This window comes from Simochromis diagramma, unplaced genomic scaffold, assembly GCF_900408965.1.
Source record: "Simochromis diagramma unplaced genomic scaffold, fSimDia1.1 OVJJ01000421.1, whole genome shotgun sequence".
NCBI lineage: Eukaryota > Metazoa > Chordata > Actinopteri > Cichliformes > Cichlidae > Simochromis > Simochromis diagramma.
This window is the reverse complement of record NW_024387250.1, coordinates 6,965,958-7,016,525: the sequence shown is the minus strand read 5'-3', so window position 1 is coordinate 7,016,525 and position 50,568 is coordinate 6,965,958. Positions and strand designations below refer to the sequence as shown.

General features: G+C 38.6%; 4 protein-coding genes across 5 annotated transcripts; 2 read left to right on the top strand and 2 right to left on the bottom strand.

Annotated features, from left to right (window-relative positions):
* Positions 1-15,746: 15,746 nt before the first annotated feature.
* LOC120714906 (otoraplin-like) lies at positions 15,747-17,044 on the bottom strand. Of its 2 annotated transcripts, none has more exons than XM_040001504.1 (4): positions 16,814-17,044; positions 16,552-16,691; positions 16,197-16,289; positions 15,747-16,071 (listed from the first exon to the last, which is right to left on the bottom strand). In XM_040001504.1, the coding sequence occupies exons 1-4, from the start codon at positions 16,926-16,928 to the stop codon at positions 16,048-16,050; spliced, it is 372 nt and encodes a 123-aa protein (XP_039857438.1). In that variant the 5' UTR covers positions 16,929-17,044; the 3' UTR covers positions 15,747-16,047. The 2 variants fall into 2 exon arrangements, with proteins under 2 accessions (XP_039857438.1, XP_039857437.1); XM_040001503.1 differs by having other exon boundaries at positions 16,179-16,289; positions 16,814-17,041.
* A 2,651-nt stretch (positions 17,045-19,695) lies between these two features.
* gtpbp2a (GTP binding protein 2a) lies at positions 19,696-29,594 on the top strand. The gene is made up of 12 exons (XM_040001501.1): positions 19,696-20,108; positions 21,078-21,104; positions 21,434-21,618; positions 21,730-21,838; positions 21,929-22,126; positions 22,355-22,529; positions 25,475-25,694; positions 25,824-25,959; positions 26,205-26,263; positions 26,362-26,533; positions 26,710-26,874; positions 27,626-29,594. The coding sequence occupies exons 1-12, from the start codon at positions 19,914-19,916 to the stop codon at positions 27,785-27,787; spliced, it is 1,803 nt and encodes a 600-aa protein (XP_039857435.1). The 5' UTR covers positions 19,696-19,913; the 3' UTR covers positions 27,788-29,594.
* Positions 29,595-31,246: 1,652 nt separating this feature from the next.
* Positions 31,247-35,913, bottom strand: polh (polymerase (DNA directed), eta). Its single transcript, XM_040001500.1, has 10 exons — positions 35,599-35,913; positions 34,308-34,442; positions 33,891-34,123; positions 33,583-33,761; positions 33,399-33,502; positions 33,186-33,305; positions 32,819-32,942; positions 32,683-32,748; positions 32,375-32,547; positions 31,247-32,254 (listed from the first exon to the last, which is right to left on the bottom strand). Exons 1-10 carry the CDS (start codon positions 35,733-35,735, stop codon positions 31,309-31,311), a joined length of 2,217 nt encoding a protein of 738 aa, XP_039857434.1. The 5' UTR covers positions 35,736-35,913; the 3' UTR covers positions 31,247-31,308.
* A 2,536-nt stretch (positions 35,914-38,449) lies between these two features.
* LOC120715012 lies at positions 38,450-50,283 on the top strand. Its single transcript, XM_040001727.1, has 20 exons — positions 38,450-39,674; positions 39,774-39,853; positions 41,644-41,964; positions 42,182-42,481; positions 42,730-42,799; positions 42,921-43,015; positions 43,115-43,149; positions 43,254-43,310; positions 43,426-43,500; positions 43,663-43,713; positions 45,908-46,022; positions 46,212-46,532; positions 46,688-46,987; positions 47,156-47,216; positions 47,324-47,418; positions 47,539-47,573; positions 47,707-47,763; positions 48,041-48,097; positions 48,222-48,264; positions 48,451-50,283. Exons 1-20 carry the CDS (start codon positions 39,592-39,594, stop codon positions 48,483-48,485), a joined length of 2,286 nt encoding a protein of 761 aa, XP_039857661.1. The 5' UTR covers positions 38,450-39,591; the 3' UTR covers positions 48,486-50,283.
* Positions 50,284-50,568: the final 285 nt, after the last annotated feature.

Sequence of the window (50,568 nt, the reverse complement as noted above, 5' to 3'; positions counted from 1 at the left end):
AAGGTGGGCATACAGGGCTGCTGGGAGGTGATATGAGGGTGGTCTGCATGAATGAGAAAGTACAGCAAGATGGGGAAATGGTTGCTTGCTGTGATGCTACTAATTTCCTTTACACAGACAACATTCACCAAAGAGCATCATGAGTGCTTATTGCTGTGCAGTTATCTGTTGTTAATGCTATAGCCTTTTCAGTTCAGCCACAAGGACTCAATAGTGAGAAGCACTCGTTGCAATTGCTGAATAAAAATGCCCCCAGAGCCCCCTTCATTCATGAGCCAGTTTCAAATTCAGCAAATTTTCCTTTAATGCAACTTTTCATGCATTTTTGAACATGAGCAACAGATTGAGAGCAGTACCATTTTTGCATTCCTTAGTGTCCAGTAATAAGCAAAATATCATAATTACAAAAATACTCTTGTGCAAATCATTTCCTCCCCCACCAAATGTCAGTAAATGTCAAGAGGCAGCATCATTAAATCAAATATTTGTGGAACATAATTAGAACAGCCATACAAAATATGCAAAACCTCATTTTGTATTTAAAATGTTCCTCTCTGTTAACTCTGTATGTACTTGTTTGAAATATACTAATGTACTTATATAATGGCATACTGTCTGGCATAATGTTCACATTAAATTAATCTGAAAGGCGTGACGAGGGAGAATGATAGCACGGGGATCAGTTAGATGTCTAGAAAATAATGAAGGTGGATTTTCTATAAGTGGATCTGCTTTACTAATCACTGTTTCCATGCACCATGCGGACATCCTCCCACACTCCTGCTATTCTGTAGCCCAGTGATTATTTATTTAGCTTGGGCAAGCCCTTCTCTTCAGCATCAGTAAAAATTTCTTCCCTGCTGGGGCCACATGAGTGATCCACATGTATGTTTTGACTGCTGACTCACATGGACTGTATCCTGGCCCGCCTGCCTGCCTATGTGCCTGACGTGCTGTGGCATCTTCTGCTTTTAAAGAGCAACCTTGATTGTTTTTGGCAACTCAGTAACAGTTTTGTGAGAGACGTGGACATCAGCAGGATGTTGAAAATCTTCTCACTGTCTGAAGTGATGCTGACATTACACCTCTGTCTGCAGTTATTACAGAAAGAAAAAAAAATTCTTTGAAATGCAAGTAGTACAAACTGCTCACCTCTCACAATCAATATAAAGTTACACAATAAATGAGGGTTTTAATTTTAATTTAATGTTAAAATTAATAATATATATAAGGATACTTTTATAATAATACATAAATACAATGCATTTACATCATGCTCTTTATCTGAGATTGCTGGCACTGCTTGCTGTGCAGCTCTGCATCTCCCAAATGATTCTTTTGAATTTCCCTTGAGTTTTATAACAGTTTGTATATAAGAGATCTGTTTGTAGCTTGTGGGTGGATGAATAAAGTCAGATTTTTAGAGGTTTCGAGTAAGTGCATGAAATCCTGAGAAAATGTGAAATAAATTAATGAATCGTTTGAAGAAACATGTTTTAGCTCATATTAAGGAAGGCATCCTCTTAACTCAAGTTTGCTTGTTAACTCATGAAGTAGAAATTTGTTATCCATTCAATTTTAATTGATCCAATTCTCCACATCTCACTGCAGTGGTTGTTCTATGAAACATATTATAACAATAGCATTTTAAAGTTGAAATATTGCTGATGTTCAGCACTGGAAAGTTTTGTTTCCACAAGCATGTACTATCATAAGTTAATTAAAGAGCTCAACCTCTGGCAACCTTTGGATACAGGATAAGTTACAGTGGAATTGAATTTACAACTGGACAACCATCTATTAAAAAACTGGCTTTGCAGAGATGGCATTACATAAATGGAGTTGTTAAAAGGCATTGATGTGTATCTGCAGTAGTGTTGGAGGAGGTGCTGAGAATCATGGCTCTTTAATTTTTCATATTTGCCCAAGGCTGTAGAGAAAGCAGGGTGCCTGTCAGAGTTTGGGCAAGAGGTAGAGAGATTAGACTGACAGCTACAAGGTGATAAACGGCAGATAATCAAACACGCACACACACACACACACACACACACACACACACAATGAAACCCACTGATTGCTAAACCACGACAAAGCCTCTGCAGCCTTTACCAACCTTTCAACCAGACAAGAAAAAAAACACTATTGATATTTCACGCTGAACTTTATATTGTGTTTCCAAAGATAAAATCAAATAAACACTGAAACAACCAAGACATTTACATCTGATTCCAGTTTCTTAATATATTTTGTGCGCAGAAATCATAAATATTTTAAGACTATAGAGAAAATGCATTCCCTGTGACTTATTTAAATGTTGAGCCCACACTCTAGAAATTAAACATTCAATGAGAGAGCAAGTGTGTCTCTTTTTTTTGGGGAAACCTGCAAAGCAAAACATTAATATATTGCAGTTCTCTTTGTTAGTGCCACATATGTTAGGAGCCACATGGAGGGCGAGGCAATGATAGAAATGACAGAAGCTTGTCTTATCTCCCTCAGTAGTTAAGCTGTCATTTCAGAGGCAATCCTCTAATGCTTCGGCAGTGCTGGCTAGTGTTGTGGGATGGGATGTCTCTGAGCGTGTTGGGGGTTATGGTTGCTATACTCACAATGATTGCAGATAGTTTCAGCAGCCTCATATTTGATGGTTTTGTTCGCTCTCTCTTCTCTCTTTCTGTATGTTTCTCTGTTCCACTCTACTTACGATATAAGCAGCTACTGCATGTCGATCTGCCCCTGTGACATAAGATGACGGCCTTTATGGGTAGACTTGGGTAGGCAGACATCAAAATTCAGACAACACTGGTCTTTCATGATTTCACGGAGGTTGCAAGTGATCATTACTTTAGTGTCTCTTCCTTTAGATCATTCAGTTTGGCTTTGACTGCGGTTCAGGCATCGTGCAAACCAAATATAAATGATGCATAAGTTGACATATGTAAAATGGGATTTTTGGCAGATCTCATTGCTCTAAAAATTGAGAATAGTTCATTTTACAGACTCGAGACATGAATACGAGGATGTAAAACTGTATTGACCAGATCTATTATATTCCATCGGAGCAGCTGGAGAAGAGGTTAACAGGGAGCTGCAAGAAGAGGGATTATATGTTGGTCTTAATGTGCTATGAGGCAGACAGCACATGGCCAGCTCAGGTGCAAACACCAGCCTGATTTGTCATGGACCACTCAGCTCAGCACCGAGGAAGATTAAACTGAAGTCATCACTCTCTCTATTCTTCCTGCAAAACACTGTATCATTTAACATTTCCTCCCCCCCATCAAAGATACTGAACTTGTCATGTTTCATTGTAAGTGCTGTTTACATCCCCTCAGTAGGTCTGAGGGAGTCTCAGGAAAGCCCGTTCTATCCTTGGGGAAACAGGTAATTCAAGTTACCACAGCCCACAGCTTTCATATGAAAAGTCCAAAGCTACACTGCTGTGATGTTTTGATTTTTCTCTCTGTGGGGCGCTAGCTAATATAGTGCTATTGATATTCCTGCCTGTGCTTCTGTTTAGCCTTGAGCTAATAATATAAACCATGAAATACTGTAATACATCTATCAATATAAGTGTAGGTGAGCCACATTCTTCTTGTGTTTAATATGCAGCAACATGATGTAAACTGACTGGAGTAAAAACTCACTATATCCATTTTGGTTGTATTGAAAATATACTATGTTGTGCACATGTTTTCCACTGCTAAAATATCGTCACTTTTTCGATTGATGTTTTGGCCAGCTGCCGATTGTGATTTTGCGAGCAAATCTATTTATTTCTCAAGCAGATGAAAAGAATAAGTCTGTTTTTTATTCTCCCCATTACACTTAGTGCACAATTTTTCCAAGTATCTCCTGAAAATGTAATCAATTAAATACCAGGAATACAGGGAAAATGAGAAATTTCAACTATTCCTTTACAAACGTTAAATATACATGGAAATACAGTGTATAAGGCAAAAACAGAGTTTGTAAAGTTTAATGAACTTGAAAGTCAATATTTGGTATGACCACGTTTAAGCTTTCTTATTATTTCTTTAAGTCGTAATAGCTTTGGGGAGGCTATTGTGTGTTTTGTCTGTCCAGGCACTCTTTTGCTGCATTAGGAGTGTATTTAGGATCATTACAATGCTGAAAAATGCCAACTAGATGGTAGCTTTTGTTGCACCCTCAGAGAGACATGACTCCATTCTAACTTTTTGCAACTTTATTCTCCTCAGTTCAGGTTTGGAGTTTACAGGCAGCATAGCGCATCATCAGCAAAACATTGCTTTCACGTCTCAGACACTGTTTTTTTCCTTTTTTTTCTGCGCTTAATGATGACATCACTCGTCTGAACTCTGACCTCCTGGAGCTAGTGAACTACAAATATTAACTAGAAATGTGTCCAAAAATAAAACACAAATAAATAAGAATAGTATTTAGAGATTTTCCCAACGATTCAGAAAATGTACGTTTTATAACTACTTTTAGAGCGCAACACTTTTATATGTTGTTGAATGGTGAATCAAAATCTGAGTGATTAAAAAAATCTCCAACAATAAAATGGCTGAAATGTAGCCCCAAACCATGACAGAGATTCCACCACTGAGGTACAGCTGAGATACATTCACTGTTGTACATATTAATGACAATTTCACCCCAAAAATGTTAAATCTGGATTCATCACTCTTTAAGACCTGTTGTCATGTCTCATGTTCTGTGTCAAGTCTTTGCTGGATACTTTTTCATATTTCTTTAGGACATAGCTTTTAGATACTGTTCATCTGTTGTAGATAGATTTCTAAGCCTGCCACTTTTACTTTTGCGCTCCACTTGTCCAGTTTTCTTGGATGTTTTAACAAGACTCTGCAGACCATGCTGAAATATGCCAAGTTTTTCGCTAATAGCTCTTTGGAAGTCACCTTCTTGGTGCACAACATTTATTTTATGCCTGTCAAACTATGTTATCATTAGCATTTTTCATGGTTTCAACTAAATTAATGGAACACCTTGTGCGTTTTTGTGACAGGCTGCTAGTAGCAAAGTGCCCTAAGATCAGGGGCTAAACAGAATGATTAGGGCACTTTTGGTTAATGAGTAATTAAATCTCATAGGCAGGTTACTGCATATTACTAGTGAATGAGTTCATTTTTCCTGAGCTACAGCCTGTCATCGCTTCCAGTGACAGCAGAGAGATACTAGCTCAGTAATAACAAAATAATGACGTCCCACAGCCTGCTTATAGTCTCATCGCACCGATTTTTCTTCTCATTTCTGTAATGTGTTCATGGTGCAGATGCAAAGTTGCTAAACAGTCAGTAATGACTATTCAGCACATGGAATTTAATAGTCTGAAAATGTAAATCTTACATGTGATGTGCTAAATAATTTTAGCATTTTAAAATCAGATATTGAATCTCTACATTATGTTTTGGTTTTTGTGAAACATCTTGTAAAACTAACTCAAGTAATTACTGAAGCAATTCAAAGATTGCACGAACATATCAAGCAGTTTAATATAGCCTTTACAGTGATGAACTTTGGACTGGTTACACCTCGGGTATTGTTACTAGGTTACATCAAAGGCAGCAGACATTATTTTTTATTTAAGATGATGCAGAATAAATTCACTCACTGACTTCTACCTTTTATACAAGCTTTATATTCACAGTGTCAGTACAGCTTGCATAACATCTGCTTAGATCTTGTTGAATTGCGTTGGTTAAATCCACAAAGAGCAGTGAATAAATAGCAGAACAGGCCAGCTGATCATATTCCGTACACACACACACAAAAAAAAATCTACATTGTTATATGACTTGGAGACACAAATCCCCCGGGTGTAGCAGATCAGCCAAATCACAGCTACCTGCTGTAGCATCCTCTTCTCAGTAAGGGAGCAGTGCTGTGCTGACTGTGTTGTATTGTGTTCTTCTTCACTCTCTTTTGTGACAAACTTACAAAAGCAAAGTTGGAGGTTATTATTGTTATAAATAATGTACAAATGTACAAAGCAAATTATTTTGAATGTATTGCATGTCATTTATAAGCATACATTTGAGCTGAATGTCTTTACTTGAAATGACTGATGCTTTATTAAACATCACACAATTTGGTTTTGGTCTCTAACATCAGTGTAGATTGAATCTAAATCGATGCCTGACATCTGAGCACTCTTTGTGTTTTTCACTATAGGTAAATTTATTATCCAATCAAAAAAGTGCTGTCTCAAGATACAATGCATTATAATTAACAGTCCATTAACAAGCATACCATAAAGCTAAAACTCTGGCTTAACTCTGACTATGATTACGAGTGTGTAAATATAATAGTAATTGATTGCCCTTAAGTTACATTCATTCATTTAATCTGATTTATCTCCATTATTATATTTTTTTAGTGGCTGTGCCATTGTCTGTTTATCTGTGTTAGTCATACGACATACCTTGCCTCTATAATTTCTTCTCTTTGGCCAGACTTTTCTGTAAACCCAGAAATAACATGAACTCACTGGGCTTGTACAAAGGCTTAGTATCAAAAGGGGGAAAATGCCCTATATTATCAAAGATGTATTGCTTTCTCAGAAACTGGAAAAAACAATACACCATTGTAGCCTGTAGCAATGCGGTTCTCACGCAGCTTTCTTCACAAACACCAGTGAAGGTGAGGCAAGAGCAGCCACCTGCTATGATATTCAGAGTGTGTTCTGAATATAAATTTAGTTTAATTGGAAAAGAAAAACAACTGTGCGAGCAAAGATTATGCATAATCACAATAATTATTTCCCTCTGTGTATTACTTATTTTGAGGTGTGCTTCCTAATGAAGGCGCCACCTAGGAGGGAATAAAGGACATGCAAATTAGCGTTAGGGATGAATCACTTGGAGAGAGGGCTGAGGGCTGAAAAAAAACATTAAATCTGATTTGATTAATTAACAAACTCACTTTTACTCTGAAGGAAATGGCATCTTTTACAATTTGCCTGAAAATATTAAGACAACAGTGTTTTCTTACTTTAAATTACCAAGTTGTGTCCACATTACATCAATCATTTGGGTTGATTTTCTTCTTCTTCTTAAACTACTGTGACACATTTGTTACTGGGATATCTGAATTTGATTCAAGCAATAATTTTCCTGTCTGCTCACACACTCCCTCCAAAGGTCTGGTTCCCTGCTTTGCTGCTATTTGAAAACAAAGTGATGCCTTTAAACTGCAGTCATTTTGGCTGTTGCCACTGCAGTAATGTCAGATCAGCAGTTTTAGGTAGAAAAGTATACTACATTGCTGGCATTGTATTTCATGCCAGTCTCATTTGCGAGTTCAGTGACACATAATGAGATGATTTGTCAAAAGCACAACAGCAATCAGCTAAATGATACCAGTGGGTGCTTTATAGTTTACAGTAAGTTTGAGGATAAGTCATTCTCATCACTGTGACAAGCATTCATGCTCAGCATGCATTCAGAAATTATGTTGATGTTATGACTACAGCAGTTTAATTGCCATTAGTAGTGTATCATGCTGTGTGCCCCCAACATGCCAGATTCAAACACCATTTGCTGCTGCTGATTTTGATTGGACACTGTGGAAAATATTACCTCAAAGTTAATTTTTACTAATCAAGCCTTCTGAGCTGGACCTAGTCCTCACCTACTCATAGCACTGCCAACTTTCCCATTTCCTTTCATACGCTCATTAAGTCATCACAGAAATCAGCCACCTCCAATTGAAGGTGTCAGCAATTAGTAGCTTTAGTCGAGCTGTGGTATTTGACAGTGACATTGCATGCCTTTTTTAAAAAGCCTGCAGAAACACTTTGACCTTTGAACCACCAAAAACACTCATTCCCTGAGAATATATATGTCTCCAAAAAACAATGAGTCTCTAGAAAGTGGTAAAAATACCAAGAAAGGTCAACCTTCGGTTACGGACACTATAATATACCTGAATGAAGCTAAAAAAATAGCTAAACAAACCCAGCAAATATTGGAAATGAATGTAAAATGCTCAACATTTCCTAATCAGCTTCTGCAGTATGCCAGTTGCCTCAGTGGCTAATTTCTAATGTGTCTGTGACTACAGGAAGGGGACAGGCCTGGCGACCTTGGCAGGATATCATGACAAAGAGTTTGTATCACTCAAACAACATACACAGCAGTCTCTGTGTGTGGGCTCTGATGCTCTTTCCATTTTAAAAGGACATTAGGGCTAATGGTAATGGTATCTCAGAGGTTTCCAAGCCCCTTTCCAGTACTGTCCTACACACACAGCCAAAGAGCATAGTCCATTAAGAAAGCAAACAATGTGGATATTTTTCATAGTCCACACAGGGCACAGAGTAAACATAGCTACAACCACAAGCAATTAAAGGCTAATCATGTGCTTTAGCTTTTTACCAGTTCTCAAAATCTTGAAATTATTCTTTAATAACACAAAAGGGTGTAAGAGTAAACATTTCCAGGAATCTGCCTGTAAACTTGCAGGCAACATCCCTTTTACGCATTAGGTACTGAGAGCAAAGTTTATGTATGGAAAAAAAAATGTGTTGCTGAGCATTGTGCATGTGAATACAATTTTTTTTTCCACGTCGCCAAGCTGCAAAGGCTCATTACGATTATGTGCTTTATGTGTAAACAGAGTACACGTTAGCTATAGCCGACTCTCATGGAAACATGGGGTTTGACACCTTTTGGCAGACTCTTAGCACAATTGTGAGAAGCTGCATTGTTTGATCCAGCCTGGGATTAGCAATGGCCACAGACTCCTTTGTAGTCCAGTAACTCCACTGAGTTTCCAGGAGCTAACCGATAAGGCTGCCATTCTGTGTACTGGCTGTGAAGTCAACACAGCTAATTATCAGTCCTCCTCTGGGCTGATTAATTTATTCAGTCTAGACTAATTTATTTAATCGGGTAAAGGTAATTCATTCGAATGGAGTTTTATTTTCACACTTTCACTTCCCAACTTAAATAACCATAGCCACTTAATATTCTTTTTATTATCAAAAGCTGTTTGCCCCATTGTAGCCAGTCGACTTTGGATGATGTGTATTGCTTCCTTGAACACCTTCTTCACATATCCATCATGTCATTCTAAAAACAGGCTGTGAGCAAAGTGTGTAAATAAACACTGCACTTGCTGCTCCAGGAGGGTCAATAAAACTACAAACAGAAATGCATTTAGAGATCCTCAATGAGAATCTCATTGTTCATTCCACCCCTGCAATTTGTGAGGATAGCCCAGCAAATCAATACAAGGACCATTAAGCTTAACAAACCTGGTTTGTCTATAAACTGCCTGCAGGCTCTCTAGGACAGCCTGCCTACCTGTAAAGGCTTAAAGGCAGGTGGTTTATATAAAGCAGAAGGAAATTTGCCTCTGACACAGTGTATCCTGACATTTGCTTGTCACTTAATACCAAGAACCTTTCAGGTGTCATGTGGTGACGTAGATAACCCCTCACATAACACCACAAATGTATGCCCTTGCACGCGCTCAACCCCCCCCCCCCCCCCCCCCCCCCGCCGCACCACCACCATCACTGCTTGGTATGATTTGACATCGTGAAATGGAGCAGTGCATAACCGTTTCCCCATTATGCAAAGTTATATTACAGCTATTTTTTTTGTAATCTCTGTCAGTCATGTCATTCTGTGGCAACAACCTCTGGGTGGCTGTAACACTGAGATATGGAACTTGAAAGAAACAGGATGAAGCCTAATAGATGAACCACAGCCTAATGCAGCATGCAGACACAATGACACATCAAGATTCAGCGCTGGAAATGAGAGCTGCTATTAAAAGTCCAACTCTATATATTTACTCTGAACTGATAGCACAGCTTTTAGCTTGAAAGAATGACATATGTCTCACTGTATATCTGTTTTTTGCTGTTAAATTCAGTTCATTAGAGCATTCATTTATTTTAATCATTTTAAGTTTTCCATTAATGTTTAGTTAACAATCACTATTAACAGCATACTACTTCTTCTTCTGCATAACAAATCATATTCCCTGTAAAATATTACTGTATAATTACATTAATGTTTCCTGTTGTTTAATAAAACAATATTGTTGTGGGATTGTTACTGTGAAAGTACAATTTTTACAAAAAAGTATTGCATAAGAAAATATTTCGATTTTCTTTCCTCTGTAAAACTCCACACAAGAGTATTTTGCTGCCTTCAGACACTTTTGCAAGCAGAAACACATGCAACAAACAATTTTTTTTCACCACTTAATTGCCTTACTTAGCCTTGCTGCTTTTGTAATGGGTAATTGGTTGTCATGACAGTCTATTCATAGCTCAGAAGCCTGAGCAACAAAAAAAAAACCCTTACCAAATATATTTGAAGTCAGCATGTACAAGATCACTGATGGAAGCTTTCCTCTACTCTAATGTCTAGTAATAAAGGAAATTATAGAGTCTTGCTAATATCATGCAAACATGCTGAACTGGGTTTAGTTTATTCTTTGTGGTGGTGCAAGAAAATGTATTATTTATGTATGAGGTATCTGCGAACACTGCAATTATTTAACAAAATGAAACAGGAAATTTGGTATGACAGCTTAAATTCTTTTAGCTTGCGCATTTAAAGCTTACTAAAACCCATGTTTGCAGGTAACATGATCATACTCACAACCTAGATTTCATCAGATGATTCTTTGTGTGCAAACATGACAAAAAGAGGTCAGATCTTAAAATATTCAGTCTTTGAGCTGTTGCAGAAAAACATGCAAAGCCAGCGTTCACCAAGGTCTGTCCAGAAAAGAAAGCACTATTAATGTAAGCTGCTAATGAGATATATACATTATGCTTAAGTGGACTGGCTTACAACAGATTTCTGCATGCTTCATTCAGTCATGGTGATTATCTGTTAGTGCTATTCACAAGAATTTAGATTTTTTTATCATTGTCGACAATTAAACGCTGCAAAATACTAATTATAGGAGCTGATGTTTGGATGATGTATTTCCACCTTTTGGAACACTACAATTGCTGGTCTTCAATTATGTATGTATCTTCTAGCACATCTACTACTAATTTGTTAGAGTTGTTTCAGAATAATACCTCTCTAATTTGTAAAACAAAATATTACAGGTTAATGCTGCCAATTTCCTCATGTTCACGTTCATTTCCTGTCTTGACCTTTTGACCTACAAGAACTTCACTGGCCGAACAGTTAAGGTTAACTGCTGTATATAACTAATTTCTTGAATCGTGAAGGTCCTGCTGTACACTGCTAAGCTTCCAAACACCCGCTGTCATGCACAAACGCACAGTAACCTTTCTCTGTCACTGTGGTAACCTTTCTGGTAACCACAGTGACAGGCAAAATAGAGGTGGGAAGTAATGGAAGGAAGTTAGCCCTCTCGGTTGGAGAAGGCTGACCTGTGGAGTTGGGTTTGTTCAGGTGTGACATAAATGTAGGCGACCAAGGTAAGGAAACTGAAATAACAGAAACTCTTTTTGGCAGCTCGCCTTCTCTTTACCAAACTCACACTTCCTATGAGATATTAACCAAGTTCACTGAGGGGGTACAGGTATTAATTTCACTGGAAAAGCGCAACTTATTTCACTCTATATCTCAGCTGCCCCCCTTTTATCCATGAATACAGGTTTTCAAATGCCTACCAGAATATAACAGTAAATATCAAACAGTAGATACAACTGACTCCTGAGCTATTTGGAGGGTTGAACAAGAAATGAAATCACTGGGTTCTTCGTGTCATTGCTTGACAGAGAATTGGGGGGAATTACACTAGCTGGTGTAATTATATGAGTCAGACATAACACAGACACACACACTCTAAGAGAGCAAGAATGTAAGATAGATAAATACAATAAGAGAAAAATAATATTATTGAAGCTGCACTTTCTTCTCACTTCTATTATGACTTATCCTTGAAATACAGCAGCAATACACTTGGCATGGCCTGCTGATGTGCAAGCATTTTTTTGACACAAAACATGGATGACAAATGCACTTTGAAATCTAGAGTAAATTAAAGCAAGAAGGCCACCATACATCCTCAGGCTAAAGCAGTGATTGATTCGTGCCGACTGATTGATTGACTGGTTGAAACAAGCAGTGAGCTGGCATTTTCTGACATCCTTGAAGAAAATTAGTGCAGACAAAGCCTATTTTTCAAGCACCTTGAAGACACTACTGATTAAGTCAAATGCTGCCCCTAGTCGTGTATGCATACATAACCGGAGAGAATCTTCCATCACACAAATGCACAAGTTATCAAAGTTTTGATGACAGAGTGGGATTTTCTCAATGACTGCACAAGGAAAATGCACACGTCAAGCACTTTTGGGTAGTTTTTGTCAAGTGTCTGTTCAGGGGATGGTGTGTGTGTGTGTGTGTGTGTGTGTGTGTGTGTGTGTGTGTGTGTGTGTGTGTGTGTGTGTGTGTGTGTGTGTGTGTGTGTGTGTAACCATTACAGAGGTTGCTCCCTAACACTGGCTGTGTTTGTCATTGTTAGAATGGTTTGGCATGCTATTATGGGTAAAAAAAAGTTTAAAATAAAGATAGATGCTGATTGGTCTCTTTCTGTACTTCTGTATGACATTAAATATCATACATACTTGAGGGCTGTATATAGTGTTACTACTGGGCACACTGAGTACCATGGCTTTAGTGTTCAGGAAATTGGTGTTCTCTCTATCCCTTTCCTGAGCAAGAAATAACCCTTTTTCCACTGGAAAAAATATATAAAAGCAACAGTTGAAGCAAATTGAGCTGTTTCCATTAGAAAAAGTGAGGATGGGTCATCCTGTGTACGAGGACTGCACAGCAGGTGTTTGCTTCAGCTGTTCTTCTCCTCTCCTTCTCTTACTTTTCATTAGTTTTCATTTGATGTCAATTATGCAGGTTTTTTTTAGATTATATTTATATAATCTAAAAATATAATCTAAAATATATATATTTATATTTTAGATATACATTTATTTTTAATAAAAAATCCCCTCTTGTCCCTGTTGTCCTTCAAGCTTGGGTCCTCTACCAGAGGTCTGGGAGCTTGTGGGTCCTGTGCGGTATCTTTGCTGTTCCTAGAACTGCGCTCTTCTGAACAGAGATCTTGGCTGCTATTCCTGGGATCTGCTGGAGCCACTCGCCTAGCTTGGTGGGTCACTGCACCGAGTGCTCTGATTACCACTGGGACCACTCGAGCTCTTTTCTGAGCCCTTGGTACTTCTCTAGCTTCTCCTGTTCCTTCTTCCTGATGTTGCAGTCTTTAGGTATCACTACAGCCGTTTTCCTTTGCTTTTCCACTACTACTATTTCCGGTTGGTTAGCCGTCTGTATCTGGAAGTCCCAGGATCTTAGCTCGGTCATTCTCGACCATCGGATGTCTCCCATTTTGACCTCGGGACTTCCAGGCCATACTTGGCACAGATATTCTGCTGGCAATTTGGTTATGACGTTCCATGTATGCCCTGCCTGCGAGCATCATGCACTTATGTGCTGCTATGTGCTGAATTGTCTCAGCGGCATCTTTACACAGCATGCACCTGGGATCTTGCCTGGTGTGGTACACCCCTGCCTCTATGGAGCTTGTACTTGGTTGCGGCCATCTTCTTGATGTACTTGTGGATGTTCATTGTCTCCTCCTGGTCCGTGGTACTGATACTCACTAGCCCCCCAGCATCCTTCCTTCCACTTAGCTCATATCCGAGGTAGGCTTGGTTAGCATGGGGTGTCTAGCTCGGGGACCCTTACTGGATACAAACGCCCTGGTTGGGAGTCAAACTCACGACTCCTGTTTCAAAGGCGTGGAACGGTATATACTATTTTTATCTTTTTCTTTCTTTCTTATTATTTCTTTGTTTTTTTTTTTAATGTATCGCCACCAATTGGATCACATAGGCAAGCAAAGCATTTTTTGGCCATGGCAACTTTGGAAAATTCTAAAGGAAGATGCATATCACGTCTTAAATGTCACACTTCGCTGGCAGCCAGCCCCGAGGTTGTTGATTTCCAAGCTCCACGGGGCACTATGCCGCTGACCGCAGAGGTGTGGGTGGGATACAAGGTGGAAGGAGGAAAAAAGTGTTTCTTGCGTTTGCCAGCTGCTCCTTTAGCTCACACAGAAGAAACACACAAACATGCACATACATCAATCTCTTCTGTCACAGTTTCACTGCCTGTCACCATGGTGACACCCTAAAGCTACAGCTGTCTGACAGAAGACTGACTGAACTTGCTGTGATTTGTGGATTTTGTGGTTTTGCATAGGCTTACACAAATACTCTCGCAACTTCAATTGGCAATCAGCTGAAAAAAGGCAGAGTTTTTCTCCTCTTTAGGTCAATTGTTAATAACAATCACAGAATTCATCATCCACTTCCTCTGTGGATGCTGTGCAATGATTAGAATTTCATTCAAATATGAACACGTATTAAAACAGATGTTGTTTTCCTAACATGAAATTATTTTCAGAACTGCTTCAGGAAATGTTTCACTCTTCTCTTCTCTTCTCTTCCTCTATCAGACCCTTGCCCCAGGCATGTTTTTTTCTGAGTGACATTCACTGGTGGCACATTTAAAGCAGGTTAATATTGATCTGGGCTGAGCAGGTGATGGGTTAAATTGATTATGTATGTGACAGCCCTATTTCCTAAACTTGTAAAGCTTACTAAAGAATGCCTCTAGTCAAACAGAAATAAACAAGATGAAAATGCACAATTTTGCAGTAGTATCAAAAAAATCTGTGCATTCAGTAGTGATGTGAGAGACTTCTTGAGATGGCAGAGACACTAAATGGCAGCTCTGAAATGCATGAACTAAATCATAGAGTCTTCCTTTATCAAAATGAAATGTCTAACTTTGATAATCCACAGTTGGAAACGTCAAAGAAAGATTTGATTGAGATGTTATATTCAGCACTTTATCTGGGTGGGTACTGTGACGCAGAAATAAAAAAAAGACTGATGATTCAAAACCAATCAAAAGGAGATTTAAATCATCCTTTGGAAAGAGTCTTAACAGCGACAATATGCCAGGCCATGTTTAATCATGACAGATCTTTAGAAACTGCGTGGGCGTGTGGGAGGGTGGGTGAGTGCAGGCAGAGAGACAGACTGGAAGACAACGTGCACTCATTTCATACATCGTAACATTTGGGCATTTTAGCATTTTTATTTTGTATAAAAAAACGCGGCACTATTCTTTTTTTTTTTTTTTTTTGGAAAAGCAACAACAGTCATAAAATGTGAAAGGGCAATAAGCAGCCTTTGTGAGCTTTTAAGGATGTCTGACCTGGGTATTTTTCAAATCACCATGGAACATCTAACAGAGCTTTTACTAAAGCAGGTGCATTTTTAGAAAATGCATTCATTTATTTGAAAATTACCACTGTGTTTCTGCTGCTCCATCAAAACATGCTGTCATGTTGTCTCAAATGCTGGTAAAATAAGAATACCCTGACAAAAACAACAACAAAAAAATACTTTAAATAGTGTTTTATGTATTTTTGTCACATATAACATCTTTGGATACTTACATTTTTTCTCTATAGGATGAATAAAAATGTAAAATAGAATCTGAATTTAGGCCTTCTGTCCTGAGCTCTTCACACCAGTCATGATACTTTTTTTTAAATTACTTTTTTTTAAATTTATTCTATTAGATGACATTTCTTTTGAGAACATAGTGGAGTAGAACATAGTAGAATGAATGAAAAGTCAGGATTTTATAAGATGTCTCTGATAACACTACCAAGAAACCTTGACTCCAATAAAAAAAAGACTGTAAGCTTTAGAAAACGAATTTAATCATTTTCACAGCAGCTATTTCTCAGCATAAGCAGCTCCAAGCCAGTTTCTAGATGTGTAACAAAGACAAGTACAATATAATTGCAATTACTAGTCAAGAAAAATCATAAAAAAGGTGTCTGGAAAATTCATTTCTTTAACTTTTATATATTTATATAATCAAAATGTTGGAATAATATAGACAAAAAGACTCATTGAGTTAATGTCTGCATACTTTGTCCTTTATAAATGCCAGAGTTACTAACAGAAAGAGTTGACAAGGAAGAGGTTTCAGTCCCTTAATCGCAGTAGAAGTCCATGTCCTGAAAGACAAGCAAAACATCAGGCTCTACTTCCTAACATGGAATGGGGAAAAAAAGTATTCATTCATTTAAAAAAAATGTTGCATAAAAGAATTCAATGTACTAACAGTTGTTTGGATCTTAACTGTGTTTTCTGTAAACCTCTGTGTCTCCTTCACCACAGTTGCAGGGAAATATCCAATGATGCCCATCTGGTCCACGTACCGCTCACTGTAAATCTGCCAGCAAAAATAATATAACTCCAGCAAATTAGCATGCACCACACTCTATATGTATTATGCATAACCTTTCTTACAAAACTTGACATAATGAAAAGCCTGCTCGTTTCAGATACAGTGGACTCTGATGTGCAACCAAATGTCTTTTCTTGTCAGAAAAGCCAGAAGGTTTGTGTTTGTTTACCACAGCTGTTGCACATCTTCTGTCTTTCACAACTCAAGTGTACAGTGCCATTAAACAGTGTACAAAATCTGCACATACGCTTCCAGACCAGAAGACTCCAGCGCCCTCTGCTGCAATGAGTTTGGAGTACACATAAACCACCTGACCCTTTCTGAGGTTGAGAAATTGGCAGTCAGGAGATATGAAGTCATCCAAGACTGTGGCCATGGAGAGAACATCTAATACAGCACAGGAAAAAATAAAAAAGAAGAATGCGAAACATAAGCATCTACTGTTGATTTTGAAACGTGCTGCATCCTGCATGCTCTGCTATGCTTCTGTTTTTAATGCTCAGACTTACATGAGCACTCTGCATCTCCGCAAATCTTCTGGTCTGCTAGTTTATCCATGTGGACAGCCCTCGTGGTCTGGTGGAGCAGTCCCACACACAACAGAATCACCAGTGGATAACCCATCCTCGCCAAAAGACCAAGAACAAGCGACTGTTGTGAGTGTGTGTACGCCCGGATGTGAATGCAGATGTTTGATGGAACTTAAGACTATAAAAATCACAAACACTTCTCTCAGCCAGGACAGAATGGGCTGAGCCTCTTCATCACGCATCGACTACCCAATCAGTGTCGAGTCTCAGAAATTCCAAACTCTGTAAGTATTCATTTCCATCAGGGGAGTTGGCTGACTTTTCTCAATTCTCAGCCTCTTTGCAGAAAGAAAGTTTGCTGTAAACTGTAAGTGTTACACTCTATAAAGAAACACATTCGTAAGCAGTAAAGGCCTTTAAATGCTATTTCTTTACAGTCAACCAGCTTTAAGATTTATCAAATCGATTTAACCATAAACCATCTTCAATAAATATGCAAATAAAGTACTGTTCAAAAGTCTTATGCTACCACTCATCCCTTTAACTTTTGCTTCCAAGAAGCCAGACTTTGTTGTAATTTTTTAAGTTGTCTTGAGGACTAGTTCTTTAGTTTGCTTTGTAGGCCTTTCAAAGGTTTTCTTTGAACACTGGCTGCTGACTCATTTTCTGTCCACTCTTTGCACCTGACTACTTTCACTGACCGACCTATGAATCACTGAAGCAAAACATGTTTACTTAACTCATAGAATGAACCAGTGTTGAGTCTACACATAACAGACAACTTCGCAAATAATCTATTTTAAATTGTATCTTTTTAGCTGCCTGTTGCCAAAACACATCAATTGTTCCCATGTCTTTAACTGAATTCCAGAATAATGCACAAGATAACACAGTTTGACAGGTATAAAATAGTATTTTTGCACCAATAAGGCAATTCCAAAGGCGCTATTAGCTAAAATCTTGCTGTATCTCGGCAAAGTGTGCAGTGTGTCCATTAAAACATTTGAAATTGGACAAGTGGGGGACAAAACAAGAAGCAGCCTACAAACCTGTCTATAGCAAATGAAAATCGTGCTCTTAATAAACAGAAAAAGATCCACCAGAGACTTGACACGGGGACCTGAGATGTATATCTGGGCCTTCAGTAGATCCATCTACTGTTCACTGAAGCTTAATCATCAATTATCTCAGTGGAAGTGTGGCTGCTTAAAAGGGAAGCATGCTTGCATGCTTAAGAAAGGGAAACAGTTAGAAAACACTGAAGTATGCCATATTACACAAGATCATCATCAATATGTAAAAGGGAGGTTAGACGTACAACAGTGAGTGCCTACAGCCCTCTGTGAAACACAGCAGCAGTTGTGTTAGTGTCTTCTTAAAATTGTTGCAAGTATGATTGTAGAAAAGTACCATCAGATCCACCATGCAATGCCATTTCTGTAGTGTGGGATTTGCAATTGCTTAATTTTGACAACGATCCAAAACACACTGAAAATGCCTGGATACAAACACACACACACACTATCAGTCATGGATTGACCTACTGAAGCAGTGTGGGATCATTTTGATAGCGAAGAGAATGAAAGGCAGCCAACAACAAAAAGAAGAGCTTATAATGTCCTGGGGAACTATTCCTGAAGACTACTTAAAGAAACTGCAAGAAACCTTCCTAAGACAGAGCTCATCATCATGCTGAAGAATAAAGCGGCCATACAAATATTGACTTTCAAGCTCGTTAGACTTATAAAGTTTGTTTTTTACCTTGTAAACTCTGTTTGCTTTTATGTTTACACACATTTCAATAAAAGCCTGCACCTAGTTCCCACTTTACTAGAAAAATATAAAGAAACAAAGGGTGACAAGACTTTTGCACAGCATTGTGATTCATATCGAGTTTGTAAAATGTTTAGCTTACACATCACTTCCTTTGGGTGTCGCTAAAGCGGCTGAAAAAAATATAGGTCAAACTAAATTACTAAATATTGTGTAAAATTGGGTACCCGATTTTTGGAAAGACGTCTTTCCATGAACTGTCTGTGAAATAGCTTATAACCAGACTTGAATTGAAAAACCTTGCGTATATGACGTGACGTGTAAAGAAATAAATCCCTTAATCTTAGCAGTACAAGATGACAAAATCACCAATTTAATATGTAAATACATAAAGTGATTACAACGTTGAAGGTAAATGTGCTTGACGGTCATGAGGTTCTGGTTGAAATATAGTTCGATTGCAAATATAACAACGCCCAATCAACTAATTTTTTCAAATAGTAATCTATTTGAAAAGTTCAATGTTGTCCTTTCACCCACTGTGTTCTCGGGATCCCGAAGATTTTATATATAAGAGCTGTCTTTTCAACACATCTTGTCTAACTTATGGTCAAGAAATCACACCATTTTACAATTCCCTCAGTTTCTTTTCGCTGCTTGCTGGGTATCAATTCAACAAACCACTTTCAGTTTACCTGGCTAGATGATAATTGTTAGTAATTATAACCTCTTTCTTAGCAGCTGAAATAATGAAGTTGAATCTTCCCAGAAATACCATACAGATACAAAACCTGAGGTAATAAAGCCTCAAGGGCGTTGGCATGCAGGTCACATTCCTTATAATTAAACTGGTGACATATTTTAGATGTCATCAACTTTGTAAACAAGCTGGACATTACGCACTTATTTCCTTTATCTGATGCAAACCACTGAAAACCGAGTATGTTTACATCTAGATGTAGGCGGGTGGGGTTTAAACTTACATGCAATATGAGTAAATAGGAAAACAAAATGAACCTCTCCCTCGCGCTACGCAGTTATTTAAAACAAACGCACCATTGGCATTTGGCTGTGACGTAAGCATACTGTAAACTCAAAGCCGTAGTCTCGGCCGGTGCTGTTATTGTTCAGTTCGCGGAGTTTGGGGGGAGGGTATTGCTTTATTTTTTATTTTGGGGGCTGCACACTGCCATTATCGGGGTAATTACAAGCACCCCAATGCCTGGCCCGAGGTATATATTATTTATATAGCATCAGAATCTGTCTAAGTAGTTGTAAGCTAACAAGTTAGGTCCCAAAGTAGCCGATGGATGCACGGGTATCGGAGTTATTTGGCTCAGGAAACGGACACAGCTCTGGATCTGGTGGTGTGTCCAGCGGCAAGCCTGGGAATGGCTATGGGGTAGCCCCCAAAAAATCCTCTGCAAAGAACAAGAAAGCAAAAGCTCGATTATCCCGCAACTTCAAACCAAGCAATAACACCCCGTATCTACCTCCAGAGGTAAGGCTAAAAATACGCGCACAATTAGCTATTTCGAGCTAATATTTCCCGGGCACTGGAAAGCCTGTCACTAAGAGTAAGCAAATGGATTTTTGTCTGTTGTAACGCTACTCGTAGGTTTGTCATTGTATTTCCTGTTTTGAGGGTTAGCTTCCTCACTATTGACTTGTCTTTGAACCTGCAGTGACACGTAGCTAGTCGGTACAAAGAAAATGAATGGTACCATTTCAAGCGTAGAGGTTTTGCGTTTGCTGTTGGCTTACGACTTTCTATTTACAGTAGTTTTGCAGAAATAGGCCTAACGTGTGTTAATTGAAAGTTTTTTGATTAAAAAATGAACGTATTTTGCTAGCTAGCAAAAGAAGATCAGCTGTGTTTGTAAATAGGGGGCGGGTGCATAGCTCAGCCAGCCTACCTCTAGATAGTGATACTGTGAGTGTCTGACATTCACTCAGCCAAGGACTGTGTTACTACACAAAACTTTTTTTTTTTTACATGTATTTATTTATTTGTTTTACAGTGACCTCCGTGTGTTGTCATTACCCACCAGCTGCGTTTTTTAAACGTGACACTTAATCCTAAACTGTTCTTTAACCTTTAATTATCATAAGCTGCCCTGTATAAAATTGCTGTCAGCTGATCAGTGAATATAACTCGGTCCCCTGTCATAAGTGATTACATGACAGATATTTTCGCGACTTGGTTTACCTTAAATGTATTGATTTTGACTTTTAAGCATGTGTATGTAATGTGTAATAACATATTAAGTCGCTGTGTAAGGCTAAGCAAGCGGTTAGCCTGTTTGTATAGCTCTCAGTGACTGCCTATTCATAGAGAACACTGACTGCACATTCAGTCAAACTGCTTTTCTTTTTCTCTTTAAACAAATCAATAGTCTGTTGTCTTCCCTACAGTTTTACAGCTGTTGTTTCTTTTCTGTCTCTCTTTGTTTTACTCCCTGTCTCTTAGGCTGAAGAGGGAAATATAGAGTACAAGGTAAGCAAATTAGCTGTGACGCAAAGTCTTTGTTTTGTTCATAGAGCTAAAATGCTTTACATAACACCATAAAACTGATTTATATATGGATCAATTCTTGTGATGTGGATGTTATTGGTAATTTATCAGTATGCAGTATGTGTGAATATATAGGGGCAGTCTTTCCATTGAAATATAACACCACTGTGGATTAACTAGAGCATTTGTAGTATCAGGACAGCTGCTTCTTGTCAATATAGAGCTTTTTTATTGCCTTGGTCCTACAGTAATCATTTGTTTATGTCCAAAATAGTGTTGAGTACTAATTAGTAATTTCTTTTCTTGAATAGCTCAAGCTAGTGAACCCCACACAATACCGCTTTGAGCACCTAGCAACACAAATGAAATGGCGACTGCAGGAGGGCCGAGGTGAAGCTGTCTATCAAATAGGTGTCGAGGACAATGGCATGCTGGTGGGACTATCAGAGGAGGAAATGAGGGCTTCACTAAAAACGCTCCATCGGCTTGCAGAGAAGTAAGTCCAGTATTTTTATTCCGTTTACTGACTGATAGTTATTCTGCTGTTGTAGTTTACCTCATCTACCAAAACACAAAGAACTGTACTTACGTTTGTTTTTCGTGACAGAGTTGGAGCGGACATCACAATTTTAAGAGAGCGAGAGGTGGACTATGACTCTGATGTGCCTCGTAAGATTGCTGAAGTTCTCATTCGCAAAGTGCCAGATGACCAGCAGGTTAGTGTGGCTACCTGCACATGGATATCTCTGGATGTTTAAATTCTTGGGCATTTTTAAGTCATTTTGGTGTTGTGTTTTTCTCCTTAGTTCTTAGACCTACGAGTAGCCGTACTGGGCAATGTGGACTCGGGCAAGTCCACTCTTTTGGGTGTTTTGACACAAGGTGAGCTGGACAATGGACGGGGAAGAGCGAGGCTCAACCTTTTCAGACATCTACATGAGATTCAGACTGGACGTACTTCGAGCATTAGCTTTGAGATTCTTGGCTTTAACAGCAAAGGAGAGGTGAGAAAACGTCCTCTATCAAATAATATATATTACACCTTATTTATGTACTTTTACATCAGTTGTGATAAGTAGCAAAAAGTAAATACATCCATTATATCATAATTTTTACAATTTTGGATGTTTTACTACAGATTCCTATTCTGATATATATTAAACTACTCCATCTGCATGAAATGTTAGTAACTGATAGCTAATTTTGTTTGTTTGTTTGTTTTCTTTTTTTAGGTTGTGAATTACAGCGAGTCTCGGACAGCAGAGGAGATTTGTGAGAGTGCCTCTAAAATGATCACATTCATTGATCTGGCGGGTCACCACAAGTACCTGAAAACCACCATCTTTGGCCTCACCAGTTACTGTCCAGATTTTGCAATGCTTGTGGTCAGTGCGAATACTGGAATTGGTGAGTATTAAGTGAACGATTTAATTTTCTCCAAGTTCTATTCAAATGTAACTGTTGTTGTGCAAGATAGTAATGCAGTTTGCTGTTCTGGTTGAGAGACAGCCCATGTTTGTGTACACCATACCCCCACACTGTAGTGCACAGTTATGGCTTGGCACTTTGCTGACATGTGATAGCTGAGGTTATGTAATAAACCAACCCTCATCTTTGCTTGGCAGTGTAAGTCCCAAAATATCTCAGATATCATAATTTCAGGGCAGAGTGCTTTGACCCACTGGGGATAGTGCTGCGCTCTTGCAAAGCTAGTGTGTATTTCAGCATTGCACTTGACAGTCACAAGAGGTTTTCTCAAATCTTGCAAGCATTTGGCCTTTTCAGTGGGGTTAAGGCTTGACGTGTGTTTTTACCATATAACCAAAGATAAGAAGAGAATTCAAATAAGCTGATCAGGTGCTACACTCTTCCAGAGGCAAAAGAAACATGCTGATTTGCATATTGTTGTGATGCAACTTCACAGTCCAGCTTTACCCAAGTTCTTCCTGTATTTTTATTCTTCTGTAAAAATGAAATCACTAAACCTTACTTCAGCATTATGTTTCAAATCTTGTTCTATTTATAGGTAATGTGTTATTGTATAATGTGCTCAACCCCAACATTTTCATGATAGCATTAGCTGACATTGAGTGCAGGAAGCTTGTATCCAGGAAGGACCTACTTGGAAACCTGAGCCGCTGAGACTGGTTGGTCAACCTAAACAGCTTTCTGTTTCACATTTGAAAACATACTGTTTGATTATGTTTGCTGTTAGAGCTGAAAATGTAAATATGAATAAGTGTTGCACTACAAAGCCGTTTTGGGATTTACACCAACAATACCAGGTGGCACACCCTTAGACCATTCACCCATTGTGACACACAGCATTTCAGTGTGTATCAGCCCCTCCAGATGACAGTGGAAACTGCAAGTGAACACAGATAAGAACCCTTTGCTCAAGGCAAGAGACCATCTGGAAACAGTCCTCTATGCAATACACCAAAGTAATATATTGTTATTAAGAAAGCTGTAGTTTTGTTTACATTTCGCAAGTGGCACTGAAGCCTGTATAGGAAACCTGAGCCTTTGAGATGTTAGTCATTAAGTGCTGTAGCTCACATCCGGTTGGAGTTATTGGATGAGCTATATGCATCTGCTGTTAATGCATGGCTGTACTTTTGGCTTCTCCCTTACTCACAAGGGGTTGTTTCGCGTGTTTCATTTGGTAGATTTTATCCCAGATTTCCCAACACAGCCCCAAAGGGCTTTGTGTCACTTCCTGGGAGCGAAGAAGGGATCTTTCACTTTTAGGCCGATATGAAAACCATGACATTACAGAGCCAATAAAAATATATATATATTTTCAGCTGCTCTTAATATTCACAAGGGGTTGCCACAGCAGTTAGCTCTGCCTGTTTGATTTGGCAGTGTTTTTATGTTGGATGCCTTTCCTGACACAACCCTGATGGGATTTGTGTTTTCTTCCAGGGTTGAACTGCTATTTAAGCTTATTTTGATTATATGAGTTGACTGATTCCATGCCAAAATAAGTCTGTGTTATTTTCCGAGGCTGTTTATTTCTAAACAGTATTAAATTGAAATACTGCAATTTCATAAGCAGTTAGTTTTAGTGCTAACGCAAAAACATAACTGATTATTAAATATTAAAAAATACTAAAGGGTTTATTGGGCACAGTCAGAGTATAATTAAATGCTTCAGAAAGTCCTATCTGTACTCCTTGTTTATTTACACTGTTCTGCAATGGTTTGTCTATCTTTGAGTAAATAACTAATAACACTGTCAGCATCAAACGAATGACTACACTCAATAAAAATAAAGGTAATTTAAATAATTTGTAACAACAGGATAATACATTTATTCCTGATTTTTAGCAAAATAATTAAAAACACATTAAAGTACGATGTATTTTTTTCATAAAAAGGGCATGGATAAATTAAGTTCGTAAGTGTATATTTGTTTATACTTAAATAACCCTTATTAATGCAGCGTAGGCGTTACTGTGTTTATGTGGGTGTCTGTTCTAAAATAGGACGTGCAGGGAAAATGGGGTCAAGAATGTAGATAGGAAGGGACATGCCGTCTGCAACCCAAGAACTACAGCTTTAATTATGAAACAGCGTAATGGATCCGTGTAATGCATAGGGCTTCTCTTGCGTTGTAACTTTTAAGCTAAGAAGCCAAAGGGCGAGTAATCTTTTTTCGTCATTTAGTTATGCTTTACTTTTTACTCCACTGTGACACATTCACCTCACCTCAATTTTTTTTTCAAAACTCAGTTTGTGTTTTTCTGAAATGTGAATCTTCTTGAGACCAAAATTAAGAGAACATGAGAAGTCACTTTGTTTAGAAGAGCTACTATTTGGCACTCGTGGAAACATCAGAGACATAGTTACAGTATATGTTTGAATACTTTGAATCAGTCCTATCCTCAAACTGTTTCTCTAATGACATAAAAGTCTTTTATTGTGGTATGTGCTATATAACCCTTCGTGTATATAGTCTTTGATTTGCATTAAGTCTGGGTTTGTAGATAAGCACTCTTATGCTAAGCAATAGGTGTTTGAGACTCATAGGGCAGCTGTTGTGTTTGTACAAAGAATAAATCCCCTGTTTGAATTGGCGTATCTTTTTAAATTTCTTGCAAAGTCTTATTTGGATTACCGAGTCAACAGTTGGAGGTTTATAGGTTGGATTTAGCTTAGGCAATAGTATTTACGTGTGTTTAGGAAGACTTCATCCCTTCTGAAAACATGACATTAAATAAACATTGCCTTTGTCTGCTTGCTTGTGAAAGCTATTTTTGGTGAACAAGTAGTAGGCAAGATATAAGCAATGCAAAATCCCAGGTAAATCCTCTTTCTTTCTTCCTCTCCTTCTCATTCTTTTCCAGCTGGTACCACACGGGAGCATCTTGGCCTTGCCATGGCACTGAAGGTTCCCATCTTCATTGTTATCAGTAAAGTGGACCTCTGCACACGGGCCACTGTTGAGCGCACAGTGCGGCAGTTGGAGCGTGTCTTGAAGCAACCAGGCTGCAACAAGGTGCCCATGGTTGTAAGCAGTACAGATGATGCTGTCACAGCAGCACAGCAGTTTGCACAGTCACCAAGGTATGAAACACACAAGTGCAGTTTTCCATTTAATAACATGCAGTTAAGTTTGCACTCCTTCTATAATAAATACTGTAAGCAAAAACTGGAAAGTAATCATTTTTATTTTGTCCTGAAACTCTCTCTCAGCATCACACCAATCTTCACCTTGTCCAGTGTTTCTGGAGAGAGTCTAGATTTGCTTAAAGTTTTCTTCAACATCATCCCTCCTCTGAGCAACAGCAAGGAGCAGGAGGAACTAATGCAGCAGCTAACAGAGTTTCAGGTCAGTCTGAAATAATTCAATTCAGTTCAATTCAATTCGATTTTATTTATAGAGCGTTAGTTTCCAGCAGCTGTCGCCTTAAGGCGCTTTATATTGTAAGTTACAGACTCCACAACATTAAAATGAAATAAAGTTTGTCTGTCCGTGCAAAATGATCTTCTGGCTGTGAGCTACTGTCTTCCAAATGCACAGTGTAAATACACAGATTATTTTGATCTGAATGACAGCCATGTGCATCATTGCAGGTGGATGAGATCTACACAGTTCCAGAGGTGGGGACAGTGGTTGGAGGTACTCTATACAGGTCAGTATGTTGAAATTATTGTTTCATTTCAGGTCAAGTGGGTTCTTTGTTTTTAACCCAGAAATCCCTCTGACTCGCTATTCTCTCTGGTCTTACAGTGGTATTTGCCGTGAAGGGGATCATCTTGTAGTAGGGCCCACAGACTCGGGTCAGTTCCACCAGTTGACCGTAGGCAGCATCCAAAGGAACCGCTCGGCATGCAGGGTACTCAGGGCGGGCCAGGCTGCTACACTTGCTCTGGGCAACTTTGACCGCTCATTATTGCGCAAGGTCAGACTCAGAGCTTGTCTAAATTAGTGTTTTATTAGTTAATCACATTAAAAGTATAATATATCTATCTATAGGTTAATGTAAATTGCAGTAAAAGAAACTTGGAATTTGAAATCATTGTTTTCATACAAATCTGAACTATGTATGTACACCATCCATATGTTTTCCACTTACAGGGCATGGTGATGGTGAGCCCAGAGATGGATCCTACCATCTGCTGGATGTTTGAGGCTGAGATTGTCCTGCTTTTCCATGCCAAGACCTTCCACAAGGGCTTCCAGGTTACTGTGCACATTGGCAATGTGAGACAAACTGCAACAGTGGAAGCAGTGTATGGCAAGGTTGGTCCATCCGCTGAGCTAAAATGCTCTCATTAACACAGAGAAAGTGAAAAAAATGGTGTTTTCAAGGCAGGAGACACACTCATCAATAAATCCATGTTTGTCACAGGCTACTTGGTTTATTAACAGTGTGTAATGGCTGGTGACCAATGGAGTTAAATCCTCAGATGGGTGTTCAGATTTGTCGTGTAGAACATAATCCATTTCTTTCATGGTGAGCACAGTTGCTTCTCGCTTTTACAACAGAAGCAATCTATTGCCAGCTACAAGAGTACTTAAAGATGTGAAAGGCTCTGGGTAGGTGTATCTTGGTTTTCTCACATTATCAGTCTTTCAAACCAGGAATGTTTAGCGTCTGCTCTGAAATGATACAGCAGTGATTCAAAACAAGAGAAACCAAGAATTTTGATACAATCCAGAATTATAGCAAAACCTTTCTGGGATTTTTTAAGGACTCTATTGGCACTACAGAGCTATTTTATTTGTTTGTTGAGTGTGTGCCCTTTAATCTTAATCTTGGTGTCACTATTCCACTGATTGATTTTAAAATTAAATCTGCAAGTTTAAAAGTGCAATTATATATACACAGAAACACTCATTTTTTATTTAAAAGAACAACCCACATGTTAATTTCTAATTTAGTGCCACTAAAGCCTCTTTTCTGCTGCTGTATTTGGCCCAGATCACCTATCTCATTAATAATCCTGCCTTTGTTTGATTCCTGTTCTCGTGCTACACCACTGTATAACAGGAGGAGCTAAGGACGGGAGAGAAAGCGGTGGTTCTCTTCAAGTTCATCAAGCATCCAGAATATCTGAAGGTGGGAGCAAAGATTCTCTTCAGAGAGGGGGTAACCAAAGGTATCGGGCACGTCACCAAGCTGCTTCCCATCGTCGAGTACCAGCCATCCTAAAGACGAGATGAGGATGAGGCCTAACATTCTTCAGGCAACCACAGAACCAAACACCGTCCCACCTCAAAACAGAGTGCTTTAAAAACCACCTCCTGCTTTCTCCAAAGGCCACGCTGCCAAGTTCCCTTCACAGTAAAAGCCTTTTTGCACGATTCTGTTGTCTCACCATGTTCCAAAGCCTTGTCACCTTCTTACATTTTGTTCCTTAGAGCCTTTTCAGTACCTGCTGATATTTTCCATCTGCTTTGTGTTGTTGAGGCTTAAAAAGTGTTGCTTTTCTTGGTACTGATGAGAAACCTTTCATCCATATCTACAACACATTGACCAAGCATCATCTACCAAAGTTCGCTTTGGAAACTTTGAAAACTGCATTCTGGCCTTTACAACGAGGTGCTGCTCACACAGTTTACACCTAAATGCACTGTTAATACATACTTCAACAATATGCTCACATGCATATTTGCATTGCACTGAGGTATAAACGCCAGTGATGATATACCCGTGCCAGGTAACTGTTTTTATAAACTCAACAGTTGCAGGTATGGAATGATTTCACACCAGTGTAACACAAGGCGCAAGTGTCACCGCCTCACAGCGCAGTGTCTGTGCAAAGTGCCTGACTGACAATTACAAACTTTTATATGCTCTTAAATCATCTCCTTGTCATAGTAACTGCTGTGTGAGCAGGTCAGAAGCTTCATTATCTTGCTTTGAGCTTTGTTGTTTCATCACTTTTATGAAGGTAATGGAGAGCATTGTGTGGTATGAAAAGCTAGAACATGGCCCAGTTTGTATGTCAGTCTGCCAGGATAACTCACATTGGCAATTACTTTTTAACTGTCACATTTGTCAGTGAGAACTATTTTTTCTTTAATTCACAAGTACTGCCTCACAATAGGGCGGTAAGATGATAATGATCTTGCTGCCTGTCTTTCAAGTGCTTTAGTTACTCAGGTCAGTGTAGATATTGTATTAGACAGCATTCCACTTTCACAGAACGACTCCAGTGGGACGTTGTTGCTAATTTGGGTTGAAAGGAGAACTGATGAAAAACAGATACTCCAGATTCTCCCAAAGTGATGCGTGTGATTACACATTAGTATGTGGAACTGCCTACTGATGCAGCTTTATTTAAGAGCAATTATGTTAAAGGTACTTGATGTACTCTTCACTTAAGTTACTGATGTCACAAACTCGAAGGGGTTTAGCATAGTGCCTAATGGAACTCCTATTCAAGAAGCCTTCCATTACAGCCCATTTTTTTATAACTTAGTAAAAAAAAATGAAGTTGGTGCTATTGGAAAACTTTTGATATTTAGAGGAAAAAAATGTAATAAGTGAACGTTAATTACTGCTCTGTTCACGCCTGCTGTTGGCCTCACCATCTGTCTTTCTATTGCATGTTGACGTGACTTATACGCGCATTCAAAGTTTGTATTGTTTTTTTGCACCGACATCATTGATGCACAGTGTGTGTGCGTGCAGGCAAAGACAGGTAAGCTAAGAATGCATTTCAACCAAAATATTTTATAGCATTTATAAAGAGTTCAGGTGTTAAAATTTGTTTTACCGCATCTCGGAAGATTTTTATAGATTTGTAGTAGTTCTGGATTTTACAATTCATTCAAAGATTTTTCAGTCTTCTTCTTAACACCAGCTTATTTTCACTCTTTTGAAATCCTTTGAAGTCAGTTTTCCTTTTAATTCAATGTGTATTTTGATCATTTTCTGGGTGAAATGCAATATTTATGTACAGATCCAATTCGTGTATTATGATGTACATGAATAAAAGTTTTATTGTCACTTTAACAGTGTTTTTTCTAAGTAAAATGTGACATTGCAGTGTTTTAAACGATATATCCTATGTGAATAGGTCATGACTTCCTTCACAATAGTTTTTTTTCCCCTGGTTTGGCTCCTCCTATCCTGCTCTTCAGCTGATGCAAGAAAGTGCAAGCATAATTTAGCCATTCAGGTCTGTCAATGGCTCTACAGAACAATAAGTTCACCACTGCAGAAAACATGAAGAGGATGACTCATCTATTTATGCTGCAATTGCACTCTTTGGAGTGGCAATCATGTCAAAGGTTGAACAAGCCATTGGGTTGTCTGTAATTTATGCCATTAAAGCTGCAACAGGAAAAAAAATTCTAATACAATAATACAAAAACTGTAATTTGGCAACTGACAGGCCCTCTGACGTTATACGTCAGCTCCCTACCTGGACAACCACAGACACACAGAACCATGAACTACCACACACTTAGTGTATTTATGTTTTTACTTTTTTTTTTTTTTATAACACTTTATATTACTCACCTGATTTGGGTTGATTAGACTTAACGATTGGAAATGGCCTCCATTGTGAGCCAAAGCCTTAAACATTGCTTGAATTATAATATCATTAAAAGTTATTATGGAAATTTTTGTTTATTGGGGTTTTTTTTGTTTTGTTTTTTACAGTGACACCAAAATCACACACACCCTTTGCTTTAATTCAATTAATCCAGCTGATACTTATTAGCTCATCCAGCTGAAGGGCCAATGAGCTGATGTCACAGTCAGGCATTTGTCCAAACTGAACAAGAATCCTTCCTCTGAGGCTATTGTTCAGATTTTGCAATAACTCAGACACAATAATCATCTAATAGATCTTCAACCAAATTCTGCTCCGGGTCAGGGTGAGATGTGTCATTTCACAGGCAATAACCTGTGAATTGTTATGGATTTTGAGCCAGAGGAGCTGCTACATTATTGACCTGATTGATCTTTTATAACATTCCAATCTGCCCTCCGCTACATTATTTTATGAGTTATCAGCTCATCTTGTACCAGTCCATGATGTAGGCTGTGAGCTCGGCTATGGCAATATAAATTTACATTTGTGAAGTTAGCAATATCCTTGTGATAAAGGATGACAAGTTCAGGGCTACTTTTGTCACATTTGTTCTTATAGAAACCTGAAAGGCTTGCTCACAAGAGTGTGTGGTTTCCTATGTGATTAGCTAAGAGTCTTCTATGTAAATGTACTTAGTTGTGTTTGGAAAACTCATTGACACCAAGAGTATTTCAAATACTCCCTTCTTGTCTTACAAATCACAATCATGTGCCCCTCTCTCTTTCTTACTAGAACACTTCATACTGTTGATCGAGTGAGGATTTCTGCTCTACATTCAACTAACTAGTGCCATCTGCTGGTAAGTCAAAGTACTACAGCATACTGCATGTTACTAGGATGAGTAAAAAGAATCTTTAATACACTCTGCTTTACAAAAATGTCTCTTAATAATATTGTCTTTTTATTTATCATTAAAAAGTTAATTAAATAAATCAAATAAATATGATTTTTTGATTTTTTTTTTTTTATACACATTGTTATCATTACCCAACTTCAACATTGAAAGCAGAAAAGTCTTAATGTACTGTTTAGGATATGGCTTTTTAAACAAACATTTTTTAAAATGTACATAATCAGAACTACGTTTGAGTTTAATTTAAAACTGCGGTTCTGCATTAGATCTTCAGTTTTTCTTGAAGAATGAATCCAGAGTGCCCGTGATTGCACTTTGGGAGCGGGGTCTTTTTGGTGCTGGTCCCGACTGGCCTCTTGTTTTAGTCTTGCCCCGAGAGGAGTGGGCTGTGTCTGCTGCTGCTGCTCTGAGAGGATTCATAGCGGTACCGGAAGAAGAAGAGGAAGTGATGGTTGATGTGCCTGAAGAGAAGGACTGCTGGAGGTCCAGAGCAAAATGATAGTCATTGTGTTCTGGCATTTCCCACGCTAACACCTCCTGACCACAGCGTTCACAGCTCATCAGATCTTCACTGGCCACAGTGGGAGGAGGGTGATTTGACTCCACATTAATGTCCAGTTCATTCCTTAACTCCTCACTTGCCGACTCATGAGATGCATTCTCTGAGCTAAGTTTTGACTCCAAGCCTGATGCCACAGCAACAATGTCTTTGGTGTCTTCCTCATCAACGGGACCTGGCATTTGTCCGTTTTCAGGCTTGTTCAGTGCTGACCCTGAAACCTGGAGGCTTTTTTCAATGGTGTTCTTCTGAAAGAAAGAGGAAATGCCTGGGTGGGGGCTGGATGAACCAATTTTGGACTGAGAAACAGGTGTAAAAGAGGAAGCAGGACAGACGGCGTCTGACTTCAACTGACTAACAGAAACAGAAGTATTGTGAAGTGAGGAAGCTGGGAGACCTTCATTGCTGTGTGTACCAGAATCCTCTTCATCATCATCATCATCATCCTCCTTTCTAACCTTCTGTTTTTGTTTCTCAACTGCCTTTTGAAAAAAGGACTGGATGGAGCCGGTTTGTTTACACGGGGAGACATTTTTTGGTTCACGGGGTGGCTGCGTTGAAGTGCTATCACTGGAAAGAAAGCCAGCGATCCCCCCCGCTGATGAAACATCGCTGAATTTACTAGCTGAGAGGTATAACATGCTGAGGGGTGGAGTCCTGGGGACATGATGGAAGACAGTTTAAATTAAAAAATTAAAAAATATAAATAAATAAAAATCACAGAACATCCCTTTGGCAAATTACTTTAAACCCTCTGCAGTATCCTGTTCTAATTACCATGCAGCCTGATGGTTTCCTGCTGTGTTCAGACTCTTGATAATGGCAAAGGTGTCGCTGGATATTTTGGTCGCCTCGTAGCGCACTAAAGCACAACATCTAGAGAAGCTGCTCATCCTCTTGTCGCCAAGCTGACGCACACCAACTGTCAGCATTTTAGCCACACGACCGTTCTATAAGAAATTAAAGGAACTGAGCTGAAAATAGCTGCATTTACGGGATTTGGCACTAATGTGAAACCCAACTGAAGAAAAGATGGTTTAATGATGGAAAAGAACTAAATTACACAGCCAAGTATTGTGTCTTACCACTTCTCTGTCCTTGGTCAGCCTCTCCTCTAACTCAAGAGCCAGTTGATGAAGCCAGTACTGTACCTGCACAAATACAAATACTTTAAAAATGCTTGTGGAACACACTGAAAGAGCACAGAAACATTGGCTCTACCTGCTCTTTAGTAGCCAGCGATGTCTTCCCAGGAAAGTTTTTACTGCAGCCAATGGACTTTGGAAGCTGTCTTGGTTTCACAGCTTCAAAATCAATCCCCCGGCACAAGTCGTACAGCCACTGACTACATTAAACGAGGAAGCAGGATAAAGTTTAACGTCCCTGTAGTACAGAAGGGTTTCCAAAATTACAAAGTTTCTTTTCTGAAGCAGAAGTTCAAGTACAGAAGTTCAGAAATGTTTAAGGAAGTTTAAAAATGCAAAACTACTTGTTATTATTTTAATAACACCATGTGATTACTTTCTTAAGCAAGTTATGTCACCATTATCAAAATGATAGTGTTTGAAGGGATTTCTGGCTCTCTCACCCTGTTTTTTCTCCAAAGTGCTGCTCCAACTGAGCCTTAGAGAAGCGAGTGAGATCGCCCATGTTCTCTATTCCCAGAGTTTCTGTGATTGAAGTTCCCAGCTTACCCCCCAGGTTACGGCTGCAGGGAAATAAATAATACAAGAGGACAGGGTTTAATTTTAAGTTTTTGCTGCCACTCTGTCAATGTAAGCGATGACATAACTAAACTTACATCTTGCCAATGGGGAGACTGCTGAAAAGTTCTGTCACAGAGTCCAGAGGAAGAACAGTTTGTCTGTTGGGCTTGTTCAGACCACAGGCTAGTTTAGCCAATACCTTGGAAAAGTGAGCGGTAAATGATTATCTCTGCAAACACAGTTACCGGTCTTAGACTATTAAATAGGAGTTTATCCTACCTTATTGTGTGATATTCCTGCAGAACAACTGAAACCTGTGTGTTTCTCCACAGCTGCTCTCATTTCCTCAACAATCAGTGCTCCAACAGTTAGCTGCAGCTCTGCAGAGTTCTGCTCACCCACTGACGGGAACGTTAAAGATTCCAGCCACTGCTGGAGACCTCTGGATCGCTGTTCCTCTGAGCACAAACATGATGTTGTTAGGAGGATAAAGCCTGCCAGAGTTTTTTAGCTGTTATTCTTCGACAGCTTTCTGTGTCAACTGCAGAAACAACTCATTGGGTAACTGAAGTTAGCTTACAGCCTACCTTTATCCAACACAGTGTCCTCTGCAGAGTCTTCAGCTGCAGGTGAACTTTGTGGGTACCCCTGGATGTAGGTAGTTCTCAAGAGTGAAGTTTCGATTTGTTTGTCAGTCATATTTTTCAGTCGCTGCTGGACAGCAGCAGTCAAATCCATGTAGGCCTCATCAATGCTAGCTCTCTCAATCACAGCAAAGCGAGACATGACCTCAATCACCTCCACACTCGCCTCTCTGTAACTACAAAGGGGATAGAAAGAAGATATTTGCAGTACAGCTTTGGCCATAAGGATTTAAGACAATTCAAAAAATAATCGTAAATTTAATTAAAGACAATGTTGATCGAGTGTTGATCCAAAGATTTAATGTTGATCCAATTAAAAAGAGGAAGTCTCTGGGGATGTACATCAGCAGCAGCACTTACTTTGTCAAGTCAGCCTTGCCATGAGACTCACGCACTCGTGCCACCTGGAGGTCTGGGCACAGTTTTTTTGCATCATCCACCCACATGTTCCTGGTGACACCATGAGCCCTGGCCTCGTAGCTCACAGCTATAATACTAAGAAACAATAACATTTAGTCAAAGATCACAAAAAAAAAAAGTCATAAAGTGTGAAAACATTTTAGAAGGATGTCTAAGCGGTTATTTGTGGGACATGAGGGCGGGTGAGTTGCCAACACAGAGACATCAATTCAAATGGTCAATGCAACTGAACACACGCAGTCGTGGGAACGAATTCACCAGTGGGTTACAAAGAGAGAGGGGAATGTTTAAATTCTCTGTAATCTAGTCAACATTCTGTTTTACCGAGTATTTCATTATTTCAAAATCTGCTGATCTACTGGCATTTTCTCCCCTAACACCAACTCTATGGTTTACATAGAATGGTCTGAAAAAAGAGAAAATAAAGCTGCAGTTTTCTGGGTGAAAGTGCCTTGTGCAACTAAGAGGTCAAAGAAAATGGCTTCATGCTGAACAGGAACTCAACAGGAACTCAAATTCAAATAACCACTCAACTAAGTTATGCAAAAAAAACCATTTTTAAACACAAAAAACGATGAACCTCGAAGCAGATGGGCTACGGCCACGTAACACCACAGCAGGTGCCACTTCTGTCAGCTAAAAAACAGGAAACTAAAGCTACAGTTCACATGGGCTCACCAAAATTAGACAAGAGATGACTAATAGGACAGTGTTGCCTGGTCTGATGTGTTCAGATTCAGGTTGGTGGTGGTGGTGTAATGTTGTGGGGGATTTTTTTTTTTTTTAGCAGAGTTTGTGCCCCTTAGTACAAACTGAGCATCGTTTAAACAGCACGGCCTACCATGTCCATCCCTTTATGACTACAGTATAACCATTCTGATGGGTGCTTCCAGCAGGATAACACACCACAAACCTCAAATCATCTCAAACTGGTTCCTTGAACATGCCAGTGAGTTCACTGCACTCGAATGACCTCCACAGTCACCAGATATCAGTCCACTAGAGCAAGCTTTGGCTTTTTCATCAACCTTTTAACTCTATGCAACAAAGAGTTGAGGCAGTTCTGCAAACACGAGTACGAACAGGATGTACGTAAGGCACACCAGAAAAAAAAACTTTCGTAACTTTAGCTTTAGGAACCTAAGTCACCCACAGACCCAGGTTTTGTGTCACGGCTAGGTGTTTCAATTGCGTCGATCACAAAAACAGTATCTCTGTGTCAGAAACTCACCTGCCTCCTTTCCACGTCTTGTACTGGGCCACCACACAGGGAGTATTCCTCAGAGCTGGATTCAGCCTCTGCTCCACCTGCACGTAAAAGCAGTCCATGTCTACCAACGCCACCACCCTCTCCTTCCCGTACTCCATTATTAACGATGAAAATCTGTCGGTGGTGCTAAGATATGTGTCCTCTTCTTGGCGGGGCTGTTAATTCACAGCTGTCATCAGAACTGAAAGTTCGGTGGACTTGAACGGACCGCCAAAATACACATCGATCGCTTTGCATTTCGAGGGTTACATAAATACGTCATCAACAGTCGACGAAGAAGTCCCTTGGTAATGTCGTCATCACTGAAGAAAACCAGAACTTAGAACATGTCATTCTACAGTTGCCTGCACATCGAAATTAGCTACCAAGACCACAAAGGTGCAAGAAAGTGACCAGATTCAAAACAACAATATAAAAACACTATATACACAATGTATAAGTTACAAGAAACACCGTGGGGCTGTATACAAGGGCATCCATAATATATTAAGGGCGGAAGGGCATTTGGTGATAGTTAGTGACACTTGCAAAATATGGAAAATGCAATATATTAATAGTGTAATTTTGAAATGTTTTAAAAGCTGCAGTCTTCCTTTTTCGCCTTCTCCCTTTAGTGACCATCACATCGGATCATCTGCCTTCATCTCCTGATTACTCCAAATGAAAATCCCAAAAAGTAAATTGTGTTCTGTGGGAGAAACGTTTTCGTCACTCATCCGAATGACTACTTCAGTTTCAGCTGAAGTAGCATATTAAAAACAGCATGAAACTGACCTCACATCGTTTCGTCAGTCATTATGCAAATCTACTGTTTATAAGGTTGGAGAAACCAGCGGTCACCTGAGACTGAAAAAGTCAATTGGATAAGTAAAAAAACGTTTCTCCCACTTGAAATGCTACTTCCACACGAACAGAATCAACTTTTTAGGTTTTCTTACCTGGATGACATCAAGACATTCAAATGGAAATCTTAGAATCGTCCTCCAGATCCATCTAGTTTCTTTTATCGGCACCACTGTCTCCAAACCATAATTTACAGTCTGACTATTGGTTTGTAAACCTTTTCTTTCACTCTTACTGCTAGACCTCAGTCGCAAAACACTCCTGACACTCATCCTCACCCACTAGTGTGCTGTCTGTTCATTTTGATGGTTGACCCCAGGTATTTAAACCCCTCTGCCTTCACTACTTCTGAATGAAGAGTACAGTTCATGCAACAGTGGCAAGTAAAGAAGCTGTTTGGCTTTAATAATGCTGAAGAACTTGTTAGAGTTACTATAGTCTCTTTATGAGGGCAGATGTACCCAAGATTGTTAAGATCTGATTGCTGAGGACAGTTATTGCATGGCAGTCTACAAAGTGCTCCAGTAAATAGAACTACAGAACTCAGTAAGGGACCATGGGTGAATATAAGTCCACCTATTCTTCTAATGACTGACATAAAAATAAACATATATAGTGAAACAACACAAATTATCTAATAAAACATTGCAGAAATAAATCTATTTAGATAAATTCCAATAGATTTAGTTGTGGGTTATTGTAACTATCAAAACAGGTTTGATCCAATAGCTCTCAAATGGTAATCGTCATTAAAATCATTATCTATTCATTTGTCTCATTGCATTGTTATAAATAAAATATTATTAGTTTTTTAAATTAAGCAAATTATGAAATATACTTTTGGGTGAATTGTTGGTAACTGTAAAAGCCCTGAAAACAGAAACATTGTCAAAAATATAAATAAAATGAGGAAGCAATCCAGGTTGAAATTTTCCCTGTGATAGTGAAAGGGGTCACTCACTCACAGCAGCTGTGCCAACATGGTTCTTCTATATATTTATCACCTATTGCTCACTAGATTGCTGGGTAAGTAAGAGAAGCCTCGAGCTAGTAAATAATTAACTTAAAGAGATGAGTCACTGGTGGTTAATCAACAGCTTTTAGTATTGTGTTTAATATTTTACTGCGGCCATGATTCTGAATTGTAAAAGTGATGTAACCAATCAAGACGGATCAATAGGTGGAACAGCTGTGAAAATAAATGCGAGTGTCCCTAATCTTTTCACTGTCACCATGAGCGATCTGAGATCAGAGAGCAGCGGTTGGTATTGGTGTGCTATTGGAGACTTACAGATGCCAGTGCACATAATTGTTCATGAAGTTACTTCAACCGGTAAGACTGCACTGCGGACCAATACAAGTAAGATACTAAGATAACCTTTCTGTTTTCATAAGTTAGCGAATTATCATAAAAAATGGCACTACAAAGGTTTAACAAATGACAGAAATTAAGCTTCAGGCAGTGGTGGGACACTTGAGCAATGCAACTTGGTCTTATGATGTGAAAAGAATGGCTGTAAACAGCGCCCCCAGAGGTCAAAACCATTTTACCACACTGCTGATGATCACTTTCAAAATTCAAAAAATCCAAGTGACTGATTTTCATCTGCCTTCACATAATCCCCTTAAAAAAATAACCTGTGAATAATTTGGTAAGTTTGAAATAAAAAAATTTAAAATTATCCGACAGGTATAAATGGGTGTAATTTATCCATTCTTTGATTCAAGGAATGCATAAATGGATTTGCATCTCGGACAGATTGGTGGCACTACAGTGCTGTTACTGCAGAGATGAAACCTACAAAAAACCAGGGCATTGACAACCATTGTGATCATTTTGAAAATACTTTATTGTTTTAGATGCATAGTCTCCAGCTGGCCTCCAAATAATATATAATATCCTTGCATAGTAGTTTAAGTTAAAATTTTATATTACAGAAGATATCGTCCAATATTTACCAATAATATACACAGTACTAATTATCATGAGTTCAGTTTTTGTTTTTGGGTGCTTTTTTTTTTTTTTTACATTAATAGAATTCACAAGGACATTTTCAACCACTCGTCAGCATTCCTCCTCGCTTACAAACACTGAACCAAATACAGCCCAGCCAACAACTTCAATCATACAAATCATCCTCTTGTATCCATCCTCCAGGCTTCCAGTATCAGCTTCCAGCCTGGAGGATGGATACAAGAGGTCTATCACTTTTAACAATTTGCATATTCCCAGTATTAGACAAAACAGAACAAAACTAAACTAAAACTAAAGATCAAATTTGCTCATGAAAAGTATTCATCTTGTTCAGTTTCAGAATTGGTTTCTGTTTGAAAAAAGCATGTCAGTTTTATCCTCATCTGCCTTTATCTTCCAATTCCACTAAGATGACCAATCTCACCTCTGTCCTCATCCTACAGCTACAGATAGTTCCTGTAACATTATTCATACGGAGGTTGAAAATGCGTAGTGAGTAGGTTTTCTAATTAGATTCTGGGATAAAATACTGTATTTGTATTTTGACAATCTTGTTATATGTTTCAGAGAACACCAGATCTGAGGGGTGTGATGCCACTGTTGTAAGTTACAGCAGTTTATTTCCCATTATTTGGTAATAACTCTACAGTCATTGCTATCGCTGGTATAGAGTTAGCACCATAAGTATTTGGACAATGACTTCATTTTTGTTATTTTACTTCAGTACACAAATACATAAAAATCAAACGGTCAATGTGAGATTCACGTGTAGTTTCAGCTGTAATTTAAAGGGTTTAATAAAAACGTTTGCATTAACTGTTTAGGAATTACAGCTGTTGTATACATAGTCCCCCATTTTCACAGGCTCAAACTAATTCAAACTAACATAATTTTAGATGTCAGGACTGTTTTTCTTACTTGGATGAAAAACGTTTGCGGTCAAGGACTGCCTGAATTCTAGAGCCCATAGGCTTCACCAAAAGTTATATTTCCTCCTATTGTGGCACACCCAAAATGTTATTATTTATTTATTATTTATTTTATCACATGGACTGTACAGAAGGACAGAAAAATGGAGCAACACCTCAGGTGGAAGTATTATTTAAAGGCAGGTGCGCCCCAGTTGCTTTAGGGGGATGGACTTCTGCCAGATTCAATCTGGAAGGCAAACCGAGTGCACCGTGTCTTCATTGCTCCTGAACTTCACCTGTATCTGCAGGTTAGTACTTGGTATAAAAAAATGCTACCAACATCTGTTACGTAGCAAGGTTTCATCTCCATGCTAAGTTGTAAAGAAGTATGACTATATTTGTAACAGTTACGAGCAGCCCCGCGTGGACCTCCGTCAGTCTGAGACAGCGGGGTCAGGCTGCGCAGGCCGCTACCAGAAACGTCACGGTAATGTTTTGGTATTGTGGGTCGTTTACGCCCAGAGCATTGTCTTGCAGGAAGGTCATGCGTATAGATTTGTTTTCTTTTCATTATGAAGGTTGGCACTCCCGCACACTATTTTATATAAAGTTTTTGATACAAACATGTTTTATTGCTTAAGTATAGTTGAGGTTTTTGCAAAAGTATGAAGCTGTTTAATATGTGACTCTTAATGAGTTGTGAAATAGATGGAAGTTGCACACGGTATAGAGAAGTAAGTTTCAAGTTCAGTGTGCTGTAAAAGATGTGTGTTTATTTTTGATCAATTTCAGTATTCAGAACAGGTACAGTTATCCACTTTAATTTCAACCAGATAAGAGTGTGGTTTGCCTTAAATACAGTTGAATATTGCTGTAAATTCACTGTAAACTTACAGTGGCATTTAATCACTTAAGCAAGCAGGGATTTTCATCTTTGTTATTGTGGCACCATTCCTGGGGCCCGTAACATTATAGTTTAGTATTTTATGGCTTTGGCATATACAGTATGGCTGCTACAGGTATTAACTAACTTATCTTCATTGATGATGTAACTGCTGATGGCTGATGGAAGTTGCAGAATGAATTCTGAGGAAGATGGAAACATCTGCTCATGTTCCAGTAAATGCCTGCAAACTCATTGAATAACTCTTCATCCTGCAACAAGATAACTTACTGCTAAGGCAACACAAAACTTTCTCAAGCCCCAAAAGGTTAGTCACCTGATAGATAGACTTGATGTCTATCTATCATCTATGACATCTATGACAGCTGGCACTGCATGCAAGGGATATGCAACAAAGTATTAAACATGACTGCATTCATGTACCTATCATTACTTTGTCCCAAGCACTGTTGTGTCCCTAAAATGAGGTGGCAAGTGTTGTAATTGATATATGGTGGAAGTAAAATGTATGTTAATGATTATGAATTAAAGTTCAGAATGTGCACTTTAATCACATCTGCACTGTTTTAAATTTTGACACTGAGAAGCACATTGTGGCTTTACCAGACACTGAGTCAGAGTAACAGGAAAAGTTGTCAGAAACCACAGAAATGTCACTCACGTTACCAAAGAACTGACACCCGCTCAGAGAAGATGATCTTGCACAATGTAGAACAGTATTTAATTTGCACCATGAAACCCTTTCACTTTCCTGTTTTGACCACATTTTTATATTTTAGTTTTCTCTGTTCTATTTTCTTTTTCAATTTTCTATATGTTGCTAAGAATGATGGGTTTTGAAAAGCCACCAGCTTGACAGGTGTTGGATGTATTACTATTTACTACATACACTCTTTATTTTGTGAGCCAACTTATGTAAAATTACTGATTTACATATGAGGAAGAATAACAGAAACGGCAGTGACAGCTGCATATAAGGATGAAAAAAAGGAAGTGGAACTCACACTGTTTTTTCTGTTCATTTACCGATATGGCTCTCTATGCCAGGATTATTTATATGTTGACTGGACTAACAGGTATGAGGGGGAGGCTTTTAAAGTCCTTTAGCTTGTTTATTAATTTTTATGCTGATTATAAAAGTTCCAATAACAAAAATATATTTGTAATAGCCTTGTAATTGTTTTTATTTTATTGAGTTTTTTGAAGACATTATCTAATAAGGAAAAATGAAGATTTTTAAAAGCGTCTAGCCGATCAATGGAATTATTCCACTAAAGTGCTTTATTTGTTCTGTTCATGTACAAAATATAAGCCAAAAGGAAAAAACCTTTTAAGCAAACGAAATAATATAATACTTTATTTGTTCTCTGCAGGAGTTCACAGCATAACTACAGTCAGTAAAGTCTCAGTGAAAACTGGGAAATCTATCTCCATCCCATGTCTCTATGAGTCCCAATACAAATACCATGTGAAGTACTTGTGTGAAGGATATTATTGGAACTCCTGCCGCTATGCAGTAAAAACAAACACAGCACACCCTTCAGGAAAATATTCAATCTCTGATGACAAAAACCAGCAAATTTTCACCGTGACTATAAACCAGCTGGCCTATGAAAACACTGACTACTGGTGTGTGGTGGAGATTAATAATGGAGCAGATTATCGAAAATATTTTAAACTGTCATTTACCAGTGGTAAGTGCACATCTTTGTACATATTTTACATTGTTTCCAGGATTTCTTGTCACAATTTCTAACAAAAAAAACAACAAATATGTTTTTATTTTTACTAAAAAAGACTGAATGTGCTCTCATTTGTTGTTAAATGTCAATAAGAGAAGATGTCTTAAGTCTGAATTTCAATGAATTTTGAAGGGTTTTTGTATTGATTGTATTTTTTGTGAACTTTAAGGGACCCCCAGTCTCCATGTGGATCATCAGAGGATTACAGGATATATTGGAGAAAGCATAACTATTAGATGTCACCACAGTTACTCTGGAGAAATGAAGTGGTGCCGGCTGGGCAGGAACTGTGTGACAGGATCATCTGGATCCATAGATGGAACAACAGTGACCACTCATATGAGAGACCCAAATGTTTTCACAGTGACAATGAGTGGACTACAGTCAGAGGACAGTGGCTGGTATTGGTGTGCTGAAGGGGACATTCAGATACCAGTATATTTAACTGTTACTGAGAAACCAATCACCAGTGAGTACAGCAAGTAATTATGAACTTGACATGTGCACAAGAGATATTAGCACAATCATTGTTACGTGTATGAAATCCATCCATTTATAAATGTTACTGAGAAACCAATCACCAGTGAGTACAGCAAGCTATCATAAACTCCACATATATATCAATTCCATCCATTTTTAAATGTTAGTACTCTAAGAGATATTAGGATAATGATTGTCATAGTGCTCTAGTAATTATTTATGTATATTTAATTATAGCCACTGCCTCTACTGTTGCTCAAGTTACTGGAAACGGAACAATTCACACATTTGAAGACAAACAAGAAAGGTTTGTTTTTCAGTTTTATGTGCAGTATTTAATGAACTGTTCTTGTAAGGGAAACTGTCAAAAATTCCTTTATGCATGTCATTGTTCCTTGTTAAGCTAAACTAAATTATACATTTTGCAGAGTTCCGTTTGACCTAAAGATCCTCATCATTCCTCTGAGCCTGCTGGTCGTGGTTGTAATTGTAGCTTTTCTTATCTGGTTTATAATGAGACAAAGTAAGTGTTATTGAAATCATTGAAACATTTAAAATGCAATTAAAGTTTTGAATATTGTGCATTGTTACACGGTCAGTAACAGCAGTTATCTTTTACTAGAGCTGAGAAAAGCAGAATCAACTCCCACAGCAAAGGTAAGAGATCCTGTGTGACAGGTCTATATGCAAAGAGTTCTGTGTGACACCAGGCTGACAGCGTTTAGTCTTTCTGTAAATTACATTTTGCTCATTCTACACAGATTGATGAGGAAGTGACATACGCCAGTGTAAGAAATGTGGGAAGAAAAACAGCTGAGGTAGCCCTAACATACCACAGCTAAACATTTATATTTAAGAATATAAGTAGACTTTTTTTTTTTAAAGCATGTTGGAACTGTAAAGTGTTGGCTTTCTATTTTTGTTCATTCCCAGGGGTCATTTACAGAAGGTGATGGGGAAATCACATACAGTTCGGTTGTGACCATAAAGAATCAAAGTATCAAAATGGTAAATATTAAACATGATAGCAACCGCATCCTGTTTCCCACTTCCTGTGTTTCCTTCATTTAAAATGTTGTTGTCCTGGTATTTTGTGTGTCACTTGGAATTTGGTCACATTCTGCTTCCCCCCCCCCCCTAACTGTCATTTTTGTTTCTGTTCTCCAACAGGGTGAAGAAAAAGGCACAGAAGTTACATACAGCACATTAGCTACTCTCCACTGAAATATTTAAATATTATAACTTGGCAACTTTTTTGTCACGTTTAACTGTTGTTTAACAAACTATATTCCTGCATATTTGCAAAGGGAGTCAAAGAAGCGTTGATCTGTTTGCTCTTTTATCAAGATCAGTGACATTATTCTTGTTTTTTATTGTAATAAAGAAGCATTGCAAGCATCAACAATAATGGCTAATCCTGACTTCTATCATCTTTGTTGAATGAGAGTGGAATGATATACTATTTGGAACGATTAAGCATGCAGTCTGCCTTTACGTACATTTTTTAAACATAAATATGTGTGTAATGAGTCATTCTAAAGAGCTCACTAAATCGGTACTGCAGTGGTATTGTAATAGGACGCCACCACTGCAACGAGTCACTTTGTTAAATTTCCTAGACATTTCAGAATCAGCTGTAAGTTAGAACATTTGTGGCCATCTTCCTGATGCAATCATGGATATTTGTTGTTTCATCCTGGACACAGTTCTGACACACACATCCTCAGCCTCCTTCCTTCCACTTAGCCTACAGTCTCAGGGTGCTATATTTGGGACTAAAACCCTCCATGCATAGGACAGAGTCAGTGGCATCTAACTTCTCCTTTGGCCAGCTTATTAAACCAGCAGGGTATTTGATGACTAGCACGGTGTAGGTATTAATAGCCCAGGATCTTGTTCTTTCCATTCAGCTGAGTCCTCAGGACTTGACTTACACTCTGGCGGTATTTGGTGGTTGCGGCCTTCCTAGTAACATCTTCATGGTTCCCATTTGCCTGTGAGATTCCACCGTACTCAGGCTACATTCACACTGCAGGCCTTAATGTTCAAATCCAATTTTTTGTCTGCTTGTTCACACTACAAATAAAATTTGACAGCAAACACGCTCTAGTGTGAACCCTCAAAGCGGCCCGCATGCGCAAAAGAAGACGTCACACACAACGCGCTCTGTTTAGACCCAGACCAAACAGTATTGTTTGACTGATGGCCCTTAATATAAAGACTTTTTTCAGACTTTACGTTTTCCAATTTTGCTTTAAGTTATAAAGTTATTTTGTTATTTACATATGGCCTAATAATTATCCTTATTGCTGTTTTAGAGAGGAGCGGTGCTTCAAAGGATAGTTGCAGATTTCTGTCAGAATCAGCAGATTATACAGTACAAATAAAATCTTCACGTTTCTCCAACGTCTTCCCAACAGTTTCACTAACATCTACACGGGATGGCTAGGAAGCGTTCACGATGTCTTCTCGGACGCTTCTCCAGCGCTTCTTCGGTGCTGATAATTGGCGTCTGTCTTGTGTCAGTGACGTAAAAGACGGATTTAATGCGACATGACCATTCAAACAGCAGTCGCTTTCTAAAACATCAGATATGTATCGGATTCAGTACCACATACGAAAGTGGCCCAGGTCGGATTTGAAAATATTGGATTTGTTTCTGTTCATACTGTCATACCATGATCGGATATGTGTCACAAAGGGTCAAAAAAGTCAGATATGATGCACTTTCATCTGCAGTGTGAACGTAGCCTTAGTTATTCTCAAGGTCTGCAGTGTTGCCTTCTGGTAGTGCAGTCCCCTCAGGGCTGGACGGGGACAAAAAGTCAATATGGCCGGTGTGCCATATATCTATATATTATACATATATCTATGCATTTCATTTTGTTTGACAGTTTTTAATCAGTTTGGTACAGTTGCTGTTATTTATTTCTTTGTTGCATTGCAGAACGTCAAAATTTAAAGCTACACTTTAGCTGTTAGCAGTGGCTCATGGTTAAAGTAGCCAATTATTTAACCCAAATCCTTGAATCTCTCATATCCTACTTATGTTTCCTCCATCTATACTCTTTAATTTTACTTTGTCTCTTCCTCACTTATCTACAGCTGGTGCTTCACCAGTAGCCTCCTGAGACTGTGAGGCCTGGTTACGAGTTGTTACTGGTACTAAAGCCCCACAGCTAACAAGTCGGTAAATTTGACAAACTATTACTAGCTTGCTTTTTGTTGTTTTCTCTCAGTTTTCAAGCTCCACCTTTTCGCCACTTCTTCCAAACTAAAGTTTTCCTATAACGTGCATAAGCGCACAGTGAAGATGGGGGAGGGGCTGGTCCTTTGTCAGCTCACTTTTGTGTGTTTTACATAGGAGGAAGAGTGATTGCAACTGCAGTGGCAGTGGCATACTTAGAGTTGAAAAATAGGAAGTGTTGCACTTGAAGTTTTCAAGTGCAACAGTTCATACGATTTTGTCTGCTCACTTATCAATATGGCTCTCTGTCTCAGGATTATTTATATCATCACTGGACTAACAGGTATGTGGCAGGGGCTTTTAAAAATTTGCTTAGCATCTCTGTTGATTTTCAATTTCCAATAGTATTAATTTGTAATTTGTAATAACTTACCAAAAGAGATTTTATTTTATTAGCAAAACATTTAATTCTGAAAACATGTAGATAATCAACAGAACTATTCTATTAAAATGTGCATTTGTTTCTTTGCAGGAGTTCACAGCATAACTACAGTCAGTAAAGTATCAGTGAAAACTGGGAAATCTATCTCCATCCCATGTCTCTATGAGTCCAAATACAAAAACCATGTGAAGTACTTGTGTGAAGGATCTAAATGGAGATCCTGCAGCGATGTAGTAAAAACAAACACAGCAGACCCTTCAGGAAAATATTCAATCTCTGATGATAAAAACCAATTTATTTTTACTGTAACTATAAACAATCTGACAAATGAAAACACTGATTACTGGTGTGTGGTGGAGATTAATAATGGACTGGATTATGGAGAGCATTTTCAACTGTCAGTTACCAGTGGTGAGGTTCCATCTTTGTTAACATTTTAAAGTGGTTGTTATTAAAAGTTAATAGAAATAGACGTGAAGTCTAAATTGCCAATGGTTTTTCACATCTGTAATTTTTGTCCTTCTATCCACTCATTACTTTATTTATTTTAATGTTTGTCCTTGAAGGGACCCCCAGTCTCTATGTGGATCATCAGAGGATTACAGGATATATTGGAGAAAGCATAACTATTAGATGTCACCACAGTAACTCTGGAGAAATGAAGTGGTGCAGGCTGGGCAGGAACTGTGTGACAGGATCATCTGGATCCATAGATGGAACAACAGTGACCACTTATATGAGAGACCCAAATGTTTTCACAGTGACAATGAGTGAACTACAGTCAGAGGACAGTGGCTGGTATTGGTGTGCTGAAGAGGACATTCAGATACCAGTATATTTAACTGTTACTGAGAAACCAATCACCAGTGAGTACTGCAAGTAATTATGAACTTGACATGTGCACAAGAGATATTAGCACAATCATTGTTACGTGTATGAACTCCATCCATTTATAAATGTTAGTACTCTCAGAGATATTAGGACAATCATTGTTACAGTACTCTAGTACTGACTCTTGTTTTGTTGAATTATAGCTACTGCCCATACTTTTACTGGAGATAGAACAATTACCACATTTAAAAATGGACAACAAAGGTCAGATATCTTTTATATTTGCAGTAGATTTAGCGACAAAACTGTTATTTTGACTAAAAACCTTTTATGCTAAACTTAATTATGTGTTCTCAAACTGCATGTTGCAGAGCTTCATTTGACCTCAAGATCCTCATCATCCCTCTGAGTGTGTTGATCTTTATTGTAATTGTGGTGTTGTTCATCTGGTTGATACTGAGAAACAGTAAGTCTTGTTAAACTTTGATTTAAATCCAAACAGTATTTACTTGAATTTATGCATTATTGTTGGCTATTTTGCATTGTTAACACAGAGTCTGTAACAGGTGCTTTGTTTTTTCTCTAGAGCAGAGAAAAGCAGACTCATCAGCCACAGCAATGGTGAGTTATATTGATTTATTTCTCTGTGAGCTTGGTACATGATTCTACAAGAATAGCTAAATTAATTGATAGGGAAAACTTTTATAAGTACAGTTTTGCAGATGTTCTAATTATTTTCTGTTTTCCAATGCAGGCCGGAGTGGAGGTAGCATACGCTGAAGTTAGACCCAAGAAAAAACACTTAGGCAAGGTAAACAACTGCTGTCCTATCAAGAAATCAAGTCTAGGATTTTCAGTGAATATACTGACATTGGAAAGTAAAATGTCTAATTGATCAAATTAATCTTCCAGTATTGTCTTCATGCATGTTCAATCATCCATAGAGCGAAATCCAAAAAGTTAATCTGTTCTACGTCCAGAAGAACAGATTCAACTCTCCTTTAAAGCTCTGTATGGAAAGAGTTTGGAGTAACCAGGCTGACACCTTTCAGTCTTTCTCTAAATTACATTTTGTTTATCCTACACAGGTGGACCAGGAAGTAATATACACCAATGTGGGAAACATTAGAAGAAAATCACCCGAGGTAACCCTAACATACTACAACTATACATTTGTATTTGAGTATAAGCAGACTTTAACTTTTTTTTTTCTTAAAGAATGACACAACTGTAAAGTGTTCTGTTTCCACTCCTTTTGTTTTCCCCCAGATGTCACTTCCTGAAAGTGATGGGGAAATCATGTACAGTTCAGTTGTTACCCCCAGGGATCAATAAAGTATTCTGATTCTGATTCTGATTAGAAGAAAATCACCCGAGGTAACCCTAACATACTACAACTATACATTTGTATTTGAGTATAAGCAGACTTTAACTTTTTTTTTCTTAAAGAATGACACGACTGTAAAGTGTTCTTTTTCCACTCCTTTTGTTTGTTCAGTTGTTACCATAAAGAAACAAGAGGGTAAATATTAAAAGACCTGAAACCAAACACACACGATTTCTCACATACTGTTTCCCTCTTTTCAAATAATTTAGCTCATTATCCTCATAAGACATGATTCGCTTTAAATTTGGTCACCTTGGTCTTTGCTTTTTCTTTCTAATCGTCATATTTGTTTCTGTTCTCTGTTCTCAGGGTGAGGCAAAAGACACAGAAGTTACATGCAGCACATTAGCCAATCACTACTGAAATCTTTAAATATTAGAACTTTTGGCCTTTCTGTCTCTTTATATCTACCTTTTACTGGAGTTTTTGCAGGATACAGTGTTTTTTTTTACTGTCAGCAGATCAGTCACCTAGCCATGCAGTATGCCTACAGATTTGCATTCTCCAAAGAGCTCACTGAACTGGTCCAGTAATGGTATAGTAATAGGATAGGACTGTTGCAACAAGTCAGTTTGTGAAATTTCTTCTCGCCTCGATCTTCCACAATCAACTCTAAGTTATGTTATTGCAACATGGAAACATTTTGGAACCACAGCATCTCAACAATGTATTGGCAGTACATGTAAAGTTACAGAGCAAGATTGCGGAGAACTGAGGCATATAGGGTGTCTTGTCTTGTCACTTCCTGTTTTGCTTTGTATAACCTGTTCCTTTTGTGTGTGTGTGTGTGTGTGTGTGTGTGTGTGTGTGTGTGTGTGTGTGTGTGTGTGTGTGTGTGTGTGTGTGTGTGTGTGTGTGTGTATGTTGTGTGTTTAGATTTATGGAGATTGTTTCCTGCTATTCAGTTAGTTTTCTGTCTGCTATAAACACACTCTTAAACCTTGTTGAAAGAACATCCCAGAAGAGTCGAAGCTCTTATAGTTGCTTAACTGTCAATTTTGTTTCTCAACAGGGTGAAGGAAAAGGCACAGAAGTTACATACAGCACATTAGCTACTCTCCACTGAAATATTTAAATGTTATAACCTTTTGCATTTTGTGTACCTGTATTACTGGAGTCTTTGTCAGACAAGTGCTGCAATGTGTTATCTGCTCTCATCAGCTTGTTATATGATTTTTTGTTTTTAACTGCTGTTTAAGAACTATATTCCTGCATATTTGCAAAGTGAGTCAAAGAAGTGTTGATCTGTTTGCTCTTTTATCAAGATCGTTGACATTAATCTTGTTTTTTTGTTATTTTTTGTAATAAAGAAGCATTGCAAGCATCAACAATAATGGGTAATCCTGACCTCTATCATCAGGTTGTGTGAGAACTCTCAGTGTATATCAAACATTTTGTCTTTGTTGAATGAGAGTGGAATTATATACTATTTGGAAAGATTAAGCATGCAGTCTGCCTTTATGTAAATTTTTTTAAACATAAATATGTGTATAATGAGTCATTATAAAGACCTCACTAAATTGGTACTGTATCTTTGTTTCATCCTGGACACGATTCTGACACACACTAATCCTCAGCCTCCTTCCTTCCACTTAGCCTACAGTCTCAGGGTGCTACATCTTGGACTAAAACCCTCCGTGCATAGGACAGAGTCAATGGCATCTAACTTCTCCTTTGGCCAGCTTATTAACCCAGCAGGCTATTTGATGACTGGCAGGGTGCAGGTGTTGATAGCCCAGGATTTTGTTCTTCCCATTCAGCTGAGTCCTCAAGACTTGCCTTACCCTCTGGAGGTATTTGGTGGTTGTGGCTTTCCTAGTAACTTCTTCATGGTTCCTATTTGCCTGTGAGATTCCACCTAGCTAACCTCAATGTCTGCAATGTTCCCTTCTGGAAGTGCAGTCCCCTCAGTTTGTTACCGTATGACTCAGGGCTGGATGGGGACAAAAATTCAATATGGCTGGTGGGCCATATATCTACTGTCATGGTCTCCGTGCCTGCCCGGTCGGCCCCACAAGGCTACATTTGCTGTTTCTGTTCTCTCCCTCTCTGCCTGGGCGGAGCTCACTGTGGGCTCCCGCGCTTGGCCCACACACACACCTGACAACAATCACCTGTCATCACCGGGAGCACTATTTGAGGCTGGAACACAGATCCTCTCGTCGCTGGATGATTGTACTACTGACGTTAGTGTTCTCACAGCTCCTGTGGACTTGTGCTTCATAATTT

Excerpts from the sequence above, each read along its gene's own strand:
- gtpbp2a (XM_040001501.1), top strand. The coding sequence starts at position 19,914 with ATGGATGCACGGGTATCGGAGTTATTTGGCTCAGGAAACGGACACAGC. Across the intron at positions 21,105-21,433 it reads AGGGAAATATAGAGTACAAG|CTCAAGCTAGTGAACCCCAC; the intron begins GTAAGCAAATTA and ends TTTCTTGAATAG. Across the intron at positions 22,127-22,354 it reads GCTTTAACAGCAAAGGAGAG|GTTGTGAATTACAGCGAGTC; the intron begins GTGAGAAAACGT and ends TTCTTTTTTTAG.
- LOC120715012 (XM_040001727.1), top strand. The coding sequence starts at position 39,592 with ATGGACTTCTGCCAGATTCAATCTGGAAGGCAAACCGAGTGCACCGTG. Across the intron at positions 41,965-42,181 it reads TAAACTGTCATTTACCAGTG|GGACCCCCAGTCTCCATGTG; the intron begins GTAAGTGCACAT and ends GTGAACTTTAAG. Across the intron at positions 43,501-43,662 it reads AGAATCAAAGTATCAAAATG|GGTGAAGAAAAAGGCACAGA; the intron begins GTAAATATTAAA and ends GTTCTCCAACAG.
- LOC120714906 (XM_040001503.1), bottom strand. The coding sequence starts at position 16,928 with ATGGGTTATCCACTGGTGATTCTGTTGTGTGTGGGACTGCTCCACCAG. Across the intron at positions 16,290-16,551 it reads GAGTCTTCTGGTCTGGAAGC|ATTTACAGTGAGCGGTACGT; the intron begins GTATGTGCAGAT and ends TTTTGCTGGCAG. Across the intron at positions 16,072-16,178 it reads CAGTTAAGATCCAAACAACT|GACATGGACTTCTACTGCGA; the intron begins GTTAGTACATTG and ends CTTGTCTTTCAG.
- polh (XM_040001500.1), bottom strand. The coding sequence starts at position 35,735 with ATGGAGTACGGGAAGGAGAGGGTGGTGGCGTTGGTAGACATGGACTGC. Across the intron at positions 34,443-35,598 it reads AAGACGTGGAAAGGAGGCAG|TATTATAGCTGTGAGCTACG; the intron begins GTGAGTTTCTGA and ends ATTGTTTCTTAG. Across the intron at positions 32,749-32,818 it reads CGCTGGCTACTAAAGAGCAG|GTACAGTACTGGCTTCATCA; the intron begins GTAGAGCCAATG and ends GTATTTGTGCAG.